General features: G+C 36.4%; 2 protein-coding genes across 3 annotated transcripts; one reads left to right on the top strand and one right to left on the bottom strand.

Moving 5' to 3' along the window:
• Positions 1-8,711: 8,711 nt before the first annotated feature.
• On the bottom strand, positions 8,712-28,026 carry trip13 (thyroid hormone receptor interactor 13). Its single transcript, XM_041240975.1, has 14 exons — positions 27,895-28,026; positions 27,102-27,198; positions 26,597-26,750; positions 26,375-26,504; positions 25,805-25,860; positions 25,080-25,170; positions 24,692-24,764; positions 17,715-17,778; positions 17,354-17,440; positions 14,097-14,203; positions 11,937-12,090; positions 11,508-11,620; positions 10,374-10,443; positions 8,712-9,165 (listed from the first exon to the last, which is right to left on the bottom strand). Exons 2-14 carry the CDS (start codon positions 27,188-27,190, stop codon positions 9,070-9,072), a joined length of 1,284 nt encoding a protein of 427 aa, XP_041096909.1. The 5' UTR covers positions 27,191-27,198; positions 27,895-28,026; the 3' UTR covers positions 8,712-9,069.
• Positions 28,027-28,143: 117 nt separating this feature from the next.
• On the top strand, positions 28,144-56,817 carry LOC121313309 (bromodomain-containing protein 9-like). 2 transcript variants are annotated; one of them, XM_041245707.1, is made up of 18 exons: positions 28,144-28,263; positions 30,126-30,346; positions 40,429-40,512; positions 40,847-40,970; positions 41,486-41,543; positions 41,930-42,074; positions 43,515-43,625; positions 44,061-44,245; positions 44,639-44,771; positions 46,667-46,714; positions 47,427-47,502; positions 48,100-48,195; positions 48,359-48,491; positions 48,739-48,850; positions 51,747-51,806; positions 52,002-52,113; positions 55,535-55,705; positions 56,683-56,817. In XM_041245707.1, the coding sequence occupies exons 1-18, from the start codon at positions 28,215-28,217 to the stop codon at positions 56,781-56,783; spliced, it is 2,019 nt and encodes a 672-aa protein (XP_041101641.1). In that variant the 5' UTR covers positions 28,144-28,214; the 3' UTR covers positions 56,784-56,817. The 2 variants fall into 2 exon arrangements, with proteins under 2 accessions (XP_041101641.1, XP_041101640.1); XM_041245706.1 differs by having other exon boundaries at positions 55,535-55,726.
• Positions 56,818-64,572: the final 7,755 nt, after the last annotated feature.

Below are 64,572 nucleotides of genomic sequence, written 5' to 3'. Positions count from 1 at the left end.
CAGGCCGTGTTCTCTTACTTTTGGATGAGCATTTGTTAACCCTTTGCATAAAATGATTTTGGCTTGACAACACCTACCGTGCATATCAGCTACTTTCACCCTTTTCTTGTTAATCATGATTATCTACCTCACAGTACAAGATGTAAAGCTAACTCATGCAGGTGAGACTGTATAACAAGGGTATCTTGTAAACCGAGCCCTTAAACTGGACCTGTTTCAGAGCAGCATTCATACTTAACAGCATTACTAAATACTAACAATCTGTGAAAACAAGGACTTTGACATAGATTTCGATTCATTTGATTGTCTTTAAACAGCTGCTTAGTTTTGGGAATGAGAACAAAGGAACAAATCACTTCCAGTCTTCATATCATCAGTTTTATATATCAGTATGGTTTGGGCTCCCACACCCCCTCAGATAACAGGAATATTTATTTAATTATTAATTAAATAAATGGAAATTTGTGCCGCATTGTTATTTTATTTAAAATTGGTTGCTTCCTTTGTATTGTCTGATTTAACAGTACATATTTGTCAACAAAGGGAAAAATGGAAATCCAAAATTAAAATGACTGTAAATTGTTTAACTGAAAAAAGAATTAAACATGGTAACAGTTGAAACAAATGGCTTTTGAGCAAAACTTCTGGGACAAAATGTAATAGGTAACAACCCCTATAAACATTTCCAATAATAAAAAAGATGGCAAAGTATATTAAAGCATAGTGCAAGCATGATAAGTCTTGTGCAGCCCAGAAATGTATGATAAAGTATATTAAAAAAATTGGCAAAGCATGGGAAAACTTCAATATTACCAGGCTAAATTACTGTGGTGAACTTTTATATATTGTATCCTCACTTTTCTAATCTTACTATGCATAAGATTGTAAACATTGATACATTATCTTGATACATTATCTAATGCTGTACTTTATGGTCTGATTGCTGTGAGAGCGTTGCATTTAATTAACCTGAAGCTAAGAAAGTGATTCAGTAGGATACAGGAAACTTTTAATCTGTAGCATTATAGTTGAGATGTCTGCTTATCAACAAGCACCAAAAAATCTTCAACACAATAAAGAGGGTGCAGTGATAATGTTGGTAGTACTAGTACCAGTTTCAAATAATTACTTACTTACTAAATTACTGGTTGAAGCGGGTTTAGTTCTTGATATTTGTTTGAAATCAGTAACTCCACCAGTTCTCCAGAAGAAGATTTTGAAAGTTTTTTTTCCAAAAAATGCATCGGGCGGCCATCATGGTTTATGCACAAATACCATTTTTGAAAAAGTAAATTGTACTGACACAGACATTATGGTTTTCAGGTTTGGAGTTAATCAAGTAAATTTAATTAGCAAATTTAGGTCCAGCAGACATCTTGTTTAACAAAACAACACCATTTTGCCAAATTTGAATTCTATTGTTACCAGGATGATGCTTACGAAGTTGGGAGTAAGCTGGTTAAATGGTTTTCGAGCTCGTCTAATATGGTATATATATATATATATATATATCTATAGCGTATCATAATCTAAACTTAGTATGAATGATACAAGCTTCTTCCCTGGCTGCTGTGTAACAGGTTAAGATGTCATGAGTTCCCACATGTATGCACGCTCACGGAAAATCAGCAGCTGCTTTCTTTAAAAAATCAGCAGCTGCTTTCTTTAACGAATTATGGATAATAGTCAGTTGGTTAACTGCTTGTTAAAGTTAATGACATCTTGCTAGAAATGGCTACCTCTGCATTTAAGCAGCTGTGGTTTATTTATTTTCTGTTGCAATGCAAATTTCAAAGTTTTTCATTAAGCGGAGATGCAAAGCTCTGCAATCTCCCCCCAACTCCTCCTCCTCCTCTTCACCGTGCCGCAATCCCACTTCCCACTGGGGTGTCAAACTCCAGTCCTCAAGGGCCACAGGGTCTTCTGGTTTTCATTCCAACTTAAGCTGTCAATTGGCATAATTGATCTAATTATTTGTTCAATTTGACATATTTAATATTTTTCAAGGTCTTTTATAGTCGATGGTTTTAAAAATGCACTTGTGCAAATTGCCCATGTCTTGTATTTAATATGAGGTGGGCAATTTGCCTGCAACCTTCCCATTTTTTAAATTGCCATTTGTCCATTGTTACCTTTTCTTAATTCGATTCCATTCTCTCTCGTGCTCAACATATTAGAATACTGTACTAAAACATATTATTTTTTACTAGGATATTCTGAAGAGTAATAACGTTTTGCTTGGTTGTGGTATGTTTTATTTAGCAGTGTCTATTCTCTTTTACCAGCTCATAACACACCATACCATTTAAAGCACTTTGGCTGAGTACAACCATGTAATTTTAAAATGGTTCAATGCTTTTGTGCTCAGTCAGATTAAGAAACTCTGGGAAACCTGCACTTGATTCAATAGAGGCTATTATGATAGTTGAACTGGAAAGCAATTTGAATTGAAATGCTTTTGCAGATCAAACCATTAATGATCTTTATGATTAACAACAACACAGAGTGTATTTTAAAACTGAATGATATACAGTGAGACAACAATAAATAGTAAATAACGGAGAATTAAATGTGAAAATTAGGGACAAGACCTGAAATATCCTTACCTTATTATATATTATCTCCATTGTAAATTCTTATTAAAGAAAAAAAATAAAAACATAAGGGAGTATGACTTTAATGCAAGAAAGTTTTTTTTTTGTTTGTTTGTTTTTTTTACAAACTGAATCATCCTTTTAAAAATATCTCCAATGATTAAGTAATTATTTTTGTCAAAATCATCTTATTAATATCACAAGAGTTTTAATGCAATTTTGATTGAGGTTAAAGAAACAAGCTTATAGCCAGGAGGTCCCGGGTTCATATCCCAGCTAAACCACTGACCCATTGTGTGACCACGAGCAAGTCACTTAACCTCCTTGTGCTCCGTCTTTCGGGTGTGACTCTGCAGCTGATGCATAGTTCACACACCCTAATCTTGTATCTTGTAAAGCGCTTTGTGGTGGTGGTCCTCTATGAAAGGCACTATATAAAAATAAAGATTATAATTATAATCTTTGTTTTGTGTTCTGTATAGAACAGTTAAAGAAGAAACTATTTGTATGGTTTGGATTCACGAAGGGCTGTTTGCATTAGGGGCCAGCCACACCCTTATAATAGTTTACAACAGTAATTTTGCAGTGTTCCCATAAGTATACAATGCATTTACCAGAGTTTATCATGTTTGTTTGTTTTTATGTTCGTTACCATACCTCTTTGGGATTTACAATGCTTACATGTTTTAATATGCTTTCACTATTCTTTTTACACTTTGTTATGCTTTTACTATGTAACTTTTGTAAGGACTGCATTCCCTCGTTGTACTATAGAAAGGAACTGCTGCGTCAAGATGAGATTATTGTAAGTGTAAATTATTGACTGACAGCTCTTGAGGCTAGGGATGAAAATGAAAAATCTATACGAAAACTATATAGATATATATATATATATATATATCTTATTCTATATATATATATATATCTATATATATATATATCCACTGACATGACATACACTTGTGTCTTGTGAACCTTGGACAAAAAAACTTTTGAACTTATTACATGTTTCGGGTAAGTTTTACGAGGACTAACTAGGGATCAATACAGTTTCATGGATCCTGACCCGACAACCCATTTTGGAGAGTCTGCAGCATGAATGCTTCCCCCTCACCCCAGTAAATAAAGGGCTTTACATGTAAACAAAAATAAGACTATTATCAAAAATAAAATAGTAATGTAGGTACACAGAAATGTGAATTGATAAAAAATCTATTATATCAGGATGCTTCGGACTACAAGTCCCACTTCAATATTTTTTTGATCAATTATTCACATTTTTGTGTACCTATATTACCTTTTTCTTTTTGATTTTGCACCTTTTGGTACATAGCATTTTTCCTTTTTTTAAAAATAAAACTAATTATGCTGTACATTATTTAAGAAATGATGGCGAGGTAATGCTGCTTTTTATATTTTGCTTATGGTAAACCACCATTAAAAATGACTCATTGCTAAAAAAAACATCTCAGAAAGACCTGTCTCTGGAAATAAAGACTGAACAACTCTGTCCATATTACTTGTGATTAGGTCTTTGGTCTTTTATACTGAAGTCAGTAAAACAAATCTAATTTGTATTCCTTTATGTATTTAACAGTGTGTCTTAAAATAGATAATAGATGCTGCCCTCTAGTGGAGCTTATCTTGAATAGAAATAGAACATCTACACCAGGCTTCTCAAACTCGGTCCTGGGGACCCCATGTGGCTGCTGGTTTTCCTTCCAACCGAGCTCTCAATTACTTAACTAGACCCTTAATTGAACTGATAATTTGCTTAATTAGACCTTTTGACTTGTTTTCAGCTCTTGAACAGATGCATATTTCAAATTAACTATAACATTGTATAAGTAACTTGAACTGCAACTTAAGAGCTGAAAACAAGTAAAAAGTCTGATTAAGCAAATTATCAGTTCAATTAGGGGTCTAGTTAAGTAATTGAGGGCTGGGTTGGAATGAAAACCAGCAGACACAGGGAGTCCCCAGGACTGAGTTTAAGAAGCCCTGATCTACATACTTGGTTTCAGACCCTGATTAATCTTGGACAGCATTAGGTACTCCAGGATTAGTGCTAATCAAGGTTTGCAAAATCAGTCCATAATCAAACAGTTATTAAAAATCATCTTAAATCAGATACATTTATATTGTTTATTTTAAAACACATTTTCTCATTAGGGGGTGTGTGAACAGGATGGCTTTGCAAGGGTGACGTCAGACCAGAAGAAGGACGAACAACAACAAAGGTAAGGCGGTGAATCTGTGACGTCCAGAGTTTTATTGTTTACTGTTATTATTATTATTATTATCACAAACAAAAAGATTTAAACAAAACACACAACACTGAAAATAAAGGGCGTGTTGACCAAACAAACACACACAAGACAGACGTGGACAAACCAAACAAGTATCATGCTAGTCCTCTCATGGCCAAGGCCTGCACAAAAAGGGAGTCTTCATATGGGCACACGTCCAGGAGGTGCCCATACTCTAGACAGGTGAGGCACCACGTAGCCCCTCCTGCCTTTAACTCATTCTGGTGCTCATGCCACTTCTTCATGTACTCCTCCACTTTATCCATTTCCCTTTTTTTTTCCAAACAAAAAACGACTCCTGGTCTGACGCTAGGCAGCGCTGTCGTCCCGTTTCTGACATCAACTGTTAACAGGACGGCTTTGCAGGGGTGACGTCAGACAAGAAAAAGGACGAACAACAAAGGTAGGGCGGTGAATCTGTGATGCTACGGCGTCGAGTTTTATTGTAAATAATAATAATCACAAACAAAAAGATTTTAAACAAAACAAACAACACTGAAAATAAAGGGCGCGTTGGCCAAACAAACACACACAAGACAGACGTGGACGAACCAAACAAGTATCGTGCGAGTCCTCTTGCACGAGTAGAATTTGTTTATATTTTTAAATTACTCTCCTCTCTCTCACCCATTCTCCACTTCCCAAACACGCAACACTGAGTGCGTGAAGACATGCAGCTTTTATGCAGCTGTAGAGACTCAATTGCTAATCAATCATTCAATTGGAGTCTCAGTACAACTGCGTGAATTAATAGAAGTGCAATTCCCCATAAACATAAAGGGGTGGGACACAGGGTGCTACAGTAGTCAGTGTTTTTTGAGTACATAGCCTGGAAAAACTACAAAATTCTCCAGAATTACTGCAAATGGTAACAGATACGGTCTCCCTGTGGCCCAACTTTCATTACAGCACAAATGAATTCAAGACACTCTAGATGAGAACACTGGATTACAAAAATAAAACTTTTAAAATGAATTGTGTGCAGGTAGAATATTGGTTAACATTTATTATGATGCATTCTAGTTTCTAACTTTACAAGTATAGAAATTCTTGCACATACAGTAACTACCTCTTTGTATATCCTGCCTTGATCTGATATCATATGAAGGGAATGGATTGTAGCTAACCATGCTGAAGACCTAGTTTGTACTTTAGAAACCGATAGAAACACAAGTAAAAGCATGAGGATGATAGCACTGTAAATAACTGGTGCTTTCATTTCTGTGCCATGTGTTCCTCATTTAGTCTGAACTGTGTTGCCTGAAACCAGGGTTATTTTTAGTGTGGGGTTGTGAGGATATTTAACAGTCACGTTAGAGTCTTATGAAGGTAAAACTCAGGAGGGAACAGTACAATTTTCATGCACTGGGCCCGAGTGAAATGAATCCACTAAACATTGAGACAAACACAGACACCATACTTGTATTTAGGATAAGTGTCCTTTTGAGAGACTATATATTTAATGAAGCTCAATAATAATATTACAATGTTTTTAACAATGTTTTATCCGACTCTTCCTAATTAGAAATAATACTGCCACAATAATACAAGTGTTTCACGACTTAATTTTCTAAAAATGTTTTATCATGTTTGAAAAATACCATACAAGTATTTAAACAATCAAACGAGAAACAATTCAAACCATTTACTGCTTTCAGTCAGGCCTACTAGTCTAACTAAACGACCTTACATCATGGATGTATTAATTCTACTCATACTTAAGACATCTATAATTCAGGCAATTAATATATGTTTACCTTCTTCTGAGATGCAATTGATTCAGAGTGGTTTGGTGAAGTCAATCAGTAGGTAAAGGCTTTTCAGGCTTCTCAGATCAGGATTACACTTGTCTGGGTTCAAATTCTCACAAGCTTAGTTGAGGATCAGAGGTCAGAAAAAAGAACGCTTTGGTATTGCTTGATTAAATTTTTGATGTCCAATTTTTCAGTGGTCTACCCACCTTTCATGACATCACCACAACCCCCCTGCTCATGCAGTATGTGGTTACAATGTATCTGCTAGCTGTCAAGCTTACCTAAATGTTTAAATTCATACTACAAAATATTCAAGCAAAAATACACATAATACTCCAAGTAAATATAATTATAATGCATTAGTTTAAGTAAATATAAATCATAAGCTCATCATTTAATGAATAAGTTTAGCATGTTAATTATATATCTTGATTTAACACCTTCACAGAAAGTAGACTAAACAACACCCTGACCTTTTGACTGATAAAAATACACTGTCTGGATGGCCATTACTGGGTATAACCTCATTTGTCAGAGAAAGTGGTTATTTAGAAAAAGCCCCTAGCTCTGGTCTCGCTTATAAATACTTGAGGTGTTGCTGCTTCGCTAAAAAGGTGTTAAAAGAAAAAACAACTACAATTAATCTTTTAGAGAACTGGTGCTAGTGATCAAAAAGCTTACATTTATTTTTAATTATAGAAAATGTAGTATGCAACTATACTTTATGATAAAAACTATTTAGCAGCAAGCAAGAAAGCTCTTCTCTTGAAGTCAAGAGGGACCCCATCTTTTTCTGTTCTCCTCCCTCAAACAGCAAGGCTGGTCCCAGGCATCCAGTATCTTGCATCACAAGTATGGTGATCTCTCTGGTTGGCACCTGTAATGTACTGCAACTCCATCAGTAAACTCCCTACACTGCAGACAGACCATGCTTCCCATGGCTCCCCAGTTTACTGGCTGTTTACACTTAAGGCAGATTCCACTTGCTCTCCTGAACTAACATCAGTATAAACACAATATCTTCCAGGGAAGCAAACAGTACAAACTCTCTTTTTAAATGGCCCAGTCTTCGCTGGCACCCGTCACAACAACAATCTGGTTGTCATGGAGAAGCTCGTTTATTCCTGGAATTTACTCTCAAACCAAATCTTGCGGAATCACCTGCAGGACAGTTATGGAAATTCCTGTACTTATCCATCCCAGATTGCTCACAAATACACTAATCTAGGCACAACATGGGTCATTTTAATGTCTCTAATATAATGTGGACTCCATATCTGCCACTTTCCACTCCTCAGTCAATTGAAGTAGCATCCGGAGCACACATGTTTATTGTTTACGTAACTACATTGTGGCTTAGTTAAAAACATGGTACCTAAATAATGAAATCCATCAACAGGTTGAGCCAAGTCATTTGTAATGGCTAATATTTGGTCCCAGAAAGTTAGTCTATGTAGACAAAGGGTAACTGGCCATAGTGTGTAAGGGGTCGTCCAAAATTACTGCAAGCTTACACAGTGTGCTCTTTTTTAAGACCTCCACCCCACCCCCCCCCCCCACCCCCCAAAAAAAAAAAAAAGTGTAAATGAAAATGTTATCTGTACAGAAAGTGAAAATTGACACGTTCGACTGGTTTACTTTATCCTATATCGTACACTAACATAGGGATCTTTTTCTCTCTTTGTCTTGCAAGAGGATCATATTCTGCAATTTAATTGGCTCATGGATTTCCAAAGCCAGAAAATGCTATCAGACAATGTCGATAATTTTGGTTGGGCCCTAAACCATATTGTGTTATGCAACTCACAATATTTGTTTTTTTTCATTCCACTAACTGGGATTAATATTTCATGTTTTCATTTGTATTTGGCGTTCAAATAGTGGAATGAACAGTACGCATAAATACAATTTTTATGGAACTGAGATACTTCCAAAAACCTTCAAGTTCAGTTAATACTTCTGTTACTCTCAACACGGATGAGACAAAAAAATGTACCAGGATTCACTTGTTTTTTGTGCAATATATATTTTAACAAAAAAAGCATCAGCACATTTAATACAATGCTGTATGGCAAGCCACACAATACAACTTAACTATGTTTAGACACCCTAACAAATCTTCATGAAAACCTGTTAATAAATTAAACAATTCAGAATGCCAAAAAAACAGGAACAGAAATCTTGAGATATCTTTGAAGTAAAATTGCACCAGGGTTTTATGGCAAAATTATTATTTTGACATTTTTGCATTTACTTTCTAAAATTTCACGGCATTCTATAGACAAATGAAAAAAAAAAATCAATGGATGAAAACTACTAAAGATTTGTCAATAAAGGGTTATTAGAAATGTGCTTATATATATTTAAGAAATAACTGATTTGCACAAAAGAGAGAAAACCAATGCAAACATCTCACGCACAGTTTGTCAGGTTTGCCATGTCTTCAAACTGTTTATCTACTGCCAGGGACAGAGCTTCAAGAAACTTTTCCAGTGTAACTGTTGGGGCCTAAGGACATAAAACAGTAAAATTTAGAACAAAAATGACACGAGCAACATACCCATTTGATACCAAAACATTATTTTAAACAATGCAAACTGTAATTGAACTGTAAACCAAACAGAAAAAAGACAGTTGAAGGACTTAGTACAAAGCTAATATATTAAAAACTTTCCTTGGATGCTAATTCCATTGAAGTGCAACTACACAGGGGGAATCCATCAAATGTATAGAACAAAAATAAGCTGAAATTATGAAAAAATAAGATGGTGCCATGAAAGAAGCTGATCCTGTGGATATATCAATCACAATGGGTTAAACGCTTTTCTGTACTGTAGAGTTTAAATTCTCCCGAGAGAAATAAAGACGCTTTGATCCACACCAGTGATGTGTACTGTACAACCTTTACATTACCAAGGGTGGACAATGTGGATATTTCCGATAGCGTAAACAATAATTTAATAAGGTGATCATGTTTTATGATCAGTTTGTTTTTATGTCCCTCTTAAATATACCGGTAACTTTTTTATTTTTTTAAATTAGCATTGGAGTGCAGGTTTGTTTAAGTTTCAGTATTTAACTTAGTTTAGGTCGTTAAATGTATGAGCGAAATTGAAAAAAAAATAATAATTTGAGCAATTAAAATAAGGCTGATTGTGCAGTTAGTTCAGTAACTTGCTCACTCTGTTTATTCACACAATGTTTATTAAAAGCCTCCTGGCTTTGTTGGTTTAGAGAGCACAGTACCTGTGTTGTTATGATGCTGAAATAAAGTTGCTGAAAGTAATCAGTCTGCATCCAGTTGTTTGATTGCTACAGCTTGTTATTCAAACCAGAGACCAGTTGCTATTGCTTTAGTTACTGTATTTCCACTGACAGCAAACACTATTCTCCAATTTCTCTTTACTTTATTGGCTAGTCTAAATTTAAATAAATGCTATTGGCATATAGGACAGCGAGGAAGATTAAACAGAGTTAGGACCTCATATTGACCAATAATGTTAAAGGAAATGTGCGATCCATTTTCTAATGGTGATTATATCATCTAAAAGCAACCATGTCTTTTTTGTTTAAAAGAAAATGTAGGATAAATAAACATGTTTGACCATGATTTTTATTTTAATTTTGGATTTACTTCTGACCCCTAAATTCTCAGGTTGTCCACAGCTGATCTACACAAAAAAATGTAAAATTATTAAATAAAAAGTAAACAGTACCTGGATATACAGAGCATGAGCCAAAAAAGGAAGCTTCCTCAACGCTCTACCGCTTAATCCTTTACTTTTCCTACAAAAGAAATACAAAAAAAAAATGTTCAAACCAGTTCACATTCCCATTTGTCTAATTGGTTAGTGTCTTGCTTTAGTGGTAAAGATCATTTAAGAAAATCATCAAACTAACATTTGCTCCTGCAAACACTGTTACTAAAAAAATACACAGCAAAACTTTAACTTAAAATCAGCCAGGAAAATTTATTTGAAGGAAGACAAGAAAGAACAAACCTGCTGTTTAATTTCTGACAAAGCTCTGGTTTCTATTTAAACTATCAGGTGGAAGACTGTGTTGCTGCACATCTTTAAACTGTTGCCGTCTTTCTCATCGATTGTATGTCCATGGTAACCATTGAAGAATTGTTTTATTTAAAGGGGACACTGCTCAACAGCAAGTAAAACAGGACAGAAACGTATGAAGATAGGACAAGTAGTTTTCTCAAATCACTGAGATTTTGCACAGAACTCCACGCAAAGGGATAACGTAGTTTCTTTTTGGATTGTGGAACAGGGTCCAGAAACTCGCTATTGCAGGTTACACAAGCACACAGAGCAGGTACATATAGTTATCCATACAGTAACGTTATGAACCAGTCATCGACGGAATATCTGTCAAATGAGACCCAATGCCAATAAGAAAGCAACCATTAATTATTAATGCCAAACAGTTTCATAATAGTATTCAGAGTACCTCAGAACACATTCTGACCACCTCCAGGTTGACTACTGGGGGATAATGAGCCTGAGATTCTGTAGTACAGTCAATTACCAACATATGCGGAATGCCCACCATAGACAGGCTTAATGCTCTCCCTGTGGTTTATTTAGAATTATCAGGACACAACTGACGCCTTGCTTTTGAAAATGTTCCTATGCACCAATTAACAATGGTTTTAGTCTTTCAAAATCGATACAGACAAATGATTGGAATAAAGCCATTTGCCATCCAATGATATGTGTCATAATTTATGTCAGGCAGCATAAAGCACCTCACTGCAGGTTGGGGTTTTTTTTTGTAATTGAATTCTACATAAAGAATGATGTATCCTCAGAGAATGTAAACAGGAAAGAAACACTTACTGTGCAATTCTATTGAGGAGGAGACTGAGCTCTGATACTTTGTTCTGCAAGAAGCCAAGCGTCTCCAGCTCTCTTAGTGTAAGCAGCTGTTGTCTGGGGTAAATTATCTGGCACTGAAAACAACAATAACAAATGGTTAGTAGTTATTTTATGTACATACATAAAAAGCTGATAACCAATGATTTTATATACCAGTCCTACATATTGCTATCCAACAAGGAAAATATTAAAACATTAAAACCTAAATAAATTGGAAACTTTTCGTAAAAAGGTCTTCTGATTTTTAATACAGTATAAACAATCATAGCAGTGTTCCTGTTACTGATATCAATAAAAAGTTAAACAAATCTGATACATTGTGCTGATGTCATAAGTTCAATTCAATGATATTTTGATTTTCTGAAGGCCATGTCATGTTGAAAGTCTTACCTTCATTAGCTCATCCAGACAGGAGAGGTATATCTTAAAGATTGCTGCAGGAGACGGTGGGCCAATATATTGCTTAATATCAGCTCTGTCTACGAAAGCCAAATCTATTTTCTCTGTGACGTTTGATGTTGTCAATATTACAACATTAGGATTCCTAGGCAATTAAGACACAATCACATGGAGAAACTTCACAATCATATTATTTTCATTTTGCAAATGTCAAGGAAATTCATGGTTAAATTCATTTTAATATAAGCATTTCTCAGATATTTAGTTGTTGTCTGTATTGACATGCTGTGGGGATTGGGTTGTTAACACCGATTACAGAACATTCTTAACCAGATTTACTTCAAAGCGGATTAGATAAGGCAGTAAAGGCAGAGGCCACAAACTGTGTTAACTCTTTGAAGCTCGCCTTCAAAAATGCTATCCGATTGTCTGGCCTCCTAAGGTGTCATAAAACTTACCAAGCAAGCTATAGTGACAATGCAGTTGTACCATTATTGTGTTAACAGTTAGTTAAAATGCTTTAAGAATCATTTTAAATTACAAAACTTGTGGACACAAGTTTAATAGTTATTTTAACTATGTTTCCCAATAAATCTGAAGGGTTTATTGTGTTTTAAATGTGTTTTAAACTAATAACTATTGTAGAATATTAATTATTCTTTGATTGTATTATGATATTGTGTATTATGATATTGGTTTATATGCTTGTAATCGTAATTTTGTATAAAGAATGAAAGTGAAATTCATATGCTTCTCCAATGAATGTAACTAAAGTTATATTGAATAGGAGGTTTAAATGATAAATGTAAAATCCTTTGATAACGAAATAGGCGGATACATTTAATCTCTAACACACCCTTTTTGTGTGACACACAACTGTCTATCAAATACTGTGAACCAATGGATGGACGGACAAGGATTTGTTTACAGTACAAGGGAACGCCTATACATTTAAACTCAATTTAAACTCAAAACAAGGATTTTATTTTCTTCTCTCTGGATTCTTTCTTCAAAACATCTCATCGCTCTCAACTCATCAAACTCTGAAGTTCTTCAACGAAGATGCAATGATATAATCTTCAAAGCTGTCCCAAAGAATATAGGCTCCCTCCGAAATGACGAAAGCTTTTGCCTACAGCCTTCACAGAGATACTGCACTGTGCTGCTGCATAACTAACTTCTACAGAGAGGACGACCGTGTTAAGAAGACTTTGTTTTAAACAACACACCAACAGAATAAGTATCAAACTTATATTGTGTGTTTACAAGTAACTGAACTGAAGCCATGTTTTTGATATCATCACAATGTGTAATGTGTGTCTATCCAACTAGATGCTGAACATTGTACATGCGTACTTAGCCACGTGGAAGCTGGCGCATGTATATGTAATGCGGGACTCAACCAAACAATGCATGATGAACTATTAAGACAGCTTCACTAATGCAGAATTATATGACCAGAGAGCACATCAAGGATTAATTATGAACATTTAAGAATGCATTATTTTTATACATGTTTTTAACAATGAAGCCTAACCTTTATTCTTCTTCCTTTGAGAATATGAATAAATGTAATAATAATTTGGATTATTACATTTCTTTTTGGTCTAATAAATACACATTTATGATTGACCTGAAATACTTAAAATACATAATATTAATTGTTAATCTCTTTTCATCATGAATCTAGGGATAATTAAGCCAGAATCGCTAGTTCTTATTGAGGTATTGTGTTTATTATGATTAGTAATTACATTATGAGCTATAATGGGTATTTTCTTTAATGGTAATTGGTGAGGCGAGAGTTGTGACACAGACCCTAGATATACAATGTAAATAGCAGAATACAAAAGAAGGATGACCAGAATGCTTTGTTGAAGCTTGTCCTGTTCACATGATTCCTAGCCTTACATGAACATAGGAGAATTATGGATGTCATGCCCCTGATCTTCAACTTGTATAGTTATATGATATTGACAGTGCTACACCTTGATTTCAGTTTTGTTATCTTCTTATAGAAAAAGAAATAACCCAAATGGACAACTGGATCTTTTTGTATAGCCAACACAAACCAGATGTGCACTATTAGAAACAGACAATTAGTGCTTTAATTTATGACCAGGTATGATCTTACATTTCAGAAGGACCTACCTTTTAATCTGGTCAAGTTGTGTCAGTACAGAATTAACTACACGTATGGCATCAGATGGCTCAGTACCGGCCCGTGAAGCACTGCGGGCTGCAGTAAGGCTCTCAACCTACACATACAAAGCACAGCAACATTACATTTTTGCAGTCAATGTACACAATGCTAAAGATTGTTATGACCAGCGGTTCAGACAAGCTGCGTACCTGCCGATTTTGCGCATTCAAAAATCAGAAATACGCACTTAATTCAAATTTAATGCATACATATACGCATAGCAATTTTGCTGCACAGCTTGTCTGCCTCCCCTCAAACTTCCACTAACAACTACATCACCCAGAATGCAATGTCCTCAGTTACTAGGAAACTGTACACAAGAAAGACCAACCCAACAAACATTACCCAATCCCTGGATAGCCCAATTGTCTTTGCAGCCAATCACAGTAAGAATAAGAAAAAGTTGACGCTACACAGTTTGAAGTGTAAACACCCCAGTCCAGTTACAAATACAGCTGGAACCATCGTCAGCAGCAACCGCTAAAAAAAAAAAAAGCTGCCTATAATATTAAACAAACTGTTTTATAACTTATTAATGCATTTCGTTATTGTATGTATCTGTATGGCTTTATATTGAAGTTTTAATATGTTCAGAGTTTAAGAATTTAATGTTAAAATATAAAGTAACATAATTTGCAGTCATTTTACACTTTTGGTGTTAATTAGAGGGTAAGTTACTCCCCGACCCAAAACCTTATCTGGAGTTCTCAGTTATTATAATAAAAACAAAACAAAAAACAAAACAAAAAAAAAACATCTGATTTTACATGATCGGGTAATCGATTTCAATTGGCTCACAACGTTTAAACATGTTAAATAAGTTGTGATGCAACTCCCCTCACAGGAACTCAACAACCAATGAGTTCGCCACGTTAGGTCATATGACACCAAATGCCAAACTGCATCCCTATAATAAGTACAACAACACATATATGCAGCCACATTTGGATAGCAACGGACAGTTCAGGAACCTAGTGTCAGGATTTGTAGACAATAATAAAGTAAGCTTATTTTTGTTTAGCTGAAACTACAAAATAAGTACACATATTTCTGCATTTCCCGGTTATTTTTTTGTGTAACTGCAGTAGATGACTGAGGTTTGAACCGCCCAGTCTAGATTGCAAATCGTATTGGAGTTTTGGACAGCAGAGTACAAATACTGTCACAAATCACAACGTGCATACAATTTCAAGGTATGAATGTTTATTTTATAGACCAAACGTTGAATTAAATAACTGTAAAAACATTGTGATTTTTTAAGATAACAGGCAATGACCTAAAAGGATATTAAGTTTATTCAGTGTATAAAAATGCTAATTTAATCTGTCATGGAGAATGTCAGCTCCGGTTTTGTTATAATGTTAACCTTGGTTTTACCCACGCTAAAAATGAACACATAACAGGTAGATAATTATTGCATTATCAAAATTCTGACTACGAAAAAAGAAAACGGGCGCAAATAGCTGTAACAGTACAATGATCTAAGTAATGGCTTCCATTCATTTCCCTTTGTATCCTGACAAGTGCCCCAGTCCCCATAACATGATGCTGCCACCACCAAGTAGGGGTGGTGTTCTTTGGGTGATGTGCTCTGTTAGGTTTGCGTCAAACATAACGCTTTGCATTTAGGCCAAAAAGTTCCATTTTAGTTTCGTCAGACCACAAAATTTTGGGTATAAAAAAATATCAAAGGCCTTGAATCCCGATGTTTCTCATTAGCAGGGACTGGGGCTCTTGTCAGGATAGAAGGGAAAATGAATGGAGCAAAGTACAGAAAAGTCCTTGAGGAAAACCTGCTGAAAGCTGAAACTGGGACAGAAGTTCACCTTTCAGCATGACAATGACCCAAAGCACACAGCCAAAGCTACACTGAAGTGGCTAAGGAACAAAAAGGTACCATGAGTGGCCCAGTCAGCGCCCCTACCTAAATCCAATTGAAAATTTGTGGCATGACTTGAAGATTGCTGTCCATCAACGCTCCCCAAGGAACTTGACAGAGCTTGAATGGTTTTGTAAATAAGAATGGTCAAACATTGCCAAATCTAGGTGTGCAAAGTTAGTAGAGACCTATCCCAGCAGACTCACAGCTGTAATTGCTGCCAAAGGTGCTTCCACCAAGTATTAACTCAGGGGGGTGGAGATGTATTATGATCTTTCAGTTTTGTATTTTTACTATATAATCTTTCTCAATAAAATTTTTTTCCCCTTTAACTGTGTGGAGTAAGGTGTGTAGATAAGTGGAAAAAAATTCCTCATTTAAATGCATGAGACTCTGAGGCACTGATGCAACAAAATGTGAAAAAAGTTCAAGGGGGTGAAGACTTTCTATAGGCACTGTGTGTGTGTGTGTGTGTGTGTGTATATATATATATATATATATATATATATATATATATATATATATATATATATATATATATATATGGGGTTATGGGGGGTAACTAAAGTTGACATACAAGTCATTAACAAAATTTGTGTTACATTGCTAACGAAAAAATACGTACAACTTGAATTGCTTTATTATTCCTTGAATGTAAACTTAATATACATGAAACAACATTTCTGTCTTGCTAATTGAAACATTAATGTAGTACCTCGCTAAGCAAAACTTCACAAGTTGTACAAAGAAATAACCAGATGTCCGGATTAATGAAAAAAAGCTTTCTTTTACTGTAAGTTAAATAACAGTAGCTCATTTTTCTATTGAAACAAATAATGCCATAAACACAAATGGGTTATAAAAACAATTTAATTTTTCAAACTATACAGTTGCTATTGTAAAACCAAAATGTGTAGTACTATTATTCAGCCCACAAATAACATGTCTAAAGACAATCAGATACTGATGAGTCATCAAATCAAAGGCACTCTTCTACTGGGCTTTTGCCTAAATACCATCAACAGACCAATAAACTGAGATGAAAAAAAAACTGTAGGGCTGTAGAGTTCCTAACGACTTATTCTGCAACCTAAAGTGGTAAAAATGCAGTTATTTTCATGAATAGTTAGGCGTAATAAAAAGGTAAACATCAATCCATTACTAAATTAAGTAATAAGTAGGCCTATGTATTTCTCTAGTTCACCAATTGGAAGGCAAGCAACAGCTGAATAAAAAAGAATGCAAAATGTAATTGCAAAATTAAATAAGCAATACGTCTTCAGTGTTACAGTTGAAATAACAGAGAAGAGAGCCCCCCCCCCTTACCTCGTCAATAAGTACAAAAACAAGGGAATCTTTATCATCAATTAACTGCTGAATCTTCTGGAACATCTTGGTTACTAGCTTACCACTCTAGAAAAAAAATGTATGTTACAGTACTTTTATTTTACATTAGTAACAATATTCTGTGAATGCCACAATTAACCAGCTTGTCAAACTAATGCACAGAAACTGCTGTCAATCTGGACCATCCAGTTTGTCCTTAAGAGCTAACAATGGGTTTTATTATTTATTGATACTGAAAAAGAGCAGCAAGGACAGACATACTATATCATTTTTTTAACACATCTGAGTATTATCAAATCACCTGACAAAAAACACACTTAAATCAAAGTGTCAACCTTACCTCAGAAAACCATTTAGAGAATAAACTGTGGCTGTTTATCTCAACAAACTGTCCATACCTGTATCTGAAACAACATTTTGAAGATTTACATTACTGTTATTTTAGGCACAAATTAAACAATGCTATAACTAATTTGCATGCAATAAAATGTTACTTAATAGTCTGTAGTGTTTAAAACAAAGTAACACTTTAACCAATAATTTTACAATACATTTAGAAAATTGAGAATACTTACATCTAGGGGTGTAGAATTATTTTTTATTTCTGATTGAATTTGGGGGTCTGCTATTTATAGTGACAGTCAAATATGAAGGATTATTTTATTTGATTATGATTCTAACTCCTTGGCTACTGGATTCCTTAGATTATGTCCTGCATGTCAAAGCTCCTACGCATAATCGTGGCCATACTTTAGATCTGGTTAACTCATGGTTTAGCTGTTAAGAACGTCACCATAGATCTTAGTATTTCTGATCATCTTGCCATTCTTTTCGAGGTGAATCTGCCAGTATCTACAAAGACTGTGGAGCGTACATTTAAATCCCGGGTAATTAATTCTTCAACTGCTGTTAATCATTCTGATGTCTTGAGCTCATTACCACTCTCTGCGTCCTCATTAGTAGATGAGCTGGTTAATACCTACTGTACCAACTTGACTGGTATCTTAGATACTGTAGCACCAATCAAAACTCAGGAGTGTGTCTTTTAAAAAAAAAAAAAAAAAGTTCAGTGGTTCAATGATGAAATATGAGGGTTGTAAAATAGAATGGAGATGGTGGGAATCCAAATTGCATGTTTATGATTAAATATAGGAAGGCTCTGGCCTTGGCTAGATCATATTATTCTAATTTAATTGAAACAAATTAAAATAATCATAGATTTCTTTTTGCTACCTTAGATAATTAAACCTTCCCCTAATAGTCCTACCCTTTGGGTCCTCTCACAGCTGCAATGACTTCTTACATTTCTTTAAAAATAAAATACTAGACATCAGAAATGAGATTCCACAGACAGCTTCTAATGAGAGTTCCAGCACAATTTTACTAACTACACCTATTATGGCTATTATGGGGGCTTTTTCTTTAATTACCTTACAGGAACTGACAGAGCTATTTGACATATGAGAGTTACTAGGTCTACATGTTCTCTTGGATCCTATTCCTACAAAACTATTAAAATATGTTCTTGGAGTTATTAATACCTGGTTCACTTTCCCCCCGGTAGTTTCCTCAGCTGTTAAGGTCGCTGTGGTAAAGCCTATGCTCAAGAAACACAATTTAGACCCTCAAGTCCTCAATAACTGTAGGCCAATCTCCAACCTACCATTCTTAGATAAGGCTGTAGAGAGTTGTTGCAATTCAATTACAACCATTCTTAATGGTATATTCAAGAAGTTTTAGTCAGGTTTTCATACTGCACATAGCACTACAACAGCCCTTGTCAGAGTTGTGAACGACCTACTGATAAGCTCTGACTCTGGCTTTTACCAGTATTAATTCTTCTTGATCTAAGTGCTGCCTTTGATACTGTAGATCATTCCATCCTACTGAATCATCTTGAAAGCACAGTGGGACTGTCTGGCCTTGTCCTATCCTGGTTCAAATCTTATCTTCCTGATAGGTTTCAGTTTGTCTCTACTGAGGAGGTAAAATCGACATTATCAGAAGTTGTCTGTGGCATTTCTAGGTCCCTTGCTGTTTTCATTATATACGCTACCGCTAGGTGACATACACAGAGTGAACTTCCATTGCTATGCTGATTATGCCCAGCTATATTTGTCCCTAAAGCCAAGAATTTATTTGCCAGGGTGTTATTAGCTACTTGCCTTATAGACATCAAGTATTGGATGTCACAGAATTTTCTAATGTTGAATTCAGATAAAACAGAGGTTATGCTAGTGGGCTCACAGAACCAAATAAAAGGAAATGTGGGATTACATGAACTCGACCCTTGTTGTCTTTCATCAAAACTTAAAACTAGAAATTAGGTGTCGTCTTTGATCCTGATCTATCATTTGAGACTCATATTGGGTAAATTTCTAAAGTATCTTTTTATCATTTGAGAAAAATAGCCAAACTTAGAACAATTTCTGATTCTGATGCCGAAAGACTAATGCATGATTTAGTTTACCCTGGAATTGAGTATTGTAACTTTTTTTCAGGTGTCCCAAAACGTGTGGTATCAAGCTTGCAACTTGCTCAGAATACCGCCGCTAGAATTCTGATTAAAACCAGGAAAAGTGAACATATTACCCATTTTGGCCTCTTACACTGACTCCCTGGCTAGGATTGATTTTAAGATTTTGCTGTTAACGTATAAGGCCCTGAATGGATTAGTACCTATTCATGTGCAGGAGTTACTGACCCTGTATCTTCCAAACCACACTCTGAGATCACAGGATGCAGGGCTGTTGGTTATTCCTAGGGTGAACAAAAGCAACACGGGAGGTAGGGCTTTTTCTTGTAGCACTCCTAAATTATGGAATGCTCTGCCTTCATTTGTCAGGGAAGCTGGGACCATTACAGTTTTCAAATCAAGACTACAAACACACTTTTATAAAATGGCTTTCTTAGTGAGTTTTAATGTAACTTTAAAATTGCTGCTTTTGTATTATGTGTATGTTATGTCAATGGTTTGACTGTGGCAGTTACATGTGTGACATGCTATATAAATGTATTGTGGTTTGCTCTTTTTTTCTGCTATGTACTGTACAGTGCTTTGCAATACTTTTGTATAAAAAGCGCTATATAAATGCAATAAATAAATAAATACAGCAAGGGAGGCAACTCACATTATGTGAGGCTTTGTGAATATATATATTATATTATATATCTATCTATCTCTGGAAAAACTTAAGAGACCACTGCAAAATGATTAGTTTCTCTGGTATTACTATTTTTAGTTATGTGTTTGGGTAAAATGAACATTTTTGTTTTAGTCTATAAACTGCTGACAACATTTCTCCCAAATTCCAAATAAAAATATTGTCATTTAGAGCATTTATTTGCAGAAAATGACAACTGGTCAAAATAACAAAAAAGATGCAGTGTTGTCAGACCTCGAATAATGCAAAGAAAATAAGTTCATATTCATTTTTAAACAACACAATACTAATGTTTTAACTTAGGAAGAGTTCAGAAATCAATATTTGGTGGAATAACCCTGATTTTCAAGCACAGCTTTCATGCCTCTTGGCATGCTCTCCACCAGTCTTTCACATTGATGTTGGGTGACTTTATGCCACTCCTGGTGCAAAAATTCAAGCAGCTCGGCTTTGTTTGATGGCTTTGTGACCATCCATCTTCCTCTTGATCACATTCCAGAGGTTTTCAGTGGGGTTCAGGTCTGGAGATTGGGCTGGCCATGACAGGGTCTTGATCTGGTGGTCCTTCATGCACACCTTGATTGACCTGGCTGCATGGCATGGAGCATTGTCCTGCTGGAAAAACCAATCCTCAGAGTTGGGGAACATTGTCAGAGCAGAAGGAAGCAAGTTTTCTTCCAGGACAACCTTGTACTTGGCTTGATTCATGCGTCCTTCACAAAGACAAATCTGCCCGATTCTAGCCTTGCTGAAGCACCCCCAGATCATCACCGATCCTCCACCATATTTCACAGTGGGTGTGATACACTGTGGCTTGTAGGCCTCTCCAGGTCTCCGTCTAACCATTAGACGACCAGGTATTGGGCAAAGCTGAAAATTTGACTCATCAGAGAAGATGACCTTACTCCAGTCCTCTAAGGTCCAATCCTTATGGTCTTTTGCAAACCTCAGCCTGGCTCTTCTTTGCTTCTCATTGACAAAGAGCTTTTTTCTAGCTTTGCACGACTTCAGCCCTGCCCTAGGAGCCTGTTTCAAACCGTCCTCGCTGTGCACATCACCCCAGCTGCCGTTTGCCATTCTTTTTGTAGGTCACTTGATGTCATCCTACGGTTGCCGAGTGACATTAGAATGAGTTGGCGGTCATCCCGGTCATTGGAGAGTCGTTTTCGCCCTCTGCCAGTCTGTAGCTTTGTTGTCCCCAATGTGTGCTGCTTGAACTTGTTCTTATGAACCACCGTCTTTGAAATTTTAAGGATGGAAGCAACCCGATGCTCACTGTATCCCTCTGCCAGTAAAGCCAGAATTGAACCCTTCTTTTCCTCACTCAAAACTTTCCTTTTCAACTCTTTGGGCATGGTCAATAGTTATTTTTTGATTCCAATTACTTTTGAGGTACTACTAGTACTTTTGAGCTACTACTTTTGCCATCCAGCTGGTCCTATTGCAAGAGGATAGTGATGACCACAGGAGTGGTTTTTATACTTTTCCTCATTAAATAAGATTTGGTTCAGGTGATCCCCTAATCAGTACCTCATTCAGTAGAATGCCTGTCTTGGAATTCAACAGACACTGGAATGGAATGGCTGCCATACATGTAGAGATGCTGATTTAAGAAAAATTTGCAGTGGTCTCTTAATTTTTTCCAGAGCTGTATATAATAAAATGGCATTTAAAGCTACAGTACTTATTTGTTAAGTGTTCTGTGGTTGTAACCTGTGAATTCTGCCATTTGCTTTACAAGTGAATTGAGTACATTTCTACTGAGTAATGTATTGTGTGTTTTTATGTGTTTTATTTTGAGTACTCAAGTATTCACTGGACATGATCGAGGCCTGCGTAGAGGAAGAGACCTCAGGAATTGATAATAGAAGATATGCGCTTGGGAGATTCCCCTTGGCTTGCGGAGAGCCACCCTTGTGGAGGTGAGACTGAATCGTTCGGTCTCCAAGGCTGGGAAGCAACCGAAACTTCCCCCAAGAGGGATCTAGGGAGGAGAACGGAAAGATGACAGTGATAGTTAAATTTGACCGGGGGTTGCCCCTTGACTCGTGGAAAACCTTCCTCACGGATGATGAATCCAACAGCAGTTGGGCTTCTAAGGTTGGGAAGTTAGCTTCACTTATCATCAAGATGGAGACCTTTGGAGAAGAGGACGCAGTTGCCGAGGTGGAGTAGGAGTGGAGGATGGTGGAAAACAAAAAAAAAACGCAAGACAGAGAGCAAACTTTGGGGTTTAAATAAAGGATTAGTAGATGTTATTGGTCGGAAATAATTCAATCCTTATCTAAACTAGGCAAATTTCTCCACTAAACTACTCAGGGTTTTGTCTGTGTTTGATTAGAAATTATGGTTGTTCGATAATTACATTCAGCTATCGATTATCGTCTGTAAATTATCAAGATAATCGTGATTATTGGCCGAATAAATAAAATATTTTAAATTCTTGTAATTTATCAAATTTATACTTGAGCAACATGAAAACCAGCAGTCTAAGTCACTGAGTATAGAAGAAAAAAAAGACTAGACAGTATATGCGCCTAGTTTTTAAAGTTAAAAACACACCTATTGTATAAAAACACACCTATTGTAATTTGTAGATTAATAAATTATGTAGTTTTCCTATAAAATACATGTCTTTGTTTCTTATTTAAACAGTTAATTCAAGAACTTTTACCTTCATAAAAAAAAAAAAGTGCTACCAAATGTACTAATATAACTAAACAATTACTAACGTTACCTGGAAGCATTTGTTTTCTTTACTTGTGTGGCAAATCTGCCATTAAGAGAATCAAAAGGGTTTTTTTTTAAGTTTTGCACATCGCTGCTTGTAGAGTTTTATAAAATCAACCACCTATGCTTCCATTAAAAGTTAACTCTCTTCTGTTTATGCAACTCTCTTCTATTTATGCAATGACTTGTGGTGAAATAATTGACTTGGTAATCGGCTTCCTTCTGTTTTTTCCAGTGGTATAGAAAAAGGTATTCATGCTATTTTTGGATATCTAAATTACAGGAACTGTGTGTGACACAATGTTCTTGAAATCTGACATATTATTATATATTATATGGGCAGAACAAATATTGGTTTTATGACATGTTTTTGAATGAGTCTTGGGATGGACTGTGACTTGCTGTTGACTGATTAAAGTCTTTATATAGTGGTGGTGCTGGTGCACACATTTGATGGTTTTAGCTTTATGGATTGATTTATTTAAAACATGTTTTTTGGTTTCTCTTGGTTTAAACTCAAATTTGCTAATATGTACAATATAACCCAAAACAACATAAATCTGTCTTGTTCATGTTTGTACATTTATTCAACTCTGAAGGGACAGATTACCAAGTCAACTATTTTACCACAAGTCCTTCAAATCCTCATCTGTAAGCCCACCAAAGGTCAGTTTGTTAACTCGTGTCCCACAAGTGGTTTCAGCCCTTCAAACATGGGGCCATTTTCAATACTTTCATCCTGAAGCCTTTTTGTGGGGTCATTAAATCAGACAGTAAAGTAGGTAGACAGTAACAGAGCTGCATACAGAAAGTCAGTTAAATTATGAGCACACCTAAGCAATGTGAAAGTGATATATCTTCTACTTTAGAGGGAACATACACTTAATCACTCAGGAATTTGACCATTTTTTCAATTTTAAAGCCCCCAGCAACACAGAAATACTGAAGCGGTGGTACTTATTTTGCATTAATTCTACAGCTCTACCTGGCTGTTTCTGTACAGATATTGTTAGGGCTACTGACATTCTAAATCTCATTTTTAGGTCCTCATAATCACTTCCAAAATGAGACGTACTTCAAGTATGACTACTAACCCACCTACAAAAGGGGGTGTATCTCAGCAAATCTTCACCATTGAGACACGGAATGACCCCTAAGCATACTGTTTAAAATCAATACCTAACTTCCCAGTGTGCTCGTGAAACAGACCATGTTTTACGCCTCATACAGACAGTTCAGTGCCGCTTCCTGCTTCATTGGGTCACGGATGATAATTATGATTATCGATAATATTTTTTTTCACTTTTTATATGAAAGAACAAATTAGCATAATTGAAGGAGTAGCATAATTACAGAATTGTGACAGGTCTATCTCAAAAGATTTGAAATGATTTCGCCCCTGCATTGCTCAAAGTGAACCTACCTTTGTGAGAGTCTAATTGCAAGCTTTTGAGACAGAGCTTTACATAATGATGTTTTCCCAGTTCCCGGAGGACCTGTCCCAGAAACAGAAGCAGAGCCTTTTCAGTACCGTATATATCTAACCAAACCTGCTTAAATAAAAAGGAAAGGCAAGTATACTGTATATGACTTACAGTACTAATGTCAATGCATAAACAAGATACACTACAGAAAGATGAAATGGAGAACATTGACAAACTTACCACAGTTAGTCTAGTCGTGAATATAATATGTTCATGCAATTTATATATAGCGCGTATATATATATTATATTCTATATATTTGTTCTATGCATATATATTATATATATATATTATATATATAAATAAATCAAGATTAGCCAACCTTACCATGTAGAAGTACAACCCTGTTCCAGGATATAAGGTTGCTGTCCACACTTCTGTCTGAAAATAACATAGTGGTTGACACATAGTCCAGCAGCTAGAAAACACAAAGTTAACACATGTTATGTGATGTGTGATCCCTGCAGCATTACAAATCTGTGGGAGCAGCACAATTGTAAATAACCAAGTGTATCAGAAATGGGGAAATCTTAAGATGCAACAGTATTCGAACAAGGCATGATAATTGGTGCATGTCGAACAATGAGTTACAGTATGTTGGTAGGCTGCTACAAGACTTAAGTCATCAGACTTTATCAGCAATGGCAAAACAAAGGGAAAGTGGCTGCCAGGAAAGACAGCTGTGGTCACAGACAGTTAGTGATGGAGAGGCATATCAAGCATGAAATATGGATGACTGAACAGGTTAACTGTGAGACACTGTCCAGAACCGTTTTAAGTCTAAAGCTGGTATCATGTCAAGTAAGGGCAGATTAACATGTATTGTGAATTAAAAGGAAACTAAACCATGTGATATAGGCCATGCAATATGAACCATGCTTTACCAATTAGTGTATCACATTAATATCATTGGACACTACAGAGTCAAATCTGTTTATTACGTCCTTCTTTACAGGTAGTTTTGAGTGCAGGTTTGATGTAACATTGTGTTAATATGAGTATCTATAAAAGCATAACACCTAAGTAAACACCAATGACAAACCATTACTTACTTGTGTTTTAATTTCATTCTCATATACCAGGCTTTCCCAGATACCATGAAATGCAGCTATAAAACACACAAAACAACTGCTTAAACATCTGTACTTAGGTTATACAGCATAGCAATATATATTTATATTGCTAATATGCACACACCTCTTAATTATTTAATTAAATAATCTTAAACATGGTTACAATTTCAAGTGTAATAAACAGAATAATGCCTGGGGTAGTGGCCGATATGAGAATGTAATGCCCATACGAGGGGTGGGATGCTACATAAGTTTATCCAAACATCCCAGGATGGACACTGTATTCTCATTTATCACACTCTACCCCATACAGAGAAGTGACAGAGAAAACAGTAACTATCTGAGGTAGGGTTGTAATTCCTTTCAGTTTAGCAGCTTGTGCTAGGGTCTCGCTCTGTTGCTGGTGTTAATGAGAGCGTGTTTCCCGTATCAACCAGACGTATATTACGGCAAATATCAACTGGATGAGTCCATTGAAAAAAAATGCTCACCAGTTATTATTATAGTGTAGTTCAAGTATAGAACAAGATGGCAATGTAGTGATCATACCAGAGGGTAAGAGCCAATGATTTGCTGCTATTAAGTTATCATCCTCCTCTTCTAGATTCTCTGTGCTGGGCTCCTCCTCACTTAAAGTGAAAATGTGAATGGATAGACAGCAGCTGTTTAGATCAATTGGCTGTAAACAACAAAAACTGTACATAAGAGATCTGCTTATGATGGATTTACAGTGAGTTACAGATATGTTAAAATAAGAGATTTTGCTTTTACTTTTCTGAGCTCTGTATCAACAATGGCCACAGACTCAACATGTTTCACCAGGAATTCATCATCAAATTCCTTCCAGGTGTAATCCCCAATCACCATCCTGTGTTGTTTGAGCAACTCCAGGACATGATGCCTCACAGCTTCCTTCTTCACCACACTAGAAAAATAACCAGACACAGGTTAAGGGACTGAGTAATACCAACCACTTAAATTGAAGCAGTTTCTTTTAAAACTCATTAAAACAAATTAAATGCAATGATTTGTGCATAGACATAGCTGTTTTGTGACTAATAGTTTCCACATTGTACCTTTGTGTGGCTCACTACACAGAAAAAAACAACAATATGTTCAGCGCTCTGTAGAAAACTAAACAGTTGTACTTCTTTAAATTTACTGAAAACAACTTTATATCCACAGATATTATTAACTACAAAATATGGCCTAGGGTTTACACCTGATCTGGCTTGCATTAAAATTTGTCATTATGGCAACTCAAACCAAAACTTACCTTGAAGGCTTAACATTAACTTCAATGTGTATCTGCAATGTGTTAATACCATTGTGCAGATCTTGCCCTAAATCTCCTGTTATATCCATTTTGCTTCCTGTGAAACACAAAGAAAGCAATTACAAAAAACAGTAGTTTATAGTCCAATAACAATTTTTCAGTCAAGGTGTTAATCATGTTACTGTAAAATACTGGTTCTGTCACCCAAGGGAATCTACATCTATTAACTAAATGTTTTAATTTGTATTTAAAACGAAATATTGTTGTTTTTCTTTTTTTAAATTGAGATTTAATGAGGTATGTGTTTGTCTTAGATTAGAATGTCTGTAGTCGACTGCATTAGATCAATTTCAAAGTTTTTTATGGTAGATATTTCTGTACAAGTACAATTAACTTTTTATTTTCATATAGTTAATTATAAACACACTTAAATATAATGTCCATTGATTAGTTTGCTCTGCCTACAACTGCTTAATCTAAAGCATATTTTGTCTTTCACCATATCAACCCCACGGATTTGTCAACATTTAAATTATTTTGGTCATAGTGGCTGCAAGCCTACCTCATAAATGTACGGTACTGGAAACAAAGAAAACTTGAAATAAGAAGTGAATGGCAATTGCTCAAAACTATTTAAAACAGCAAAATATGTACAACGACCCTTATGCCAAGTTCGCGTACTGTTGTGCGTTCGCACAGTATAGACAAGGGCGGTTGTGTTTGTTTTTTTTATTCTACAGAACAAAAAAAAAAAAAGTGTTTCATTTTGTTAATAAAGAAATGTTCACAATACCTTTTTCGAACCGAAATGTTTAAAGTGCACCTACTGTCGACAACCTAAGTAGTACTAGTAGTGCTTATTATTTTAACTAAACCTAGAGCTGCAGTGTAAACTCCTTGTCCTGACTGCAGCAGCACCAGCAACTTGAAATCGGCGCGCAGAGCGAGCTCCGGAACTGCATAACGTGAGAACAGAATGGAGGTCACAGCGCAACAGCAGCTTCCTGTGATAAGCTTTCGGTGGTGGTGCTGGGAAAACAAAACGACAGAAAAAAAAAAAAAAAAAAAAACAGTTAAAAAAAATTATCAAAGGAGCACATTAAATAATAAAAAATGGGCAAGAAGCATAAAAAACACAAGTCTGAGTGGAGAACCGTTGACGGTGAGTAAATAGAACAGCAGGTTTTTTTTTTTGTTTTGTTTTTTTTTAAAACTCATGTATGCATAATCTACCTTGGCGCTTTGTGTTCGGGTGGCACATAGTTTATCAGTGTAATGTATGTTCGTCAGTTCATTCTGTGTTTAAATTAACTTTTGTTATTAGTACAATGTTTTGGTCAGTAATATAAACACAGATGTCGTAATTTTTCTGAACAACGGGCGGTATATTGTTAGGTCTACGCATAAATTAAGAAAACATTGTATGTTATTATGATAAAGTAGAAGCAGAGAATGGATTAAATTAAAGTGTTATACTGGAAATGTTGTTTGGTTTAAAACACAACGCATTGTACCAGTGGCTTAGGCCAATTCAAGCTGACTAATTTGGGGACTAGAACTTCTCCGTAGATTAGTATGCAGAAAATATAAACCAAAATTAGACGGCCATACTAAAAGAATGATTGCCTGCAATAATGCCAGTAAGGGAACTACAAAAAAGTGAAACAAAATCTCGAAATGCACAGTTATACGTTTCTAGTAGGAAGTGTTATCGATACAGCATATGCAGTTGGAAATTAACAAGAAACAGTAAATGATTTCCTGCCAATTATTACGGGAAAGATGGGTAATAAAATAGAATGCGTGAGGCAGTGCGGCAAAGAAGGACTGCTTAGCTATACACTGAATGTTTGTTTGCCGTTGTGTTGTATAAATTTAGGGTTTCTGATTTTTGGTTATGCCCGATAAAACACCACCGATACAAAAAAAATGAAATCGGTGGATAGCCAGTAAACAGAGGAAAACCGTGGAAAGGGTTGATAAGTTCACTTTGACTGTACCCCTTTCCCCAAAAAAATAAAACCCACTACAAAAATAATAATAAATACATTTCCTAGTGCTGCTGGGCAATGTCCCGCCTTCCTGGCTTGTATCTGTCATTGATTCGTTCTGAATACTTTAAACCAACCCCAACTACTGAGTGACGGCACATTCCTACATTTCTATTGGAGACTCCGCTTGCGAGATTTAAAACGAGATTACTCCATGCCTGACTGTAATTCATGGCCTGGGTTAGTTAATACAAACACATCAAAACATCTGCGATTATGTTGAAAAAGATTGTAGGAATATGTAGAACAAAGCAGACAGCTAGGGAAAGTAAATCACTGTGGTTTAAACCTTGCATCCTGTTAAGTAACACTGTAGGTGTGTGTTATTGTAGTGCATTATGAACACAGTCAAACCAGCACAGGATTGATATGCTGTGAGAACGTACCAAAGCAAACGCTCCTGACTCAAACGATATGATCCATTTCAGGTTTTACGGTAATAACAATAGTTCCTTACACTAGTAACGCACAGTACAGCCCCCTATCCATATCATGCATGCATTGCTAATTTTTAAAAATTTAAATTAAATAAGGTCTGATCTGTTGCCTCACGTGTGCATGGTACACTTAAATTTGCTCTGCATTTTACGCCAGAAAATGTGTTAAAGCATTTGTGGCTGCCAAGACAGGCAACACATCCAATGTGATGTAAAATGTAAAACAACTATTCCAAACGGTTATTCTGCATTGGTAGTAAATGAGCAACATTTAAAATAATTTACAGATTGCTGTAGAGAGACTATGATCTCGACTGAAAGTTTAGTAAACACGGGTCTGATTGGGGTTTTAAAAGGACCTTAAACTCTCCACCCCATCATTCATCATTCATATGAAATTTATATTATTTGGGGGCATGTAATAAAGGTTCCTCCACCCCCAGTGCGACAAACCAGCAGGCATGTCCCAATAGTTCTGAACACTACTGTATATAATGTTGTTATTTATAAATGGTGTACTGATGTGTATCTTTCAGATTATGTGAACAAGCCTTTGGAGAAACCTCTAAAGCTCGTCCTAAAGGTTGGAGGAAGTGAAGTTACAGAACTTTCAGGATCAGGGCACGATTCCAGTTATTACGATGACAGATCAGACCATGAGCGGGAACGGCATAAAGAAAAGAAGAAGAAGAAAAAGAAGAAATCTGAAAAGGAGAAGGATAAGCATGTGGGTGACGAAGAGAGGAGGAGGAGAAAGGTAAGGAAGCAACAAAGCTCTGGTAAAAAAAAAAAAACTCCTTATTAAGTTCTGCAATATTTTTCATGGAATTGTTTTTTGAAAATACTGCAGTCATTGTACAGTTGTATGGATCTTGGAGGTGTTGGCGATTTGAGACACTTTTTTTTTTGTGTGTCTTTAACAGTCTTAAGTATTTTGCATTAAATTTTGTGTCACTAGATAGTCCACACCTCCAAGTCTGTTTATGGTATTGTATGTGTGACCCAACCTTTACAATTGTAGAACAGGCTGTTTGATCTATTTATAGGTATTTGCATGTTTTTAAGTTATAGTGGATGTAGTCCAATATAGTTGTGGTATTGTGAACATGTTATCAAAGTGTCCTCCTTGAATCAAAGTGAACAACTGCAAAATTAAAAAAATGTATACATGTCATTTGAAATAGTAATTTGTTTTTTTTTTTTTAATATTTAGTTTCTGTGTAAATTTGGTTCCCTTCAGCAGGGTTTTCAAGATAAGCCAGCGACCATTGAGATCCACCGCCTAATACTGTATTTGCGGCGGCTACTTTATTTTAAAAAAAAAAAGATTATTTTGGGGTATTTATCATTCAGTCAATTTTTTGTCGCATTATCCTACTGTAAGGTGGTATATAGTACTTAATAGCTGTACATATAAACGCTTCAGGTTTGTGTATTGCACACGTCATGCCATTTACAAAATGCTCCAAAAACTTAACGTAAAGAAAGTAATTTTAAGGAAGGGCTGTGTAGTGCTGCAAAAATGGGTCGTTCTAAAACTAAGATTGGGATGACTGGGATGATTGCCTGCAATTACTCTGACAGGTCCTAGAGGCCACTGCAATAATGTCTACACTTTATTTACTATGTTACTGTGTTTTGGTAGACACCTCTTTTAATTGTTCTGTAATTGTGAAGTACGCAGATGCATATACATTTTCAGAGTGAAGTTGTTTGTTCTTTTTTATGTTTTTGACACGGCAAGTATTTTGAACTGCCTTACTTGGGGAATAATTATCTTCTCAGGGGTGGACAAATCACTATTGTGTGGTAGACCGATGGGCTACCAAAAGGTAAACTGTGGTAGCCCACCACGCATTTTGGTAGCCCACATTTTTCAGTGGATAAACATTTCCATTTAACACTACGCACCATTAATAAAATGTAGACAGATGCAATTTTAAGGTGGTATTATTAAAAAAAAAAATTAAATCTTAATCACTTTGGAGGGCAACTAATAATTTTTTTTTATTTATTTATTTTTTTTACCATATATAACCAGATACTGCCAACGTTTGCTAACAACCTAGTCTCTGTTAATATTTCTACCAAACAATAACAAGCTAATAATAGTTTCCTTATATAAAATGTAGTGAATTATGTTTGACAGCATAATTTGGATTATTTTCCCAGACTTTATATTTTGATCCAACCAATATCTCATCATTAGTTTTAAAATATTTACTGCGTAACAAAAAACAATCAGGTTCTGGGTCCTAAATGAACTGTGGGAATTATTATGCCCGTGTAGTAGTAGTGTTGTTTTTATTTTTCCTCACCTGTGCCATTTACTCACTGTATTTTGTACACTTCAAGTAAAAAAGACAATCTTATATAGAACACGTAGGGTGTAACTTAGTAAGCGTATATGTATAGTGATATTTTTCGTTTTAATAAAGACTGAATCAGCAAAACAAAGCACTTAAAAATAAAATAATCAGTTAATTGAGTAATGTGAATATTGTTTCCTGAATTAGGTTTCAGATCGATCTTCCAAGTCAGTGCATAAGACATTTTACAATGCTGTGACATGCTCACTGTATTTTGTACACTTCAAGTAAAAAAGACAATCTTATATAGAAAACGTAGGGTGTTTTTTTTATTTATTTTATATAAATGTTGTACAATGTCATAGCTCTGCTCTACGGTTACTGGCTCATGTATATGATTATACAGTTCTGCCTTCATCACCAACATCGCTTGTAAGCTCGAAACTGATTGGTCCATTCACGGTGTTCATGGAAACATAAGCCTTTTACTCAACTTACATACATAGTGAATTGTGGAAATTGATGCTATTTTCCTGTAACAAAATAAACATTTTTGAATACTATTCACTGGAACATACGAGCACTATAAAAACATTTTTTTTCTTTTTGAAATAACTATCTTAGGCAGCTCATCTGACCAAATAGATCGCAAATTAGCCAGCCGTCGGCTGGAAATAAGAAGGCTGTGTAATTTAAGACGTTACCATAATGAAAAAAACTAATGTAGCATGAGTTTTGTACTAAAACAGTGTTGGCTTTTGCAGGGAAAACAAAGCTTATTTCTCAAACTGACCCAAAAGGTGAAAACAATACACACATAAATAGCTGGCACTGTAATTGGGAAGTGTACCGTTGAAAAAAAAAAAAAAAAAAAAAAACTAATTTAAAATATTTAGTGAATTTAAAATGAAATGTCATTCACTAAAATAGCTCTCAGATTGTGCTAATGAAAATATTTACAATATGACTGTGCTTTTTGTGGTGTTTAATATAGAAAATAGCAGGACTAACATGCTGCAATTTGAACTTGTTAGTTTATTTTTCAGTAAAAAAAACAAAAAAAAGAAAACATGTAATTATAAGAGCTGTCTGTGTTACATGCTGTCAGATCAGGACTTGACATAACACTGAGTATGGGAGCTGCAGCATGCAGTTTAAGAACATAAGAACATAAGAAAGTTTACAAACGAGAGGAGGCCATTCAGCCCATCTTGCTCGTTTGGTTGTTAGTAGCTTATTGATCCCAAAATCTCATCAAGCAGCTTCTTAAAGGGTCCCAGGGTGTCAGCTTCAACAACATTACTGGGGAGTTGATTCCAGACCCTCACAATTCTCTGTGTAAAAAAGTGCCTCCTATTTTCTGTTCTGAATGCCCCTTTGTCTAACCTCCATTTGTGACCCCTGGTCCTTGTTTCTTTTTTCAGGCTGAAAAAGTCCCTTGGGTCGACACTGTCAATACCTTTTAGAATTTTGAATGCTTGAATTAGGTCGCCATGTAGTCTTCTTTGTTCAAGACTGAACAGATTCAATTCTTTTAGCCTGTCTGCATATGACATGCCTTTTAAGCCCGGAATAATTCTGGTCGCTCTTCTTTGCACTCTTTCTAGAGCAGCAATATCTTTTTTATAGCGAGGTGACCAGAACTGCACACAGTATTCAAGATGAGGTCTTACTAGTGCATTGTACAGTTTTATCATTACCTCCGTTGATTTAAATTCAACAATTTTCTCAATGTATCCAAGCATCTTATTAGCCTTTTTTATAGCTTCCCCACATTGTCTAGATGAAGACATTTCTGAGTCAACAAAAACTCCTAGGTCTTTTTCATAGATTCCTTCTCCAATTTCAGTATCTCCCATATGATATTTATAATGTACATTTTTATTTCCTGCATGCAGTACCTTACACTTTTCTCTATTAAATGTCATTTGCCATGTGTCTGCCCAGTTCTGAATCTTGTCTAGATCATTTTGAATGACCTTTGCTGCTGCAACAGTGTTTGCCACTCCTCCTACTTTTGTGTTGTCTGCAAATTTAACAAGTTTGCTTACTATACCAGAATCTAAATCATTAATGTAGATTAGGAATAGCAGAGGACCTAATACTGATCCCTGTGGTACACCACTGGTTACCACACTCCATTCTGAGGTTTTTCCTCTAATCAGTACTTTCTGTTTTCTACATGTTAACCACTCCCTAATCCATGTACATGTGTTTCCTTGAATCCCAACTGCGTTCAGTTTGAGAATTAATCTTTTGTGCGGGACTTTGTCAAAAGCTTTCTGGAAATCTAAATAAACCATGTCATATGCTTTGCAATTATCCATTATCGATGTTGCATCCTCAAAAAAATCAAGCAGGTTAGTTAGACACGATCTCCCTTTCCTAAAACCATGTTGACTGTCTCCCAGGACCTTGTTGCCATATAGGTAATTTTCCATTTTGGATCTTATTATAGTTTCCATAAGTTTGCATATAATAGAAGTCAGGCTTACTGGTCTGTAGTTACCTGGTTCAGTTTTGTTTCCCTTTTTGTGGATCGGTATTACGTTTGCAATTTTCCAGTCTGTCGGTACCATCCGTGTGTCAAGAGACTGCTGTATGATCTTGGTTAGCGGTTTGTAAATTACTTCTTTCATTTCTTTGAGTACTACTGGGAGGATCTCATCTGGCCCAGGGGATTTGTTTATTTTAAGAGCTCCTAGTCCCTTTAACACTTCTGCCTCAGTTATGCTAAAGTTATTTAAAACTGGATAGGAACTGGATGACATGTGGGGCATGTTGTCAGTATCTTCCTTTGTAAAAACTTGTGAAAAGTAATCATTTAATATATTTGCTATTTTTTTTTCTTCATCTACGATTTTGCCATTTGTATCTCTTAAACATTTAATCTCCTCTTTGAATGTTCACTTGCTGTTGTAATATTGGAAAAACATTTTGGAATTGGTTTTAGCTCCCTTAGCAATGTTTATTTCTATTTCTCTCTTGGCCTTTCTGACTTTCTTTTTGACTTGCGTTTGCAGTTCTGTGTACTCTTTCTGCGTACTTTCTTTTTGGTCCTTTTTTGATGCTCTGTAAAGTGCCTTTTTTCACTAAATATTTTTTTTAATTGATCTATTAAACCATTTTGGCAATTTTTTTTTACATTTAGATTTGTCTACTTTCGGGATATAATTGTTTTGCGCCTCTAGTACTACATTTCTGAAGAACAACCATCCTTCTTCTGTGGGTGTTTTCTCTATTTTACTCCAGTCTACTTCTGTTAGTCTCTGTTTCATACCTTCATAGTTTGCTTTTCTAAAATTGTAAACCTTAGCTTTAGTCATTACTTTTGGGGTTTTAAAAAACACTTCAAATGAGACCATGTTGTGGTCTGAGTTTGCCAGTGGTTCTCTGACCTCTGTTTTAGTTATTCTATCTTCTATCATCTTCTTATTCTAGTTATTCTATCATCTAGTCGGTGCCTTGACATATTGTGTTAGGAAGCAGTCATTTGTCATTTCCACCATTTCTATTTCATCCTTCGTGCTACCCACCGGGTTTTCCCATTTTATTTAGGGGAAGTTGAAATCCCCCATTAGTATGGCATCTCCTTTGCTACACGCATTTCTAATGTCATTGTATAACAGATTATTTTGCTCACCGTCTGAATCTGGTGGTCTATAGCATGCTCCTATTATTATGCCCTTTGAATTTTTGTCCGTTATTCTGACCCATATTGATTCAGTTTTATTTTCTTTGTCCAGGTTTAACACCTGGGCTTCAAGACTGTTTCTTATGTATAGCGCTACCCCTCCTCCTCTTCTGTCCTGCCTGTCTTTCCTATACAGTATATACCCACAAATATTATATTCGTCCCCATCACTCTCAGACAACCAAGTTTCTGTAACACCTATCACATCATAGTTACCTGTTAGTGCAGTAGCTTCAAGTTCTAGAATTTTGTTTCTGATACTTCTAGCATTTAGATAAATACATTTAATGGTTGTCTTACCTGAGTTGTTGTTCTTGTTTTGATGCGGTCTCCCTTCTGTTTTTTTGTTGATTTCTCCCCCCTTCCTTTCTAGTTTAAATGCTTCTGAACCTGCTCGAGGATCTTTTCTCCAAGTAGACTGGTTCCCTTGTTATTTAAGTGCAGTCCATCCCGTCTATACAGATAGTCCTCATTGTAGAATGTGGTCCAATGATCAAGATAGGTGAAGCCTTCCCGTGTGCACCACATCTTCAGCCATGCGTTTTGATTAATTATTTCCAGCTGTCCATATGGTCCTTTGCAAGGTGCCGGTAGTATACCAGAAAATACCACAGTTTTGGTTTTCTCTTTTAATTTCCTTCCTAGCTCTCTGAATTTGTTTTGCAGGGATTTTGGTCTGTCTCTTCCAATGTTGTTTGTACCGATGTGGACGACTACTACCGGGTCGTCTCCTGTTCGTTCTAGTTTCTCAGTGATGTGCTTGACCGAGGCTCCCGGAAGGCAGCACACTGTTGTAGTAAGGGGGTCCAAACTGCGAATTGAACTTGCTGTGTTTCTCAATATGGAGTCCCCAACAATCATGACCTCCCTTCTTTTTGCTGTCTGGTCACCACTGTCAATGGGGTCCTGGATGTTGTTCCTTTCATTCTCTTGTTGTTGGTTCTGCTCATCAAAATTCTGAAGTGACTCAAATTTGTTGGTTGTTTTGATTTCTGGTGGTTGTGTTTGACGAAGTTTCTTTTTTTCCCTGCTTCTGCCTACCTGAACCCAGCTGTTCTGACCTATCTCCTTGGTGGCTTTCAGTCTGTTAGGGGTGATGTAGACTTCCATGAATTGTGGGTGTGTGAGTTCCTCAAGATCCTGTTGCTGTCTCAGTTCTTCCAGCTCCATTTCTAGCATACTTACTAGTTTATGCAAATCCTGGATCGCGCGGCACTTTACGCACACTTGGTTTAGCTCCATTGGGTTTTCTCGGATTTCCCACATCAAGCAGGTGTCACAGATTACTGGCTTGAAGACCATGTTGAGGTTTTTTTTTGAAGATTAGTTTCTTCTGCAGCCGTCAGCCTGCTTTCAAACTGCTTCTAAACTGCTCTGTACTTTTCCACGCCTGTACTTCTCCCACTCGCTGTCGCTGGGAAGACTGCCTCGTTTAACTGCGTTGTTCTACTGTGCTGTTGGCTCCTCCCCTCGCCCATGTCTCAGAACGGCGCTGAATTTGAATCGGCTGCTCCGAGTTTCAGCTTGTTTGTTATCAGAAAAAACACATGCGGCTGTTTGACTTTGAGCTGCTGCTGTGTTTCCCAATGTCCTCTGTTTTCTGATTAAAGCAATTCAAGATGCAATTTCTCCTTACTGCTTTTAAACTGCTCTATACTTTTCCACGCCTGTACTTCTCCCACTCGCTGTCGCTGGGAAGACTGCCTCGTTTCCCATATTACTGTACACAGTTAAAGGTCAAGTCACCAATTCCACGTATAATTTCGGCCAGTCTTGTATTGCAGGTGCCTTGATGCTCCAAAAGTCAGTTGTTGTTCTTGTTGATCTTGTTGTGAGCAGTGCTGAAATAAAACACCTTCCTTGCACTAATGGAGTAGTTTGTCAGACACTACAAGCAGACCATTACTAGTCAAGTAAATGCTTAAACCATCCAAAATTGCACCAAAATGCACCATTTAATCCCCCTGCCACACTCTCCCCCATCACCACAACACACCCAAATGAGGTCGGTGCCCCCTACTCAGAATAACAGACAAAAATTCAAAAGGCATAATAATAGGAGCATGCTATAGACCGCCAGATTCAGACGGTGAGCACAATAATCTGTTATACAATGACATTAGAAATGTGTGTAGCAAAGGAGAAGCCATACTAATGGGGGATTTCAACTTCCCCCAAATAAAATGGGAAAACCCGGTGGGTAGCGCGAAGGATGAAATAGAAATGGTGGAAATGACAAATGACTGCTTCCTAACACAATTTGTGAAGGCACCCACTAGAGGGGAGGCATGCCTTGATTTAGTCTTTTCAAATAACGAAGATAGAATAACTAAAACAGAGGTCAGAGAACCACTGGCAAACTCAGACCACAACATGGTCTCATTTGAAGTGTTTTTTAAATCCTCAAAAGTAAAGACTAAAGCTAAGGTTTACAATTTTAGAAAAGCAAACTATGAAGGCATGAAACAGAGACTAACAGAAGTAGATTGGAGTAAAATAGAGAAAACACCCACAGAAGAAGGATGGTTGTTCTTCAAAAACGTAGTACTAGAGGCGCAAAACAATTATATCCCTAAAGTAGACAAATCTAAATGTAAAACTAAATTGCCAAAATGGTTTAATAGATCAATTAAAAAAAATATTCAGCGAAAAAAGGCACTTTACAGAGCATTAAAAAAGGACCAAAAAGAAAGTACGCAGAAAGAGTACACAGAACTGCAAATGCAAGTCAAAAAGGAAGTTAGAAAGGCCAAGAGAGAAATAGAAATGAACATTGCTAAGGGAGCTAAAACCAATTCCAAAATGTTTTTCCAATATTACAACAGCAAGAGAACATTCAAAGAGGAGATTAAATGTTTAAGAGATACAAATGGCAAAATCGTAGAGGAAGAAAAAAAAAATAGCAAATATGTTAAATGATTACTTTTCACAAGTTTTTACAAAGGAAGATACTGACAACATGCCCCACATGTCATCCAGTTCCTATCCAGTTTTAAATAACTTTAGCATAACTGAGGCAGAAGTGTTAAAGGGACTAGGAGCTCTTAAAATAAACAAATCCCCTGGGCCGGATGAGATCCTCCCAATAGTACTCAAAGAAATGAAAGAAGTAATTTACAAACCGCTAACCAAGATCATGCAGCAGTCTCTTGACACAGGGGTGGTACCGACAGACTGGAAAATTGCAAACGTAATACCGATCCACAAAAAGGGAAACAAAACTGAACCAGGTAACTACAGACCAGTAAGCCTGACTTCTATTATATGCAAACTTATGGAAACTATAATAAGATCCAAAATGGAAAATTACCTATATGGTAACAGGGTACTGGGAGACAGTCAACATGGTTTTAGGAAAGGGAGATCGTGTCTAACTAACCTGCTTGATTTTTTTGAGGATGCAACATCGATAATGGATAATTGCAAAGCATATGACATGGTTTATTTAGATTTCCAGAAAGCTTTTGACAAAGTCCCGCACAAAAGATTAATTCTCAAACTGAACGCAGTTGGGATTCAAGGAAACACATGTACATGGATTAGGGAGTGGTTAACATGTAGAAAACAGAAAGTACTGATTAGAGGAAAAACCTCAGAATGGAGTGTGGTAACCAGCGGTGTACCACAGGGATCAGTATTAGGTCCTCTGCTATTCCTAATCTACATTAATGATTTAGATTCTGGTATAGTAAGCAAACTTGTTAAATTTGCAGACGACACAAAAGTAGGAGGAGTGGCAAACACTGTTGCAGCAGCAAAGGTCATTCAAAATGATCTAGACAAGATTCAGAACTGGGCAGACACATGGCAAATGACATTTAATAGAGAAAAGTGTAAGGTACTGCACGCAGGAAATAAAAATGTACATTATAAATATCATATGGGAGATATTGAAATTGGAGAAGGAATCTATGAAAAAGACCTAGGAGTTTTTGTTGACTCAGAAATGTCTTCATCTAGGCAATGTGGGGAAGCTATAAAAAAGGCTAACAAGATACTCGGATACATTGTGAAAAGTGTTGAATTTAAATCAAGGGAAGTAACGTTAAAACTGTACAATGCACTTGTAAGACCTCATCTTGAATATTGTGTGCAGTTCTGGTCACCTCGCTATAAAAAAGATATTGCTGCTCTAGAAAGAGTGCAAAGAAGAGCGACCAAAATTATTCCGGGCTTAAAAGGCATGTCATATGCAGACAGGCTAAAAGAATTGAATCTGTTCAGTCTTGAACAAAGAAGACTACGTGGCGACCTAATTCAAGCATTCAAAATTCTAAAAGGTATTGACCGTGTCGACGCAAAGGACTTTTTCAGCCTGAAAAAAGAAACAAGGACCAGGGGTCACAAATGGAGTTTAGAAAAAGGGGCATTCAGAACAGAAAATAGGAGACACTTTTTTACACAGAGAATTGTGAGGGTCTGGAATCAACTCCCCAGTAATGTTGTTGAAGCTGACACCCTGGGATCCTTCAAGAAGCTGCTTGATGAGATTTTGGGATCAATAAGCTACTAACAACCAAACGAGCAAGATGGGCCGAATGGCCTCCTCTCGTTTGTAAACTTTCTTATGTTCTTATGTTCTTACTACCTTGTAAGTGCCACATATCTTAAACATAATTGAAAACCCTGCTTCAAGCTCCCTTAAAACACTCCAGCTGCAACACCTGACATAAAGAGTTTGAATTCAAGTTTTAATTGTAGAGACTTTTTGTGTTCCTTAAATTATATTCCTTACTGTAATCTCTGACATTATAAAAACAATAAAGTGTTGTAGGTTAGATATTGTATCTGCCATTTACCTTAATATTTTAAAGAAAATATATTGTCTCACTTTAGGAAGAAAAAAAGAGGAAGCGGGAGAGAGAGCAGTGTGACACTGAGGGAGAGGTAGAAGGGGCCAATGCAGTAAAGAAGATGGAGGTAAAATCTCTTGGACTGAGGGGTGGGGGGCGGGGGCATTGATACATTGCAGGTATTACGGTCATGGTAGCTTTGTTAGACATATTCTGATGTTGAAAGGCCAAATCCTGTACAATTTCTTGATTTTTAGCAGTGTTAACTGCGGCTAAATTATATGCATAGAACTGATGTTTCATTTGTCAAAATAACAGTATTTATTGTACCAGGGCCCTGGCGAGGCATTTTATTGCAGCTCAGGGTTTTACTTCTGTTCCTACCAATCCAAGGTAGAACACCACTGTGGTTGGCTGTGATATAAGCATCTTCTCATCTGATATTGGGTTACTTATTCTAGGAAGAAAAAAAGAGGAAGCAGTTCGACACTGAGGGTGAGGTGGATGACTTTGACCGGGGAATAAAGGTGGAGCAGGTGGAGCACCCAGCAGACAGGCCGATCAGATCGTGCAGAACTCAGCAGGGTTGGTCAATTAAATATTGTTAAATGTCAGGGCATATGATCAGCATTCATACCAGCTTGGATTCTGATCCCATCAAATCTGTTTGGGACTGGAAGTATTAAATGATATACCAAGTTATGTTGGAAGCTCAATCTAGCCTTTAGTGTTTCTAGTAATGCCCTATTATTGGGAACAAGACATCACTGAAAATGAGGTACTGCATCTCGTGGCTCTGTCATGTTCATGCATCTTGAATAATAACACTGAAGGATAACAAAACAAGCGCCCTTGTTCGGGGTTCTATCCATTGTCTCAGCGTTCATGAGCTAGGTAATCGCATGACCAAGTGACGTCAACTGAGTGACTCAGTGCAGAAGCAATCCATAGGGATGTACTTAGTTTGTGTTTATCTTTGCACAAAGTGCCGTATATAATATAAGCTGTGAAGCAAAACTTAAAATATGTGTTTTTTTTCCTCACGACTGTGGTTTAGGTTACTGTTAATTCATGCTAACAGCTTTTTCTTATTTCTGCAGAAAATGATTGCACCCCCATACAACAGCTACTAGAACATTTCTTACGACAGTTACAGAGGTAAGTTTGTTTTTTGGAAACATCACGTGGATCATTTCAGAATATGTTAGGCTTATATTTGAGCATTTTCTTTAGGAATGGTGGAGATGATATCTATAGATATTGCAAGTTTGCTGTTCTCTACAGTAGTGTAAGAACAGTATTAGTGTTAAGGTAACTTAGGGTGTTTGCTGTAGATTTGTATTTGAGAAGTGCTTTACTTATTAAAAGTAAACCTTAGCTTACTGTCTATCCTGTTGTAACGTTTAAGTAACATACTATATTTAATCTGTGTGTGTCCACTAACTCTGAGAGTATAGTATTTTCATTGTGGGAAGATGTACTGACATACTAACAGTAAATATGGTGGCTCATTGTTTAATAATCATTTGTTTGTTTTTTTAAAGGAAGGATCCCCATGGGTTCTTTGCATTCCCAGTTACTGATGCTATTGCTCCAGGTTATTCCATGATTATTAAGCATCCCATGGACTTTGGCACAATTAAATATAAGATTGAAATAAATGACTATAAATCAGTGACTGAGTTCAAGGTAAATCAACATAAAGTATTATTGAATCACATACATTACTAAGTTACTGTCCCACAACTAGAGTTTTAAAACAGCCCCCAAAAATAATAATTGTAGATTCAGTTTAACCCTTTGCGGTCCATTTATTCAGCGCCTGTCAGGCATGTCAGGTCCAATGTATTTTCACACACGCTGTTTATTTTACACGCTGTTTAAATTTTTATTTTATTTTTTCAAGTAAAACTGGTTTAAAGGGCATTGCAATGCTAAGCCCCATTTATTTTTCACATGCCTCTTTATAGACATGCATACTGATAAGTCCTCTCCTGATAACTCGTTTTATCACCAAACTCCTCAATAATGCGATCCAAGTCATTATTTTATTACGGTAACATCTCAAAAAGCTCTGAAAATGTCTATGATATTCTTTGAGCGCTGGATGCGGAAGCAGCTACTTCCTTTGTTTATGTCTGCTTGTGTCTGTATGGTGCAGCTGCTAGAGCTATTGCTCGCACACCCCTTTTTTTATTTCATTCAGCTGCTATCGGTCTCAATCGGCCATTGAATGGTTCTCTCTGCTTTTTCTGGAGAAAAAACAACTAGAGACCTGTACTTTACGTCTTTTCGATGATGTCGGACAGGGTCCGACATTGAACCGGAAAGGGAAAATCGTAATGTCAGACCTGGTCCGACATAGGACCGCAAAGGGTTAATGGTCCTTCATTAAGCTGTGTTATCCTAGTGGTAAAAATACAGTACTCAAGTAACTAGGACAGGGCCTGAAATTAGTTATATAGCAAGTCTTACAAAATAAAGTAAATTTGAAAATCTTCACAGAATTGTAATTTTTACCAATATCATAAAATAACAGCAATGTAGAAATGTAATATTTTAAAAACAGAAAATAATTAATTTTGAAAATAGAGCACCCAATAAGAATTTCTTCATTCTACATTGCATTCTGATATTTTAAGTTATGGGTTATGTAGGACATGTGTTTGGTACTTCTCAAAGATAATAATAAAAAAATGTTGTCAGTTTTAAAATACTTTAAAATACAAGTGCTGTACTAAGTAGGCCGGTCTTTGCTGGGGACTCCGAAGGGAGCGTCGCATTGGCCCAGCCACTCCCGTGGGTTAGGGAGATAAAACCAACAGAGACTGTTTCTCCTAATCGCTCTCTAGCGAACCCTGCTGGCCAGGTGCCCAGTGTGCTTAGTGCAAACACCTGCAAGGCTGGCCTTTGTCCTTCAGAGGTCGGTAGCTCGCTGACATCCGCTCTTGAGTTCCTGGGTGAAAAAGGAAGCTAGCTTGGTCGTGGGAGATCGGATGAGCCATGTGCACAATTGCAGCAGTGAGGAGAAAAGTGATTGGGAGAAAATCGGAGGAACAAAATTATAATTGGACACACTAAATAAATAAATAAGTGCTGTAGTTTTAAATTCTTCTTTTTGTATTTCAGGCTGATTTCAAACTGATGTGTGATAATGCTATGGTTTATAACAGACCAGAAACTGTGTACTACAAGGCAGCAAAGAAGTTGCTTCACACAGGATTTAAGATGATGAGCAAAGTAAGGAATGTTAAAGAAAGATATGAGAAAAATGTCACCCATTCTCTACATTGTTTCATTAATTGGAGCAATTTTAATTATTGTTTTTACTGTTTTGATTTGCCTCACACTTCATCCTTTGAAGGCCTACACCTTGATGAGGTGAAGTTTGACAGACTTCTGTCTGTGACCAGACATTGACAAACTTCGGACTTTCCCCATTCTAGACTTGTACTGTTATGCATGAAATAATTTATCTTTTTAAATTTTTTTTTGTCAGAATTTTATTGTCCTTGCATGATATTAAATTGTGAAGGTAAAAAGGAAAAAAAAAAAATTCCATTGTGGACCTAAACAAGCCGCAATATGCCATCATGTCCATTCCATCCCATAATCATAGCACTCCTGCTATGGGGAGAAGTAAAGTCCCTGCGGTTCTGTTATTTCTGATTCTAGGAACGGCTTTTAGCTTTGAAGCGCAGCATGTCGTTCATGCAGAACATGGATTTTTCTCAGCAGGCAGCTATTTTGGGCAATGAAGACACAGTAACGGAAGAACCAGTTCCGGAAGTTATACCAGTGCCTGTTGAACCGACAAAGAAATCAAAGAAACCAGTGAAAGACATGAATGAAGTTATAAGGTAAATGGCCAACACAATTAAATCATATACTGTATGCAATTAAAAAAAAGCCTTTTATAAGACTAACCTTGTTGGCAAAATACGTCAAAAGAAAAGTGAACAAATCACAATTTGGGAAATATTGGATTGTTGCACGGGTGTGATTTAAAAAAAAAAAAATTATAATATTATATATTATATATATAGATTATATATAGATATATATATATATATATATATAGATATATATACACACACACAGAGAGAGAGAGAGAGATATCAAAATCTGGAAATATATGGAGTGATCTATCATGCTATGTGTCACTCTTAAATGTGTACATTTTCACAGTAGATGTAGGTCCTCTACTTTGTTACTGTCATGGTAGGGGATTCATGTTATATGCCTCATTTCAGCTATCTTTATGAACCAGAAGGCACAGCTTGCAGTTTAACAGATAGCACAGCTGAAGAACATGTCTTGGCATTAGTGGAACATGCAGCTGATGAAGCCAGGGATAGGATCCACAGACATCTTCCTACTAGCAAGGTATAGTTTGTACTTCTGTGTGGAGTAAAGTACATTATCACAACATACTAGTTTTACATTGGCTATCCATTTTCACAACGCTTTAAGGAATTGACCAGGGATCTTTGTTTAGGCAGCTGAACAGTACTGGTAATTTAAGATCCAGCAGAAACAGTTTATTATAAAATGGCATAAACAAAGGGTTATTTAAAAGGTAACTTCCTGGGTAAGAATCAAACATTGCCATTGATTTGAAACACTGCACCTCTGTATCATTCCTGGTAATTTTAAGCTCTGCTCATAACAAGAATTGCATAGCTTAAATGATTGAGTATTTTTTTATATTTTGTCAGTCCAAGCCTAATGTTTAAGATGTCTAAGAACAATTATTGACACTTCCTTTCTGAATTAGGTTTAGTAGCCATGTAGTTTTTTCTTTTTTTTTTTTTTTTTTTTTTTTTTTTTTTTTTTTTTTCATTTCATGGTCATTTTACATTCTCAAAACCATGTGACACATTTTCATCCTTATGTGTATTTAAACTTTGCTGAAACTATTTATATTGCATATTATGACAACCTCCCAACCAATCATCTTTTACCAAGTAAAAAAAAAAAAAAATGTAGTCTGTAGTCCAGTAGTCTGCACAGTTTTGGCATTCTGATTAGTTGTATTATTTTTCAGCTGTTGGTCTAGCACTCAAATACCTATACTTCCTACAGTGGACCAACTGCCGCTAAAAACTTTTCAAAAAGCAGTAAAACAAGAAATATATTAAACACATTTAAATATATAATTATCTGTAGTATGCAGCAATTTTATCCCCATTACCCGTAAACAAAGTATGATTTTTTTTTATTTTTGAAACTTTGGACCCTCATCAAAAAGGTTCCCCTTCTTGCTCAGTGAGCACTCTTCAGTTCTAACCTAAATATCTGCTACTGTTCTGTTCTGGAACTCGAAAGCAGAGACTGGCAATTGGGCTGAGTTGTGTGGTGGTTTTATGATGAGGTCTCAGTTGAGACCACCAAAATCATTTCACCTATGACTAGATTTATACCCATTTCTCAGAGGTTAAAGTTAGTGAATTAGCACTCTGTGCAATCTAGCTCCCCATCATTTCCCACTCCAAACACTTTAGAAGCAACTGTGAAAAGTTATGAATATGGTCATCAAACAAATTAGAAAGACCTTCAAGAACAAAATGGCATTTAAATGATAGTCAAATATCTTATTTAATAATAGCGCTTGTCTGTCTTTTTTCATTTTTTGTAATTTAAAATGTATTTTAGCTTTACTTGGTTATCAAAAAAAGTAATTCCCTTAAACATGTTAACTTAGTAGATATTATTAAAATAGAATAAAAACTTTACACAAAACAAACCTGTCCCTTGCTTGCCCTTGTCTAAACGTCCTGATTTTTCTCTGCTCGTTTCCATAGAAATGGATGGCCCAATGTGTGCTGTGTCTCTTCACTGAATTGTGGGATTAGTCCTGGTCAAGATTTAAACTCTGATTAAACCCAACAAACAATAATTATAATAATTATAACGGTAGATAATTTACGGCACTACCTGCGGTACAGCAGTGAGAATGTAGGCAACCCTTTAAATCACAGAAGTTCAATGGCATGGGTTCATACTCAATTGTATAGATCAGAGAATTCATGCTTTTTTTGCTGTGAAATGAACACATTTTAACAAGCTTATCTGGGTTTCATTTAATACCTGCTACAAAAACCATGTTAGCTGGGGTTACTCAGAGTATCTCCACATCCCTCCTAAATATACTGTACCTCCTAATGTTCTATCTATTTGTGCTTAGTTGCAATGTTTAAACATTAATGAAAAACTAAATATAGAAATATCTATGGCTGCAGTTTTCAAATATGTGGCTCTTGGTTTCTTCTTCAATACAGCAAGACACCCACAGAACTCCAAACAAAATGCAACTAATCAAAAGAAAGGTACTTTTTTGTATTATAAAAGAAAGGTTTAGCCATAACTTTCTTTAATAGGGATTAAACGTTGTGGTAGGTGGATTTAGAACATTAACAGTTTAGTCTGTAGCTTAAGAACTTTTAAACAGTTTTTGCCTTGTTTATTGTGCATTATAAATTCATTTGAATATACAGTATTTCTCTGCTATTCAATTCGGCAAACGTTTTTTCTGTTTCAGCATGGTTTATTAGCATAAGTTTTGCCACTTATTTTTATTTATAGTCCTTGTTATACATGTCTCATTCTGTAAAAATGAATAACTAACAAAGTTGTAGCATGAAACTTTTTTCCTGCTTTGATAAATCACAAGAGTACTGGATAATGTACTATAATTTTCAGACTGCAATAAGCACCCTGTGTAATGCTCATGACTAAACAGCCATGGATTACATCCTTTGTAAAACAAGAACAGTTTAAGTGGCACATAATATCTACTTAAAAATACCTTAGTATGTCATAAATTATACCATACTCTATCCTGAATGAAGTGCACATAATGAGAAACCAATATATAATATGTATAAAGTCTCCCAACATTTTTTTAAGTGGTGCCTGTTAATGTATAAACTACGGTAGTGCTCTTGCAATCGGGTTAGCAGTCCGTACTTTTCTGACAACGTTTGTTGTTTGATACTGAAATTAAACAGGACACCTTGACAAAGTCTTTGTTTCTTTTAGATTGGCTACCTGAAAAAGGATGCAGATGGTGCTCTGGTGTATACTGTCGTCAACCAGTCTGATCCAGAGACTGAAGGTAGGATTATTGACATTGTAAATAATAGCTTTGCATGATAAATAAATACAAGCAGAGATAATTAATTAAGAATATGAGTCCCCAGTTATCTGCAGTGGGGCTGAAGATGACATTACTATAGCTCAATGTCTTCTGTATTTAACCGAGAAGTTTAATCAATTTTTATATATACAGATGTAGGTTATTTTCCACTATTCAATGAGGGAGCTTTTGGAAGCCATATTATAAGACAGTAAAACTTGATTCCCAAAGACATGTGGAATGCAGACTTGAATTGTATTGCATTGTATTGCCAGGTTTACTATGGGACAGAGTATGGGTATGGAACCACTTACTCTGGGCAAGACTTGTCAAGGGAAAGTTCTGTTCATATAATAACCATTTTCTCACAAATTGTTACATTAGATTTTAATTTAAATTTTTGCTACGGTTTTAGCTGTTAATTTACCTGAAGTAATAGATATCCATGTCTGCACAGTTTTCTCTGAAGTAGAGTTAAATATATGCCTTTTCGGTCATGCAGTGGTGGAATTTTTTTCATATGACTTTTTAATGGTCACCTTTTATGTAAAATAACTTCAACTTGTTTATTTACAGAAGAGGAGACCCACCCTGTTGATTTAAGCTCTCTGTCAAACAAACTGCTTCCTGGTTTAACTACCTTGGGCTTCAAAGATGACAGAAGAAACAGAGGTACATCTAAATGGCACAAACTGCTTGCAACCTGTACCTTTTCAGTCTCTTAGTCTGTACATGCTTTAATGTAAATAGATTTTAGACATATTGGTCATTTATTTAGTTTTAATTGTATATTAATAGGTATAATTAATATTGTTCTTATTTACCATATTTTCAGTTACATACCTCAACAGTTCCTATAACACACAGTCATTACAGAACAATACAGTTTTCCCTGATCTCAGGCCAGATGAAATGGAACTCTTGTATTCAGCATATGGGGATGACACTGGTGTGCAGTGTGCCTTAAGGTAAATCTGAATTTCCTATTACAACATTCAGTAATGATTACAATTCAGAACAGTTTCCAAAAAGATAGATTTTCACAGCTTTTGCCAAGTGGATCATGGTTTATTTTTATATTTTGTTTGTGATTTGTCAGTCACACTTGCTCAAGTGTTACATAGTACCTAACTGTATAGTATGTTCTCTGACTTGGAGATCAACTTTAAACATGCAAAAAATACTAAAAGTTATCATATTTATTGTAATGTTCAGTTTGCAGGAGTTTGTAAAAGGATGTGGGAACTTCACAAAGACAATCGTGGATGGCCTGTTAGACCAGATGACCAGTGGTGATCATTCCAAAGCTGTTTATCAAATAAGACAGGTATTTCTGCTTAGTAACAAAGTATAAACTTAACACGGACATGCACACCTTTCTCTCTCTACTGTATACACTGCTGTCTTAGACTTGCTGCATTTTCCTAGTCTGATGCATTGTGAGCATCAACAATTTGCTCAAAACCTCCACTAGTGTTTTCTACTATTATAACAACCTTGACTTGCATAAAGAAGGAAAAACATTGTGAAATAGCTTGCATCACTTGATTTTCAATGTGTGGTGTCCGAATAATAATCTACAAGTACAGAGAAAGAGCATCTGTAATTGGCAAACCCAAACGTTAAGTATTTTTTTTACTGTGTATTCTGCTTAGAGATATATGTATAAGAATGTGTTATTTTATGACCTGAAGGACCTTACAATACTTTGTTAAAAAATATTGATGTTTGGGCAAATTTCAAGACATTGTTTCACCTAAGTGATTGCAATGACATGATACACGTTTATATTCGTGGTCTTTATAAGCAATAATGGACACTACTCTCAATTTGTTTTCTTAAAATAAATATTTATAAATAAAACAGGTTATTCATTCCAGTATCAGTAATAAGAAAAAAAAATGTATGTGATAAATTTAGTTCATGGAATAGTATCTGATTCTATCCACTCATTTCTTGATATTTCTGTATGTTGTAAAAACATATATATTAAAACACGAGACAGAATAAATGTTCTGATATAGCTAGAATCAGATGTACAGCGTTTTCGTGTTTTTTCTTAGCTGTAAACAATTTTTTGTCATGTTTTGTTTCTGCGTGCTTGCTGATATCTGTCCTTTTTAAACATTGGAAAAACATGTCGCTCAAAAAAAAAAAAAAAAAAAAAAAAAAAAAGCAGGCAGTAAAATTCAGTTTTCCCCCCTATCCAATGATATGCGTTAACAAACCCTACTCCAAAGTATGGTGGCCCAGTAAGTCAAAGAAACAAAGTGCGTTTATGACTGTGTTACCCAGTCATGGGCCCAGAATGACACTTCAGTATGATCGTGTTACACAATCGCTGTCCTTAAAGGATTAATTGTGAAAAATCTTAAAGTACCTATTTTTAGACTGAAATGCCATAATATAAAACATTTTCTACAGTGAAAAAAACACACTCTCTCTATCGTGAAGCTATGATTATAAAGCTCTACTTTTGTAACCTTCCTAGCAAGTGTATATGCAGTACTGATGTTTTAAATTAAGTTTGTTACTACTGCAACATGTTGTACTTTTTGTTACTATAGTGCTGTGGAAAAGTGTTCACCCCCTGTCTGATTTTCTGCATTTTTGCACATTTTTCACATTGAATTTGGTCAGATCTTTTTGTGGGTTGTAGTAATATATAGAGGGAGTCTGAGAGAAATAATGACACCAAAGTTTGGTGCTTCTTTCATTTGTTTGGTGTGCGAGGTAATCAAACATGCAATCTTTGTGTGTAAAAGTTATTGCCCCCCTCAACCCAATTAAAGGGAAAATTAGGGTCAGCTGTTTGACTACTTTGGTTAATAATCAGGCGTGATTTGGGCCAGCCCTGCCTAATATCAATCTGACTAACTTTGGCCCTTACCATTAGAGTGAAGTTGTCAGCACACAGATTCTAGAGGCACATCATGCCACGATCAAAAGAAATTCCTGAAGACCTCCGGAAAACAGTTGTTGATGCCTACCAGTCTGGAAAGGGTTACAAAGCCATTTCTAAGGCTCTGAGGCTCAACCAAACCACAGTCGGAGCCATATTGTCCAAATGGAGAAAGTTTGGGATAGTAGTGAATCTTCCCAGGACTGGATTTCCTGCCAAAATCTGTCCAAGAACAAGGCATAAAATCGTCCAGGAAGTCACAAAGAACCCTGGAACAACATCCAGGGATCTGCAGGCCTCTCTCGTCTTGGCTAAGGTCAGTGTTCGTGACTCCACCATCAGAAAGACGCTGGGCAAAAATGGGATTCATGGCAGAGTAGCACGGCGGAAACCACTGCTCACTAAAAAGAAAATGAATGCTCGTCTCAAGAGTACTGGAACAATGTTCTATGGACAGATGGGTCAAAAGTGGAACTTTTTGGCCAACATCAGCTCTGTTATGTCTGGTGAAAACCAAACACTGCATTGCACAGTAAGAACCTCATGCCAACGGTCAAGCATGGTGGTGATTTGGGGATGCTTTGCTTGCAGTCATTGAAGGAATCATGAATTCTGCTCTGTATCAGAGAATTCTGCAGGAGAATGTCAGGCCATCCGTCCGTTAGCTGAAGCTGAAGCACAGCTGAGTCATGCAGCAAGACAATGATCCGAAAACACACAAGCAAGTCTACATCAGAATGGTTGAAGAACAAGAAATTTAAAGTTTTGGAATGGCCAAGTCAAAGTCCAGACCTAAACCCCATTGAGATGTTGTGGCAGGACCTGAAACGAGCAGTTTATGCTCGAAAACCCACAAATGTCACTGAGTTGAAGCAGTTCTGCATGAAGGAGTTGGCCAAAATTCCTCCACGGTGCTGTGAGAGATCAATAATTACAGGAAGAGTTTGGTTGCAGTTATTGCTGCTAAAGGTGGCGTAACCAGTTATTGAGTCTAACAGGGCGATTTTACTTTTTCACCCGGGGCATTGTGTGTTGCATAATTTTCTTTAATAAATAAATGAAATAAGTATCAACATTTTGTGTTATTTGTTCACTCAGGACCCCTTTTATCTAATGTTAGGTTTTGGTTGAAGATCTGATAACATTCAGTGTCAAAAATATGCAAAAATGCAGAAAATCAGACGGGGCAAACTTTTTCACAGCACTGTATATATGGCACAGCTTGCTTTACTTGTGATGACACTTGTAATGAGCATTTCATTGTACAGGTATGTAATATACCTGGAAGTTGTACATGTTAACATTCCTTTTTGTATCACAGAGGAGAAACATTGGAACGAAACCCCCAGATGAGACAAAAACCAGCATATATGATATGCAGGTAAAGTACTGTTTTAAGGTTTTTATAGGGTGTAGCATTTTCAAAACATCCGACATTTACATTTCTTTTGCTCGTTCTCAATTGTCTTTGCAACTTGTACATTGATTTGATATGTATACCAAGTATTGAAGACAAATGTATGTGATTTAAATAATAGTTCTGCTAAACCTGATGGATTTCCGTTTTTTAATCTAGGTTGGGGATGCAGCTGGCATGGCTGGAGACGGCAACAACTCTGTACTGGATTTCATGTCCATGAAGTCCTATTCAGATCTGTCTTTAGATATGTCAGTGTTGAACACACTAGGTTAGTATTCCTTTTAAAAGCCAGTATACATGTATACAAAATAATACATGCAATTTGCTGGTTCGTTTTTATACTGTACCATGCACTGTTTTTCATGTACAGAAAGGAAAGATAGCTGTATGGGGGATTAAGACATAATAAGATTTGTATGGCGTTGTGTTTTTTTTTTTTATTTTTTTTTTTGTCGCAAAAGAAATATACCTGCCCCGGATTAAACTTGTTTTGAGAAACAGAACAGCTGATCTAATTTTGTGGTAATTACTTAGCACTTGCTAATTTCTTTAGGGTACCAATATCTAAATCTATTAACTTATTCAGGGGACTGAGCGATTTGAAGGCTAAATCTTGGGAACTACTCCTAAATTTGATTACAGAGACATTTGTCAAGTTATTCTACTTACTGTAGGTCATGGTGATGGTTTTTTTTGTGTGTTACTGCCACTTGTAATATAGTGTTCTTACCTCGTCTGAACTCCACACAAGGTGAACTTCCAGTCTCCATGTCGCTTGGGTCAGGAGAAAGAACCAGATCTCTTTCCCAGGGATCCTTTTTATAATCCTCATTGGCGCCAAATACGTGCTCCTCCTCCATAAAAACCCCTACCATACCCAAGTTCAGGTTGTCCAAATTTATCCTGAGTTGCTTTGGTAAGGACTAATGTGCATTTCGCGTTGTTATTTTTGTTTGTAACATTTATTTTCTTTTCTCTCCCTTTTCTCTTAATTTCTGCTTCAATGCCTTCCATCTGTTCTAAGTGTGGTTCCCCACTTTCTCTATCTTCTAACACAAATGTATGTTTTTAATGTGTGTAAACATGTCAGTCACTCCACCTCACCAGGAAGCTCCTTCCCCTTTGTTGGTTCACTGTTCTGATAAGAACCATTCCGCACACTCTACTTCTAAAACAGCAGGAGGCCCCAGAGAACAATGGAGTTCAGGTTTTTCTCCTAAGAAAAGAACGAGAAACTCCACACACTCACGTAGCAGCAGGGACAGAGATATGCCGGCCAAAGCAGCGACAGCCATTACGGAGGCTCCAGCAGCTACCAATTTTTTTTTCAATGGCTAAGGGAATATGAACAGTCAAAACAGTCTCAGCCTTTACAACCTGTAGCTCACACAGCAAGTTCTGGTACCGCTGCACCCGGAAGTACACAGGAGCAAGACTTCCCAGGTGCCCCCTGTGACTCCGCCCATGAGGAGGATGTTTTTGAGTACACAGAATCTCCCATATGTACAGATGCGGATGCCGTACTGAAGGATTTCATCCTCTAAGTACAAACCCAGACCTGTGCAGATCAGGCTGACTTCCTTAGAATCTTAGATGCAAGGGATAAAAAAAGTCTTTGAAGGGTTCCCCTTCCATGAGACGGTCTGGAGGCCTGTTGAGGCTATTTGGCAAAGATCTGCTACTTTTGCACCATGTCTACCCAGAGTAGATAAATTCTACAGGGTACCAGTGGATTATAAGAACCACCTTTTTAAACAACCCAAACTGAATACTGTCATGGCTACACCAACTGCAGGAATGGATCTGATTTAAAAAAAAAAATTCTTAAAAAAAAAAGATTACTCTGCCTCCACATGCAGCATGTGTATCAACAATTGTGTATCAATCAGATCCCAAGCAGCGAATTACCAGCATATCCTGTGGAATCAGCTCTCTAGACCTACACCTGAAAATATAGAGGTGGCCATGCAGCTGGCAGAAGGGAAGAACAAAACTTCAACTGCAAGCAGCATGTCATCACTGCAAGACGGTGCATTAAAATGAAAACATCAGCTCTGTCTGCCGCCACCCAGGGTGAGCTTTTATTTGGCTCAAGATACATTCTGATACAAAAGAAAAACTGGAAATTCAGGCCTATTCTAGACCTCAGGAACCTGAACATTTTTATTCTTTCAGAAATTCAAGATGGTATCACTTCAGATGGTATTCCCTCTCAGAAATTCTATCTTACCTCAGCCACTTATTCCATAAGGGTCTCTCCCTATCCTCGATTAAAGTACATGTTGCTGCAATCTCTAGTATTTTACCTGGCTGTGATAATCACCAGGTGGGTTCCCATCCGTTAGTTACCACTCCTTTTATTAAAGGAGTGAACCATCTTAAACCCCCAATTAAACGTGCTATTCCACAATGGAGCCTCAGTCTAGTACTTTATCTGACGTGGAAAACGGCATACTTGATGGCCGTAGCACCGGAAAGAAGGGTAAACTAGCATCAAGCTCTGGTTATTTACACGTCATATTTTCAGTCCTTTAAGGACAGGATTATTTGCAGAACTAATCCTCAATTCTTGCCAAAAGTTATAAATTAAATCCATCTAAATCAGACCATAACATTTCCAGATTTCTGCCTAAAACCTCACAAATCAAAAAGAAGCTAGACTTCATCTAATAAATGTCACGAGAGCCCTAAACTTCTACATCCATAGGACCGTCGGCAGCAGACCATCGGGGCAACTTTTGATCTCCTTCAATTCACCAGACAACGGGAAACTTGACTAAACAGACGATTTCTCACTGGATAACATGCATTGAGTTCTGTTACAAGCTTGACCGCAAAACAGTTCCAAGACCTATCAAAGCCCACTCAGGAAGGGGAGTGGCTATTACTGGTCAAAATTTAAAATCTGTTTTGATTCAGGACATCTGCAGTGCCGACACTTGGTCATTGTTTGTTACCTTTATCAAACACTAACTGCAGTGTATCTTGCTCTCAACCTAGCTTTGCCCGTTCAGTTTTATTTGTTATTTCTTCTACTAACATCCTAACCTACCACCCTTCAGTCCAAATACTTTGGTATAGTTCACTTTGTGTGGCGTTCAGAATACGAGGTAAGAATATGAAGATTACATGTAATATGGTTTCTTCATTGGATGATGAACTCCACACACCTATATCCCACCCTTCTGTCCCCCCTCTCGTTTCATTACTATTTTTTCTAATTTTTTGGTTTCCTTTGGTGAAAACGAGCTGAACTTGGGTACGGTGGAGGGTTTTATGGGGGAGGAGCACGTGTTTGGCGCCAATAAGGATTATAAAAAAAAAGATCTCTGGGCCAGAGATCTGGTTCTTTCTCCGGACCCAAGCGACATAGAGACTGGAAGTTCACATTGTGTGGAGTTCAGACGAGGTAAGAACACTACATTACAAGTGGCAGTAACACACAAAAAAAAACTATCACCATGACCTACAGACCTACAGCAAATGTCTGTGTAATCAAATTTAGGAGTAGTTCCCAAGATTTAGCCTTCAAATCGCTCAGTCCCCTGAATAAGTTAATAGATTTAGATATTGGTACCCTTCTTCGTATTTCTTTGACTTGCATACCTCATTGTTGTTTTTAGTTTTAATGAAGATTGGTATTGTATTTCTGTCTGTATTCAAAGTATATTGGATTTCCATATCCTTAGGCAAAACAGTAAAAAAAGAGCCAGATCACGAAGATGGCCATCTCCATTTTGATGATGCGGCTAAGCTGCTACAAGACCTTCACGAGGCCCAGAATGACAGAGTAGGATCAAGACCCTCTTCCAACCTCAGTTCATTATCCAATGCCTCTGAACGGGATCAGCACCATCTAGGTAAAGGCTCAAAAAGAACAAGTAAGCAAAGAATGACAGACATTATAGAAGTCTAGATACTGTAGATGCCTTTGGATTTAGATGTTGCAGGTATTGTATCCCAGGCATGTCATCTCAGCCTTGGCCAGTGGGTGACGTTTTAACCAGATCCTAAATATGCATTTATTTCCACAGCCCATGGCACCACTCACAGCTGCTTAGTTTTGTCTGTGATAATTACCCAACTTAAAATTAGGTTTAACTACAAATAATAATTTAAAAAATGTCATAAACAAAAAGCTGTGGGAACATCTAGAATTCAAGTTGTTACGAGATTACAAAAACATAAAAAAGGGATATGTAGTATCCTTTGTGGTCATATGTCTTGTAAGTCAAAATTTCTGGCTTTGACTACTGTGGAGTTAAATTAACTGAAGCTGCCATCTATAGGAAATTTCTCCTACTCCAGGAGGATTCTCTTCTTAAAATTTGTATTATTGAAATTTCATAAATTCTGAAGAAAAGTGTTTTGGAAATAAGAAACTTTGGTCTGGAAGACATGGAGATAATACAGTTTCCTAAACGTACGTGTGTGTGTGTGTGTTTGCTTACAACTTTACCTATGAAAAATGTTATACCATACACAGTTTGTCCGTCCATTTTTTTCCAAGTGATCCCAAAAAGGCTTATTTGCCCACAGCACAAGTTATAATCTGAGTGTTGTGGGAGTGTCGGCACTTTCAAAAGAGAAAGTGGAAGGTGAAGTCTGGAGCCTTCCTCTCTTTGTGGTATGTGAGGGTTCTGTACAACATTATGTATGTCCTTCACATGATGTATAAGGGAATTAGCTTTGTGGTCATGGCCCAGGCAGAAGATCTTTTATCCTGTATACTCTTAACTATATTTGACCATGTGTAAAGCCGAACAGTACCTATTTCTTCTACCTGTTTTTAATATATATATATATATATAAAATATTTATTTATTTTTATTAACAGAGAGTCCTGCTCATCTAAGTGCTGGAGAACAAGCCGAAATGGTTCGACCCTTACGAGTTTCTACAGTCTCCAGAACCTGGTTCCACTTGGACAATAGCTGATTTTAGTTTACTATTGAGTCAATGTCCACTATTCTCTCCTTAACACAGGTTGAGAGAGGAAACCTGTCCAGGTGTGTGTGTGTGTGTAATATATATATATATATATATATATATATATATATATATATATATATATATATATATATATATATAAATAAAATAGGGGTGCACCGATTTAAGTTTTTTTTGGACCATACCGAATGATTGTTGGCTGATACCGATAATAATAGTGCAGTTAAGCTATTGTAGTCTACGAGAACAGCACATAGGGCTTTATAATTAAAGTTATTAAAAAATGAACAGATATTGTTTGCTTGTTGTATTTGACAAAAATGAACAGGTATTGTTTGCTTGTTGTATTTATGACAAAAATGAACAGGTATTGTTTACTTTTTGCATTCAGAAAACCAATACAAAGAATAACTTAGTATTATATTGTGTGCTTGACAGCAATTTATACATTTGTTTTACATCTGTCTCACAAGAATAACATTTTGCATTTGTACTAGTAAAACCACTTCTGTAGAAAAAAACGTTGACAAACTTTTATAGAAAAAAAAAATTAGCCTACATGATGTGAACTACAACAACTTTTATTAAGTTCTTATTTTACAGCACAATTTAAATTGTTCGCTTAACCAAAAAAAGTCATAAAAAATATTACATTTTACGGTTACAAAATTCATTTAAACTTGAATTTGTTACTTAACAAAAGACGGCACAAGAATCAATTGCAAAATGCGAGAATTCAAAATGCAGCTGAACACACCCTCAACCAACGCAAATTAAGTAAGATCAACAACAATTGAATACATTGTATAATAATAATAATAATAATAATAATAATAATAATAATAATAACTTAAATCATCAATGTAATTTAGGATTCAACCTAAAAAAAAAAAAAAGAAAAACTTCAATATTCTACTCGTTAGTTCGTTGGATTTAATGTAGCATCAAGTCTATTCCGCTGCACACAACTTAGCTAAGCCACCCATAGGAAGCTGTGTGGTCCAGTGGTTAAAGAAACAGACTTGTAACCAACCAGTCCCCAGTTCAAATCTCAGCTCAGTCACTGACTCATTGTATGACCCTGAGCAAGTCATTTAACCTCCTTGTGCTCTCTTTCCGGTGAGATGTTGTAGGTGACTGCAGCTGATGCATGGTTCACACACCCAAGTCTCGTATCTTGTAAAGCGCTTTATGATGGTGGTCCACTATGAAAGGCGCTATAAAAAAATAAATATTATTATTATACTATTTTCAAAAAAGTGCAAACACCGCTCTTTATTGCACGTTTGCCCACTTCAGTGTCTCAGGTTTTGCTAGATGCATTAAAAAGGAGAAGTACAGGAACCAAGTACGTAGCTGTAATGGTAAATGCAGCTCAGCTGTCTTGTGTTTTCAGATATGTGACTGACAGTGACCCGAATGAATGGTTGTTCTGTGAAAATGTGTTACATTTACTAAAAAAATAAAAAGTAATAAAAATGCTTTTAAAAACCAAATTCCAAATTCCCCCTTTTTTTTTTTTTTTTTTTTTTTTTTTTTTTTTAAGATGCTATTGATTTAGAAGTATTGCTATGTAGGACAGCCACTATATAAAATTGTTACTTTTATTAAAATGTGGACAGATTAATCTACCATTTAATCAACTAATGTCCATAAATTAACCAATCAAAAATTTTAATCAAATGACAGCCCTAATATATAATATAATTTCATGTGTGTATATTAAAGCGACTTGTGTAATAGGTTATTTATCTGTTTAATTAGTAGGACATATTTAAGAAGTGTTTTTTTTTTGGGGGGGGGGGGGGGGTTCTTGTATTTTTTTTTGTGACAAAATGTTTTTGTACATGTGTATTTATTTTAAGTTCACATTTTCAGTTGGAAGACTATTTTCAGCGTAAAGTTTAATTGGAAAAAAAAAAAAAAGCTAATAATCCATTGTTAGTTAATTGAGCCTCTTCATGTCAGATGGCACATAGGGCATGTTCTCTGTCTCTGCCAGTCGTGAGAAATTTTCTCAGCAGTGCCCGACATCGAGTTTTCTGTTGTCAGTTCAATATCAATAGTTCTTCATGTTGTTTTCGGCCTTCCCCTTCCTTCGCCCCTCTGGTGTCCAGCTCAGTGCTGTCCTGGTAATGTCATTCACATTTCTTCTCAGTATGTGGCCTCGTCAAAGCCATCTGCATCTCCTGATGATGGTTTTCATGCTGTCCATGTTGGCCCTTCTATTGAGTTAAATGTTGGTAATCTAAGTCGACCGGAATATATGTAGGATTCGTCGGACACATGTATTATGGAAGCTTGGTAGTTTTTTTTTTTTTTATGTCACAGTCCATTATTATCCAGCACACAGAGGCATGGGGGCGGCTGTCAGTTGGAAGAGGGCATCTCTTGCTTTCTCCGCTCTAGATTTAATGTCCTGGTCTGTTCCTCCTCCTTGAGTAGTTATGCTTCCAGGTATGTGAAGGAGCCAGTGTTTTCCAGCTCTTCTATTGTGAGTTCACGATGTTGACTGTCATTACTTGTTTTGCGGGTGTTAATCTTCAGTCCTGTCTGTGAGCTGATGAAATGTAAAAGGTTTGTCTTCTGTTGCATGTGGTCTTTGGTATGAGAGTGTGATAAAATCAGCATAGTCTAGATCCCTAAGGGTGAAAAACAGGGTCCATCTTATGCTTCTATTTTGGTCTTCAGTTGTTCTCCTCAGGACCCAGTCGATGACCAAATTGAACAGGAATGCAGACATCATGCGTCCTTCGCCGTGAATAATGTACCGGTGTTATTTCCAACAGTGGGAGTCCCTACCAGGAGTTGATAACATCGGTCAACATAGCTCGAGGTCAAGCCTCTCCATCACATCAAGGTGATAGTCTCAGAGGAATAATATATTAAGGAAGTGGCACAAAATGTTATGAGTTTACTCAACACAAAAAAAATAAAAATTTCCTGGGCTTTGTGTTGCAATGTTTTTTTATTTATTTTTCTCTTTTACATGAATTTATATTTGTATAAAAAATATGCAGATTGCTGTCATTATAAATTATATTTAGTTTTGAATATTAGGTGCATATACAAAAATTGTACAACTGTTTGGTTAGGTACATGGATGATGTTATTGATTAATTTTGTTAATGGACTACCTGCATCACAAAACTGTATACGCAACCAACACTGAAGATAAGCTTTGTACCGCGTGTTTTACTCTGAGAAAAAATATGAATTGCATATGATATTTAAATTTAATGCATAAAGAATACGCCTAGCCATTTTGCTGCACAGCTTGAGTTTGCATGTTATCAAGCTTCATGTACTTGGTTGGTTTCCGCGTCTCAATGGTCAATTGTGAATATACTGCATGCTGTAGCTAGAGAATGGATCCAAGAAATGCCAGGATAGCTAAGTGTAGGCTGCGTGGGAATTGCCAGAAACACATGACCAATAAGTTAAGGTTTTCATTTTGAAAAAAATATACGGTTTAATCCACTCACTTACAATGCATGTTTGTGACTGGTAGATAAGCGACTGGGTTCCTGATGGTCCCTTTAAAGGCACGTGTCAGTATTTATGAATGCTCTATGGCATCAGTCTGTTTTTGTTTTTACTGTCGGGAGTTTAAGGATAATTTAATTTTGTAGCAGATTCCCTGGTTAGATGATGAGCTCATAATATCTCCTCAGCCAAAGCAGCAAAAACTTTAAGACATAACCATAGTATGTAGCGTGAGTTTTGTACTAAAGCAGAGTCAGCTGTAGCAGGGAATATAAAGTGTATTTCTCAAAGTCTATTTGAAAGCATAACGCATAGAAGTACTTTGGACTATAACTAGTAAGTACTGCTGAGAATAAAACAATTAGGGAATTAAAAATAAAAATGAAAATAAAACAGATTATGGATTATGCTAATGAAATTTCCCAAAATATGACACAGTGCTTGCTGTGGTGTAATTACTGTAGTAAATATTTGGGCTGCTATGATTAAATCGAAAATCAGTTTTTCAGTCGATTCCATTTCTCATTATGTACATCGATATAAATACTGGATAATTGATTAAATTATTACATTTTTGTAACACGCATTATTAATAACATTTATTTAAGCTTATCAACGAAACTGCATCGAATGCCCTGCCTTGCTATTTACAGTATTTCTGCTAAAGACAAGCAGTGGACGTGCTCTTTTGTTCCTGCACATGTTGACTAGCATCTGATTTGCTGGTCCCGTTCTACCAGTGAATCAGTTTTGAAAATGCTTTGTAAATACGCGCCCTCTGTGTATTCGATGTAAACAATGGCGCCATGGATCCAGAGCAGGATGACAGGCTTGTATTCCTGGCAAACAGCATGTAAATAAATTGTGTACATTAAAGAAAATTGACTATATAGTTTGCAAATCTTTCGAGTTTAAAATTTAATTGTTAAACCTGGTAATAATAATACTGTTTTTTTTCAATGTATTTTTTAAACTTAGCTGCGCGCTCTGTCTGATTGATGTAAGTACAGGTGTAAGGAGATTTGTTTGGAATCTGGTCTGAACAGGGTATTTTGAGTCTGATAACGGTTCCCAAACTATTTTGAAAAACTTATCTGTAGGTCAATGTGGGAGCAGAAGGAGAGGAGAGGGGACGGGGTTGGCATTTTAGATACAGTGCCTTTAGTAAGTCTACATCCCCTTTCAAAATTTTCACCTTTTTTTGACTTATAGCCTAGAATTAAAATGCATTAAAATAGTTTTGTTTTTTTAACTTATCTACCCATCCTACCCTACAAATTCCAAGTGAAAAAAAAAATATTCTAGAAATTTGTAGAAAATGAATTAAAAATAAAAACTGAAACAGCTTGGTTGGATAAATGTTCACCCCCCCTTGTAATAGCAATCCTAAATGAGCTCAGATGTAACCAATCTCCTTCAAAATCACACACCAAGTTAAGTGGTCTCCACCTGTGTTAAATTGTAGCGATTCACATGATTTCAGGATAAATTCAGCAGTTCCTGTAGGTTCCCTCTGCTGGTTAGTGCATTTCAAAGCAAAGACTCAACCATGAGCACCAAGGTGTTTTCAAAAGAACTCCAGGACAAAGTTATTGAAAGGCACAGATCGGGATGGGTATAAACAAATATCAAAGGCCTTGAATATCCCTTGGCGCACGATTTAAGATGATTATTAAGAAGCGGAAGGTGTATGGCACCCCTAAAACCCTGCCTAGATAGACTGTCCCTTCAAACTGGATGACCGAGCAAGAAGGAGACTTGCCACCTTGAATCCTGGAACTTTTCGGCTAAAATGCAAAGCATTATGTTTGGCGCAAACCCAACGCAGCACATCACCCAAAGAACGCCATCCCTACTGTGAAGCGTGGTGGTGGCAGCATCATGTTATGGGTATATTTCTCATCGGCAGGGACTAGGGCACTTGTCAGGATACAAGGGAAAATGAATGGAGCAAAGTACAGATAAGTTCTTGAGGAAAACCTGCTGTCCTCTGCAAGAAAGCTGAAACTGGGACGGAAATTCACCTTTCAGCATGACAGTGACCCAAAGCACAAAGCCAAAGCTACATTGGCGTGGCTAAGGAACAAAAAAGGTAAATGTCCTTGAGTGGCCCAGTCAAAGCCACCGACCTAAATCCAATCGAAAATTTGTGGCATGACTCGAAGATTGCTGTCAATCAATGCTCCCTAAGGAACTTGACAGAACTTGAACAGTTGAAAGGTCTCTATTTGGCAATATTTGACCAATCCCAACAGACTCACAGCTGTAATTGCTGCCAAAGGTGCTTCCACCAAGTATTAACTTGGGGGTGGAGACTTATCCAGTTATGATCTTTCAGTTTTGTATTTTTTCCTCATAACAGTGTAGAGTATGATGTGTAAATAAGTGGAAAAAAATCCTAATTTAAATGCATGAAACTCTCGAAGCACTGACAGCAAAATGTGAAAAAAGTTTAAGGGGGTGTAGAATTTCTATAGGCGCTGTAAGTATAAACAAGCACTAGTGCTACATTTCTACGTCAACGTAAAAACCATTTGAACTATCAATGAGAGAGCAAAAATAAGTCAGAATAAACTCATCACAGCCACAATTAGGCAGTAGTCTAAAACAAGGACAACAAAACGCAAATATACAGTCTAGCTAAATGCATGTTTTTTCTTTTTTTTCTAAATATGAACATGTCCATTATAGTTATCAAATGTATTTTTGACAGAAATTAAAAGTCTTTTAGAATTAATTGTTTTATTAAAACCGTCTCTGAACTGTGCTTGGCTCTAAAACCTGATTGAAATAATTTGTGAAGGTCATTAGACAGCAGATGATTTTGAAGTTGACATGCCACTACCAGTTCTAAAATTGTTGACAAGAATGGAAGATTAGAGATCGGCCTATAATTAGATGGTGTATCTGGATCCAAATTAGATTTTTTTTAGTAAGATGGGGATAGTAGCAATTTTAAATGGGGACGGAACAACTCCTAATCTAAGTGAGTTATTAATAACACTTGTAACATAAGGGCAGAGAGTTTCAAAACTAGACTTAAGCAAGGCAGTTGGAAAACGCTCAAGGAGGCACATTGTAGATTTAGCTTTAATTACTAGCAGATTAATGTCAGAAAGAGAAACCTCAGCAAAATCAGTAAAACAGTAACCTAGGTAAGCAGAAGAAATTAATTTTGGTGCAGGAATAACTGACAGTCCTAGTAAATATCAGAATGAACTCACTGCAATTTAAACTTGTTTTACCGAAAATAAATGGTAACATGTAATCTTAAGAGCTGTCTGTGTTACGTGCTGTCAGATCAGGACTTCACTAACACTGAGCATGGGAGCTGCAGCACGCTATTTCCCATATTACAACTGGACACAATTAATGGTGCAGTCACCAATTTCATACACAAGACTTGCTAAATATTTAAAATAAACATGCCAAGTTTATCGCTGTCATCAGCTGCATAGATTAACCATTTGGCAGAATGAGACAAGAAACAAATGTAAAATATTTATTTACTTTTTTAGTAGTTGACAATTGATTTTACCCCATTTTTCTCCCAATTTGAAATAGCCAATTGTATTTTTTTAGGCTCAGTCACCGCTACCACCTTTTTTTCATGTTTTGACTGTCAGAATAGTGTAAAAACAGGGATTCAGAAAGATTAAAATGTATTAATTTCATTTTAAAGCAGTTTGTATTTGTACTATAATGAAGTCGTGTTGGTTTGTCGGAAATATGTAAACCGCAATTGAAACTGGCCGCTGGTCTTAAAAACAGTGTTATACAATAAAATCCACCTCGAAAAATATGATTTTTTTGTGCCGAATGTAATCTGGGTGAATTGTATAATCCAAAGAATTATATTTTGTGAGATTTGTAAAATATTTTGCAAAATTATTACGATTAATACAGCAGGTTTCATTGCCTTTTGTGATATGTAGTGACTTTAGAGCTCTGTAAACATGAAACTACTCAAACATGCTTAAATATTTTAAGACAGATGTCTAGTGGACAAAAAGTTGTGTTAAAAAATGTATTCATTTTGCAACTGATGATTACTGGGTTAATCGTACGTCGATTTCATACCTGCTGCATTCACGTTTCGCCCACACTGCATAACACGATCACGCCATGTTCCGCCCACTCTAATTCAGGTTGTCATTTTAGTACAGGGCTAGTTTTGTTCTAAATGCCGGTGCAAAACTGCCTGCGCTGCGACTGACTTGTGACCAGTTATAAAAACACAGTTTTGCGCTGTGCATAGTAAATGAGTATTTAAATGGCTTCTGTAAGTACA

This window comes from Polyodon spathula, chromosome 3 (genome assembly GCF_017654505.1).
Source record: "Polyodon spathula isolate WHYD16114869_AA chromosome 3, ASM1765450v1, whole genome shotgun sequence".
NCBI classification, from domain to species: Eukaryota; Metazoa; Chordata; class Actinopteri; order Acipenseriformes; family Polyodontidae; genus Polyodon; species Polyodon spathula.
Note: the sequence above shows the minus strand (reverse complement) of the source record. Positions and strands in the feature narration are given on the sequence as shown.

Coding starts and splice junctions, on each gene's coding strand:
- LOC121313309 (XM_041245706.1), top strand. CDS start 28,215: ATGGGCAAGAAGCATAAAAAACACAAGTCTGAGTGGAGAACCGTTGAC. Junction 48,196..48,358: donor AGATGACAGAAGAAACAGAG/GTACATCTAAAT, acceptor CCATATTTTCAG/TTACATACCTCAACAGTTCC. Junction 52,114..55,534: donor GTCAGTGTTGAACACACTAG/GTTAGTATTCCT, acceptor CCATATCCTTAG/GCAAAACAGTAAAAAAAGAG.
- trip13 (XM_041240975.1), bottom strand. CDS start 27,190: ATGGATATAACAGGAGATTTAGGGCAAGATCTGCACAATGGTATTAAC. Junction 26,751..27,101: donor GTTAATGTTAAGCCTTCAAG/GTAAGTTTTGGT, acceptor TTATTTTTCTAG/TGTGGTGAAGAAGGAAGCTG. Junction 25,171..25,804: donor AGAATGAAATTAAAACACAA/GTAAGTAATGGT, acceptor TGTGTTTTCTAG/CTGCTGGACTATGTGTCAAC.